The following is a 70,856-nucleotide window of genomic DNA, read 5'->3' on the forward strand; positions in this document are numbered from 1 at the left end:
GCTGAGAGAGGAGCTAGAACACAACTTGGGATCGGCAGATGCCAGCCACATGCCTTCCCAGCTAACCGAGGTTTTTCCAGACGCCATTGGCCTTCCTTCGGTGAAGGCAGCCTATTGGTGATGCCTTTGTTTGGACACTTTTATGGCCTTAGGACCATAAATTTGTAACCAAATAAACCCCTGTTCTGGTTTGCTAATGCTGCCAGAATGCAAAACACCAGAAATGGATTGGCTTTTATAAAAGGGGGTTCATTTTGTTACACAGTTACAGTCTTAAGTCCATAAAGTGTCAATCAACAAAGGATACCTTCACTGGAGAAAAGCCATTGGCGTCTGGAAAACCTCTGTTAGCTGGGAAAGCATGAGGCTGGCGTTTGCTTGCTCCCAGGTTGCATTTCAAAATGGCATTCTCCAAAATGTCTGCACCAGCTTCCAACAGCTGTCTTCAAAATGTCTGTCTCAGCTCCAGCTAGCTATGAGCTCCTTCCATCTGAGCTTATATAGTGCTCCAGTAAACTAAACAAGGCCCATGCTGAATGGGTGGGGCCACTCCTCCATGGAAATTATCCAATCAGAGTTATCACCTACAATTGGGTGGGTCACATCTCCATGGACACTGAACCAATAGGCTCCAACCCAATCCACACTAATATGTCTGCCCTCACAAGAATGCATTAAGGAATATGGCTTTTTCTGGGGGACATAAATATACAAACTGGCACACCCCCTTTATGAAAGCCAATCCATTTCTGTTGTTTTGCATAGTGGCAGCATTAGCAAACCAGAACAGCTGGGAACCAGGAATCTACCTTTTAATCAGCACTTGGATGCTTTTGAGGCAGGCAGTCCCAGGGCACCCTGAGAAGTGCTGTCCACTGTCCCCACTCTCACACTGCAGCCCCTTTCACGGGAACAGGGTGCATTCTTCCCGTGACAGCGGCCTTGACCACGCAGTGTGATGAATGTCATGGGGATGCGTGAGTGAGGTGTGGCGGGAGCCCAGGGGAGGGGCCCCTGACAAGTCTGGGGGAGTCTGGTGGTAGCACCACCACGGAGCAGGGTTCCGGAAGGCACGCGTCTGTCTGGTCTCCAGAATGAGTATGTACAAAGTCGGAGGGGCTGGATGCTGGCAGATACCCTCTTCTGCAGCCGGCACCCAGGCAGGTGAGGCAATAGAAGAAGATTCCAGTCAAACATGCTGAGGAAACTGGTGGCAGTGGTAGAGCTGACCAGGAAATCACTTTATCACTTCTTGAGGGCCAGGGATGGGGGCGCAAGATATTGCACCTGCTTAAGCCTCTGGCAGTATGGCTGCCCCTCACCTGTGCTCGCAGGGGAGAGGGAACCAGTGCTTCTGAGAGTCAGACCAAGCCAGGCTTGCTTTTCGGAGACAACTCTCTTCCTCCTCCTTTTTTGTTATGAAAAATGTCCAATGTGCAGAAACGTAAAAATGGTAGTACAACCTGTACCCATATATCCACTACTCAACCCAACAACAGTCAACATTTTGCCACATGTGCTCCATCTCCAGATAGACTAGATAGATAGATACAGATTTTTAAATCCCACATTAAAGGTGACTCTTTTTTCCTTTTGGTGTACAGTTTTAGAAATTTTAACAAACACATATAGATTTGTGTAATCACACCACACTCAGGATACAGAGCAGCTCCATCACACCCTAAAACCTCCCTGGTGCAACCCTTTATAGACTTACCTCCCCCCTACCCCTAACCCCTGGTAAGCGTTGATCTGTTCTCCATCCCCATAGTTACGTCTTTTCTAGAATGTATCATAAAATGACATCATACAGTACGTAACATTTTGAGACTGGCTTCTTTCACTCAGTGTAATGTCTTTGAGATTCACCCACGTTGCTGCATGAATCAATAGCTCATTCCTTTTTATTGCCAAATGGTGTCCCATTGCATGGCTGCAACCCCGTTTGTTTATTCGTGCACTTCTTGAAGGACATTTAGGTTGTTTCCAGTTTTGGACAATTACGAAGAGGGCTGCTATCAACATTTGTGTGCAGCTTTTTGTGTGAACATCAGTTTTCATTCCTCTAGAGTAAAAACTCAGGAGGGTGATTGCTGGGTCCATATAGCAAGTACGTATGTGTTTAAATTTATAAGAAACTACCAAACTTTCAATTATTTCAAAGTAAATCACATACACCCTGAAAGTCACTCATAGTGGCTTAAGCATACATCTCCAGAAGTAAGAATTTCTCCCTCAAAATTGTAATGCCATTATCAAAAGCTGACACTTGTCTCTAAGAGCTTTATTTTTTAAAACCGAAAAATTCTACCAAGAACCCCACATTGCATATGATTGTCATATCTCTTAACCCTTTTATCTAAAGAGTTGCCCTTGCCCCCACTTTATCTTCCCAACTTTTTCCAGAGACCTGGCCAGTTGTGCTGCAGAATATGTCTGTTGATTTCTCATCTTGTTTAACTTGCTCCTCCATCTTCTGCACTTCTCTGTAAACTGGAAGTTAGATCTAAAGGCTTGAGTTAGGTTAATGGTTTTGGCAAGAACATTTCTAGGCCTTGTGGGGTGCTGCATTGCGTCTCATTGGAGTCATGTCATCCGGTCGCCTCCCGATTCGCAATGTTAAAGATCTTGCTCAGCAATCTGGGGTGAAACTCTGGCAGTATATGAATATCCACTTTCTCAGAAGAATCTTCTTTAAGTCTTCCCAGCAGCCCTGCCATGTAAATTATTATATCCCATTTTATTAGAAACTGAGTTTTAGAATTTGCCTAAAGAACGGAGGGATGTTGTTTTGAGGATTTTAACTTATATTGTTTTCTTCCCCTGTATTGCTTGGAAATGGGGGGAATAGAGCAATGAGAACGAGCGAGGAAGAGGGTGTGAAGGTAGGCGTAGGAGCTGGGGCAGTGATACTTGTGCCCTACCACTTGGCCAGGTGCTGGGCAGACAGCCAGATCTCAGAAGGTTGAGGGGGCCCAGAGCAAGCAGCTGAGAGGGGCTTCCTGGCAGCAGGCAGAGGCGAGGGGCTGAGCCCCCAGGCAGAAGGCTGGTGGTTGCATGCAGGCCAACAAACCTGTGGGTACACTGACGAGAGGTTCCAGGTCCCAGACTGCCACAGGCACAGCAGGAACGGAGAGAACGGGCATCGTGGCAGTCACCTGGGAGGACAGAAAACGTCAGGGTCACCTGCCACCTGTTCTTGGCTCCTGGGTAAGAGGCTGACCCTGTGGCACAAACCCTTGGCATATGGGGGAAAAATTGAAAGACTGAGGTTAAAGTTCTCTGCAGCCTGTCAGGATTACGGCTCAAAATAGATGCTAAGTTGAGTTACAGAAAATAAAATTTTACTCCTTGCACACTTAAGTTTGTGGTCTGAGAGTTATTCCTGCTGCAATGGAGATGGCAGAGCTGGGATGGGGATCCAGGTGTTCTGACCCCAAACCACAGCTGTTCTCTTGCATTCTAGGTGTTTGTCCTTGAGTCTCCCTCCCCAGCTAGATGGGGAGCCCTCTGAGGGCAGGGACTGGGAAGTGTTCCTCTTCAGATGCCAGAGCCTATCACAGGGTAGGTGTTTTATAAGAGTGTGTTGACTTGGCTTAAAAGGAATTAGGGGGTGGGGATGTTCTTGAAGGTTTTTGGTCTTCAACGAGTATGGGTGGTCCCTACACCACTGCTCAGCTAACACTCAATGGGGAAATTACAACAACAATTGAGAGACAGGCCTTGGAGGGAGGTTTGGTGTTTGCTTGGCCACTAGTTCTGTGTGGGGCCCTGGGCATTTCTGGGCCACCATTTTCTCCTCTGTAAAAGTAATCTTCTGGTGCCAACATTTTGTGTCTGTGGGTGGGAGATAAGGGTGCCCTGTGGGGAACATGAGGGTGGGGCGAGGGGCTTGGGAGCAGACCTCCTACTTCCTATCCTTTGCAATTGTAACTTTGGAGACCATCCAGAGGAAGAGTGAATGGGATAAGGACTGTGTGAGGGTCATCCTTGCAGACTCTTGGAGTGGCAGGAGCTGTGGGGAGGGCACCTGGCTTTACATTTGGAGGCAGACAGAACCAGAACAGTAAGCCCAAGGCCACAGAGCTAGGGTTGCCTGGCTGGAGCTGGTATGGTCACTCCCAGGCCCAGGATCCTTCTGCAGCATCACACAGCTTCCTTGGGCTTTGACCTTATTCCTGGAATATGGCGGGAAGCCCTGTGATGGCAATGGAAGTATCCATCAGCCAGCAACACGTTGCCCCCAGGAAAATGTCCACCAGCCCCAGATAAGGGAAGATGGGTAGCGGGAAGAACTTTGCATGCATTTTTGTTTTCCAGAACCTTCTTTCTGTTTGCATCTGCCTTTTTTTGTTTAGACTTCATGCCACTGGGCCTGGCCACAACTTTGTGGAAAATCAGTGGGGTGGTAGAGCATGGATCTGATGCTGTCAGGATTCTTGAAGTAAGTATGATGGTGTTAGAACTGGAAGGACCTTCAGGGTGCCCCAGCCCCTTGTTTGTTTGTTTTTAATGCAATTTTATTGAGATATGTTCATATAATATACAATCATCCAAAGTATACAATCAGTTGTTCACAGTATCATCGAATAGTTGTGCATTCATCACCAAAATCTTTGACCATTTTCACTACTCCAAAAAATAAAATAAAAATTAAAATAAAAAAGAACATCCAAAACACCCCATTCCCGTCCCCCACATTGTTCATGTACTTTTTAAAATACAGTTTTCACAATCTGTAGGAGACAGATGGGAAGAAATATAGCCATGTGACTGAGGCAGAGCTTGAGTTGTAGATTATTGGCAAGCAGCCACCAGAACACTACAGATTTCTGAGAAAGTACGATCCTGCTGACACCTTGGACTTCAAACCTCCAAAATCATGAGATAATAAATTCCTGTTGTTTAAGCCAACCAGACTGTGGCAATTTTAAATGGCATGCCAGGGGCGGGGCAAGATGGCAGATTGGTGAGCTGTATGTTTTAGTTACTCCTCCAGGAAAGTAGGTAGAAAGCCAGGAACTGCATGGACTGGACACCACAGAGCAATTTGACTTTGGGCATACTTCATACAACACTCATGAAAACGTGGAACTGCTGAGATCAGCGAAATCTACTGGGAGCCTCCCTACACAGCCCAGCAGCCCAGAACCACCCTGGGGGGATGGCACTCACCTGTGACATAGCACAGTCATCCCTCAACAGAGGACCAGGGGGTGCACGGCCTGGAAGAGGGACCCACTCGCAAGTCTCAGGAGCCATACACCAAAACCAAGGACTTGTGGGTCAGTGGCAGAGACAAACTGTGGCAGGACTGAACTGAAGGATTAGACTATTGCAGCAGCTTTAAAACTCCAGGAACACCAGGGAGATTTGATTGTTAGAGTCATACCCCCTCCCTGACCGCCCAGACACACGCCCCATATACAGGGCGGGCAACACCAACTACACACGCAAGCTTGGTACACCAATTGGACCCCACAAGACTCACTCCCCCACTCACCACAAAGGCTAAGCAGGGGAGAACTGGCTTGTGGAGAACAGGTGGCTCGTGGACGCTGCCTGCTGGTTAGTTAGAGAAAGTGTACTCCACGAAGCTGTAGATCTGATAAATTAGAGATAAGGACTTCATTTGGTCTACAAATCCTAAAAGAACCCTATCAAGTTCAGCAAACGCCAAGAGGCCATAAACAACAGAAAATTATAAAGCATATGAAAAAAACAGACGATATGGATAACCCAAGCCCAAGCACCCAAATCAAAAGATCAGAAGAGACAAAGTACATAGAGCAACTAATCAAAGAACTAAAGATGAACAATGGGACCATAGTATGGGATACAAAGGATATCAAGAAGACCCTAGAACAGCATAAAGGAGACATTGCAAGACTAAATAAAAAAATAGATGATCTTATGGAAATTAAAGAAACTGTTGACCAAATTAAAAAGATTCTGGATACTCATAGTCCAAGATAGAGGAAGTTGAACAACGAATCAGTGACCTGGAAGATAACAGAATGGAAAATGAAAACACAAAAGAAAGAATGGGGGAAAAAATCAAAAAAATTGAAATGGACCTCAGGGATATGATAGATAAAATAAAACGTCCGAATATAAGACTCATTGGTGTTCCAGAAGGGGAAGAAAATGGTAAAGGTCTAGGAGGAGTATTCAAATAAATTGTTGGGAAAAACTTCCCAAATCTTCTAAAGACCATAAATACACAAATCATAAATGTCCAGTGAACTCCAAATAGAATAAATCCAAATAAACCCACTCCAAGACATATTCTGACTAGACTGTCAAACATGGAAGAGAAGGAACAAATTCTGAAAGCAGCAAGAGAAAAGCAATTCACCACATACAAAGGAAACAGCATAAGACTAAGTAGTGACTACTTAGCAGCCACCATGGAGGCAAGAAGGCAGTGGCACGAAATATTTAAAATTCTGAGTGAGAAAAATTTCCAACCAAGAATACTTTATCCAGCAAAGCTCTCCTTCAAATTTGAGGGAGAGCTTAAATTTTTCACAGACAAACAAATGCTGAGAGAATTTGCTAACAAGAGATCTGCCCTACTGGAGATACTAAAGGGAGCCCTACAGACAGAGAAACAAAGAAAGGAGAGAGACTTGGAGAAAGGTTCAGTACTAAAGAGATTCAGTATGGGTACATCAAAGGATATTAATAGAAAGAGGGGAAAAATATATAGAACAAACATAAACCAAAGGATAAGATGGCTGATTCAAGAAATGCCTTCATGGTTATAACGTTGAATGTAAATGGATTAAACTCCCCAATTAAAAGATACAGATTCACAGAATGGATTAAAAAAAATGAACCATCAATATGTTGTATACAAGAGACTCATCTTAGACACAGGGACACAAAGAAATTGAAAGTGAAAGGATGGAAAAAAATATTTCATGCAAGCTACAGCCCAAAGAAAGCAGGTGTAGCAATATTAATCTCAGATAAAATAGACTTTAAATGCAAGGATGTTTTGAGAGACAAAGAAGGCCACTACATACTAATAAAAGGGGCAATTCAACAAGAAGAAATAACAATCATAAATGTTTATGCACCCAATCAAGGTGCAACAAAATACATGAGAGAAACACTGGCAAAACTAAAGGAAGCAATTGATGTTTCCACAATAATTGTGGGAGACTTCAACACATCACTCTCTCCTATAGATAGATCAACCAGACAGAAGACCAGTAAGGAAATTGAAAACCTAAACAATCTGATAAAAGAATTAGATTTAACAGACATATATAGAATATTACATCCCAAATCACCAGGATACACATTCTTCTCTAGTGCTCATGGAACTTTCTCCAGAATAGATCATATGCTGGGACATAAAACAAGGCTCAATAAATTTAAAAAGATTGAAATTATTCAAAGCACATTCTCTGACCACAATGGAATACAATTAGAAGTCAATACCATCAGAGACTTAGAAAATTCACAAATACCTGGAGGTTAAACAACACACTCCTAAACAATCAGTGGGTTAAAGAAGAAATAGCAAGAGAAATTGCTAAATATATAGAGATGAATGAAAATGAGAACACAACATACCAAAACCTATGGGATGCAGCAAAAACAGTACTGAGGGGGAAATTTATAGCACTAAATGCATATATTAAAAAGAAAGAAAGAGACAAAATCAAAGAACTAATGGTTCAACTGAAGAAGCTAGAAAATGAACAGCAAACCATTCCTAAACCAAGTAGAAGAAAAGAAATAACAAGGATTAAAGCAGAAATAAATGACATAGAGAACAACAAAACAATAGAGAGGATAAATATTACCAAAAATTTGTTCTTTGAGAAGATCAACAAGATTGACAAGCCCCTAGCTAGACTGACAAAATAAAAAAGAGAGAAGACCCATATAAACAAAATAATGAATGAAAAAGGTGACATAACTGCAGATCCCAAAGAAATTTAAAAAATTATAAGAGGATACTGTGAACAACTGTATGGCAACAAACTGGATAATGTAGAGGAAATGGACAATTTCCTGGAAACATATGAACAACCTAGACTGACCAGAGAAGAAACAGAAGACCTCAACCAACCAATCACAAGCAAAGAGATCCAATCAGTCATCAAAAAGCTTCCCACAAATAAATGCCCAGGGCCAGATGGCTTCACAGGGGAATTCTACCAAACTTTCCAGAAAGAACTGACACCAATCTTACTCAAACTCTTTCAAAACATTGAAGAAAATGGAACACTACCTAACTCATTTTATGAAGCTAACATCAATCTAATACCAAAACCAGGCAAAGATGCTACAAAAAAGGAAAACTACAGGCCAATCTCCCTAATGAATATAGATGCAAAAATCCTCAACAAAATGTTTGCAAATCGAATCCAAAGACACATTAAAAAAATCATACACCATGACCAAGTGGGGTTTATTCCAGGCATGCAAGGATGGTTCAACATAAGAAAATCAATCAATGTATTACAACACATTAACAAGTCAAAAGGGAAAAATCAATTGATCATCTCAATAGATGCTGAAAAAGCATTTGACAAAGTCCAACATCCGTTTTTGATAAAAACACTTCAAAAGGTAGGAATTGAAGGAAACTTCCTCAATATGATAAAGAGCATATATGAAAAACCCACAGCCAGCATAGTACTCAATGGTGAGAGACTGAAAGCCTTCCCTCTAAGATCAGGAACAAGACAAGGATGCCCGCTATCACCACTGTTATTCAACATTGTGCTGGAAGTGCTAGCCAGGGCAATCTGGCAAGACAAAGAAATAAAAGGCATCCAAATTGGAAAAGAAGAAGTAAAACTGTCATTGTTTGCAGATGATATGATCTTATATCTGGAAAACCCTGAGAAACTGATGATACAGCTACTAGAGCTAATAAACAAATTTAGCAAAGTACCGGGATACAAGATTAATGCACATAAGTCAGTAATGTTTCTATATGCTAGAAATGAACAAACTGAAGAGACACTCAAGAAAAAGATACCATTTTCAATAGCAACTAAAAAAATCAAGTACCTAGGAATAAACTTAACGAAAGATGTAAAAGACCTATACAAAGAAAACTACATAACTCTACTAAAAGAAATAGAAGGGGACCTTAAAAGATGGAAAAATATTCCATGTTCATGGATAGGAGGGCTAAATGTCATTAAGATGTCAATTCTACCCAAACTCATCTACAGATTCAATGCAATCCCAATCAAAATTCCAACAACCTACTTTGCAGACTTGGAAAAGCTAGTTATCAAATTTATTTGGAAAGGGAAGACGCCTCGAATTGCTAAAGACACTCTAAAAAAGAAAAACGAAGTGGGAGGACTTACACTCCCTGACTTTGAAGCTTATTATAAAGCCACAGTTGTCAAAACAGCATGGTACTGGCACAAAGATAGACATATAGATCAATGGAATTGAATTGAGAATTCAGAGATAGACCCCCAGATCTATGGCTGACTGATCTTTGATAAGACCCCCAAAGTCACTGAAGTGGGTCATAATGGTCTTTTCAACAAATGGGGCTGGAAGAGTTGGATATGCATATCCAAAAGAATGAAAGAGGACCCCTACCTCACACCCTACACAAAAATTAACTCAAAATAGACCAAAGATCTCAATATAAAAGAAAGTACCATAAAACTCCTAGAAGATAATGTAGGAAAACATCTTCAAGACCTTGTATTAGGCGGACACTTCCTAAACTTTACACCCAAAGCACAAGCAACAAAAGAAAAAATAGATAAATGGGAACTCCTCAAGCTTAGAAGTTTCTGCACCTCAAAGGAATTTCTCAAAAAGGTAAAGAGGCAGCCAACTCAATGGGAAAAATTTTTGGAAACCATGTATCTGACAAAAGACTGATATCTTGCATATATAAAGAAATCCTACAACTCAATGACAATAGTACAGACAGCCCAATTATAAAATGGGCAAAAGATATGAAAAGACAGTTCTCTGAAGAGGAAATACAAATGGCCAAGAAACACATGAAAAAATGTTTAGCTTCACTAGCTATTAGAGAGATGCAAATTAAGACCACAATGAGATACCATCTCACACCGATTAGAATGGCTGCCACTAAACAAACAGGAAACTACAAATGCTGGAGGGGATGTGGAAAAATTGGAACTCTTATTCATTGTTGGTGGGACTGTATAATGGTTCAGCCACTCTGGAAGTCAGTCTGGCAGTTCCTTGGAAAACTAGACATAGAGTTACCATTCGACCCAGAGATTGCACTTCTCGGTATATACCCGGAAGATCGGAAAGCAGTGACACGAACAGATATCTGCACGCCAATGTTCATAGCAGCATTATTCACAATTGCCAAGAGATGGAAACAACCCAAATGTCCTTCAACAGATGAGTGGATAAATAAAATGTGGTATATACACACGATGGAATACTACACAGCAGTAAGAAGGAACGATCTGGTGAAACATATGACAACATGGATGAACCTTGAAGACATAATGCTGAGCGAAACAAGCCAGGCACAAAAAGAGAAATACTATATGCTACCACTAATGTGAACTTTGAAAAATGTAAAACAAATGGTTTATGATGTAGAATGTAGGGGAACTAGCAATAGAGCGCAATTAAGGAAGGGGGAATAATAATCCAAGAAGAACAGATAAGCTATCACGGGTAAATTTAACGTTCTGGGAATGCCCAGGAATGACTATGGTCTGTTAATTTCTGATGGGTATAGTAGGAACAAGTTCACAGAAATGTTGCTATATTAGGTTACTTTCTTGGGGTAGAGTAGGAACATGTTGGAAGTAAAGTAGTTATCTTAGGTTAGTTGTCTTTTTCTTACTCCCTTGTTATGGTCTCTTTGAAATGTTCTTTTATTGTATTTTTTTTAATTATTATTTTTTATTTTTTTATTTTTCATACAGTTGATTTTAAAAAAAAAGTTAAAAAAAAAATAAGGAAAAAAAAAATGTAGAGGCCCCTTGAGGAGCCTGTGGAGAATGCAGGGGTATTGGCCTACCCCACCTCGATGGTTGCTAACATGACCACAGACATAGGGGACTGGTGGTTTGATGGGTTGAGCCATCTATCACAGGATTTACCCTTGGGAAGACTGTTGCTGCAAAGGAGAGGCTAGGCCTCCCTATAATTGTGCCTAAGAGCCTCCTCCTGAATGCCTCTTTGTTGCTCAGATGTGGCCCTCTCTCTCTAGCTAAGCCAACTTGGCAGGTGAAATCACTGCCCTCCCCGCTACGTGGGATCTGACACCCAGGGGAGTGAATCTCCCTGGCAACGTGGAATATGACTCCCGGGGAGGAAAGTAGACCCGGCATCGTGGGATGGAGAACATCTGCTTGACCAAAAGGGGGATGTGAAAGGAAATGAAATAAGCTTCAGTGGCAGAGAGATTCCAAAAGGAGCCGAGAGGTCACTCTGGTGGGCACTCTTACGCACAATTTAGACAACCCTTTTTAGGTTCTAAAAAATTGGGGTAGCTGGTGGTAGATACCTGAAACTATCAAACTACAACCCAGAACCCATGAATCTCGAAGACGATTGTATAAAAATGTAGCTTATGAGGGATGACAATGGGATTGGGAAAGCCATAAGGACCACACTCCACTTTGTCTAGTTTATGGATGAATGAGTAGAAAAATAGGGGAAGGAAACAAACAAACAAACAAACAGACAAAGGTATCCAGTGTTCTTTTTTACTTTAATTGCTCTTTTTCACTTTAGTTATTATTCTTGTTATTTTTGTGTGTGTGGTAATGAAGGTGTCAGGGATTGATTTTGATGATGAATGTACAACTATGTAATGGTACTGTGAACAATTGAATGTACGATTTGTTTTGTATGACTGCGTGGTATGTGAATATATCTCAATAAAATGAAGACTTAAAAAAAATAAAAAAATAAAATAAAATACAGTGTTATCGACATATATTCACAAACCCTACAGTCATCCACAACCTACAATCAGTTATTCACAGCACCATCATACAGTTGTGCGTTCATCACCAGAATCAATTTTTGAACCTTTTGCTTACTCCGAAATAAAAATAAAAGCAAAAAAGAACACCCAAAACTTTCCATCCCCTCCATCCCACCCTATTCTTCATCTAATTTTTGTCCCCATTTTTCCACTCAACTGTCCACACACTAGATAAAGGGAGTGCAAGCCACAAGGCTTTCACAATCACACAGTCACACTGCAAGCTACATAGCCATACAATTATCTTCAAGAATCAAGGTCACTGGGTTGCAGTTCGAAAGCTTCAGGTATTTCCCTCTAGCCATTCCAACACACTAAAGACTAAAAAGGGATATCTATATAGTGCATAAGAATACCATCCAGAGTGACCTCTCAATTCCCTTTGAAATCTCTCAGCCACTGGAACCTAATTTTGTTTCATCTCTCCTCCCCCTTTTGGTCAAGAAGATCCTGTCAGTCCCACAGTGCTGGGTCCAGGCTCATCCCCAGGACTCATTTCCTGCGTTACCAGGGGGATTTACACCCCTGGGAATCATTTCCCATGTAGGGGGAAGGGTAGTGAGTCCACCTGCTGAGTGGGTTTAGAGAGAGAGAGGGCCACATCTGAGCAACAAAGAGGCTTTCTGGGGGAGACTCTTAGGCCCAGCCCTTTGTTTGATAGGGGACAGCCTCCCTGGCTCCAGTCATTTTGTGAGTGAGTGAGGGGTGCTTTTGAGTCCAGATGAAGTGGTGCAGCTACACAGAGCTGGGGTCTCACAGACCTGGCTTTGATGCCCAGCTCTACCCCTTGTTGCTACATTTCCAAGTCTGGTCATCCTGAGCTGGAGCATCCTCACCTGTCAAAGGGGGACAATAGCAAGATCTCTGTCATGGCGTCACTGTGAGGATTAAATGATAAGGCACAGCACCTGGCACGGAGTAAACATTTGATGAATGCCTTTAGGATTAGATTTATGATTATTCTTAGAAACAGGGCTCTGAATAGGAGTTCATGGGGGATAAGGCCAAGACATGTTCTATATCAGTGCTGACCAATCGAAACAGAATGTGTGTCCCATGTGATATTTTTTTTCTTGTTTGGACATATTTTATTAAACATTTTTGGAGTACTGCTTCCCACCTTCAAAGTTTAGGAATAAAAAAACATTTTAATAAAACCAAATCTACACTAAAGACACATCCCTTTGTGTGAAGAAATATGAATGAAATGTGCATTAATATTTAGGAATAAAGTATTTCACTGCAGAAATATCTTTAAATGTCTCAAAAGCATGATAAATTCTAAATACTCTAAGACCATGTAGTTATTGCAATGTTCTTGTAAATGGTGAGCAATCAGCCTGATCTATGGCTTAGGATTTGTTTCCATGCTTGTCTCTTGAGTTTCCTCCACCTCTGAGAGCTTTTCATCATTTTCTAGTGTTTGTTGAAGTTCGTGGATGGTGCTAAGAAGAACGTGAAACTGTTTCCATCTCAATTCCAGCTTATCTTCAATGCTTTCTTTAATATGTGAAAGATGCTCCAGTTCTTTTCCCAGCGCTTCTAGTTCCTTTAACTCATGCCTGTCTGGATGATGCTGGATCACTTTTGCCAAAGCATCATACTCTTGGCAGTTTTTTTGTATTCATTTTGCTTGAAGAATTTGCTTTTTGCACTCTGCAATTTTTCATGTGCTCCAGCAATGCTACATTCTCTTTGTAAATTTTTTCATAATTTTCCATTTCTCTGAGATTCATATCATATACCAACAAGGTTTTGCCCACTGAAAATTCACATTGTGACAGTATCCTCAGCATTTGTTGATACTGGCTGATTCCCTCTTCCTGGGATCCAAAGTTGCACCATTTAATGAAACTCTTTATAGCAGATTAATTCTCTGGTCATCTCCAGCACTATCTCTATCAATCAGGAGATGCTTCCATATGACTTCGTCTTGCGTTTTGAAGATCACCCCCACTTCTGACTTCCTCTTGTTTTTCCTAGTCTCAATGTTCCTTTTGATGCTTCCTCATCCATTTATTTTACTTTTATGTTTCCTCATTATGGTGCGCTACCTTAAATATTTTCGTCAGTGCGCCCCATGTGATTTTAAATTTTCTAGTAGCCACATTAAAAAAGGTGATATTCATTTTAAATACATTGGATTTCAACCAATCTAACAAAATATTATCATTTAGATTTGCAAGCAATGTAAAAAAGTACTAATGAGATATTAGGCCTTCTTATTTTCAAACCAAGTTTTCAAATCGGGCTGTATTTTGCACAGCACACCTTGATTCGGATGCTGTGTTCTGAGTGCTCAGCAGCCACATGTGATCATGGCTCCTGTCCTGGATGGCACATTCTACAAAGGCTCTGTCATTCCCCCGGGCAATCGGCCCAGCTGCCCACTGTGCTAACGCGCTGGGACATACCCTCTATTGACCTCTTTCCCCTCCCTGCTGCGTTCCCCACTTCCCAATGAGTATTTCCTGGCCTCACTTCCCAAATAAACTCCTTGCCCTCAAAGCCTTGTTCCGGGGTCTGCTCTGGAGGGAGCATAGTCTAAGAAGGAGTTCTGGATTGCATCGTGTTCTCCAAAAAAGACATGTTGATGCACTGATCCCCCGTACCTCAGAGTGTGATCTTATTTGGGAACAGGGTCATTACGGATGGAATCAGGCAAGTTGAAATGAGGCCAGGCTGCAGCAGGGTGGGCCTTTACCCCAGTGTAACCAGTGTCCTTATAAGGACAGAAAATTTGGGCACAGAGAGACAGAGGGGAGAATGCCCTGGGACAACCAAGGCAGAGAACACCTTGGAAGGCCGGCAAGCCAGCAGCAGCAGCCAGGAGACATGCGTGGAACGGATTCTTCCCAACAAACCCAGAGGGAGCATGGCCCTGTCAACAACTCGACTCCGGAAGTCGAGCTTCCAGCAACGTGGGAGAACGACTTTCTGTTGTTTGAAGCCACCCGATTTGTGGTACTCTGTTATGGTGGCCCTAGGAGGTGAAGACAACAGTTCTTCCTTTATCCTTCCACCACTTCCATGAAGCCAGAGGAGAAAGGGGTGTTACTTCCCATTCTCTAGGAGGGAGGTTGGCTCTGCAGACTGTTACCCAGCAGGCCTGTGGCAGAACCAGGTGCCGAAGGTAAGTGCTCTCCCCACCTGCTGCCACCCATCCTGGGCCTCTATTTTTTATTTATCTCTTGAGCCAGGAGAGCAGCATTCTAGCTGTGGAAGGGGGGATGGCTTTGTTTCCTGCCCTCTGCCCTAGTGTGGGACCTTGCGGGACAGACAGGTTCTGGCTTCCAGTATGTGACCCACCCTGGCTGGGCCTGCCTCACAGTGTGATCCTGTGCAGCCTGGGGACACAGACTGGGACCCTGGGGGCCAATGGCAGCAGGGGTGAATGGGCTCCCGTGAAGGCGGTGATGGAAAGAACACCCCTGGGTTCCCCAGCCTCACAAATCCAGCAAGAGTTGCAGAATAGACCAGATCTCCTGGAAGGAAGGGGAAAAAAAAACGAGCAAAAACCTCTCCCATCTGTTGAGTATTAACCTCTGAACCATTTAACCAAACATTGGCTTCTCCTGTCATTTGATAAGGTGTATCCAGCAAAGGGAGATGAGAAAATTGGGAGGTTATTCTTTTAAATTACATCAGCAGGGGGTTTGTTCCTGCTGCAGAGCTCAGAGGGTGCTGTCTCGGACATCACATCACCACCGGCACACTCAAGGACAGACTTGAGTGCTTTCCTCTGCCTGGGAGTTCAGGCATTCACAGGGATATAAAAAAAAACAAGATGGATTTTAAAATAAAGCCCATGCACGGCAGGCTGTCTGCCCTGCGCCAATGCTGCAGCGAGGGGCGATTATGGAGGAAGGAATGTTTTGTGTCACTGTCACAGGGAAATGTCCGACGGCTTTTCTGCAGAGACAACACCTCTCAGTCTTCCAGAGACTCTGTGTGCAGACTTCCGGAGCTGTTGGGGACCTCCGAGGCCATCTGCCTTCCCCAAACCCCCCTTTGAGTCTAGTTCCCCAGCAGGATGGGCCGGCTTGCTGTCTAGACAGATAGGGACCTCTGGGGCTGGCCAGCTGGCTTCTGCTGGCAGATTGGACCTGTCTTGAGGACCTCAGGCCCTGGACAGAAGGGCAGAGCCCAGGCCTTGGCCGCTGTCTCCAGCCCAGTGCTCTCTTCCTGTCCTTCGCCTGCCCTTCCCCGATAGAAGCAGGTGACTTCCCCAGGCCTGGCCCCTTCCCTGGCTGCACCCCAACCTCATGGGAGACGTACTGAGCCCTGGAGAGAGTTGACGGTCTGAAATAAATGCCTTGAATGACCCTACACTGGTCCCTTCCCCTCTCTGGGCTTTGGTTTTCCCATGGGTCTAAAAGAGCTGGATGATCTAAGATGCGCCAACTCTGATGCATGCTGGCATTTGTTCATAGGATTCCTCCAATAGGAAGGAAACATTCATCTTTTTTAGACCTGTTTCACTGCAAATTCCCTCCTTTTCTCCTGTCCTCTCCCTTGGTTGCCTGAGCAGTGGGGTCCTGCCGGCCTCCTGCCCTGGACTCACTAGCCTCGTGTCTCTTGTATGTCGTGTCCTCCCTGGTAGGGGGACGAGAAAGGCCACCCTCTCTCCCTGAGCCTGGATCACAAACCAGGCCCTGAGCAGAGCTCTTCCAGGGGCATTAGCTCAGGTAGCTTTCTTGGCCTCTCGGGGTGTGGCTGCTTCCCATTTCAGATGACGAAACAGGGGTTCCAAATCTGTGACTTGACCAAGGCCACATGCTAGGAAGAGGCAGGGCTGGAATTCTGACCAGATCTGTCTCACTCTAAAGGCCAGATTCCCTCTACTACCTCCTGTTACACCGTCCCTGGGCACTCGGCCATCTGGTTCTTCCTGGATGGAACCCTGAGCTCCCGGAGGACAGGGGAGGCAGCACGGCACAGAATCTTTGCTTCCAGAGACCTAACTCCTTGAGACAAGAGGGGAAGCAGAAAGGACACACTCCAGTCTCAGAAACAGCCAGGATGTGACAATAGTTCATGTCCACCCAAGTCTCCCCACTGCGTGAACTCACACCTGTTCCATTCACCACCTAAGTCGCGCAGCGTCAGAGACGGCTCGATGGTCATCCCATGTGAGAGCCAAGTGACCCCAGCGTGAGGCGTCACCATTTCCCACATGAAGGAGGGGTGCGACCTCAGCACCTGGCTTCCCGACCCACCTGATGGGGATAAGGCCCCCCACCCCCCACCAGGTAATGGTGAGCAGCAACAGTGGAAAGTAGAAGCCCCTCTCCTGGGCTCCATCTCACGTCTCACCTTAGCACCCTCCTGTTGCGTGTGTAATAGTCACCAGCCTGTGGCATTTTCTGAATATTTGCACACATTTATATGCTTTGGTTCTCCCAACAGACCTTCCAGGAGGTTGGGCTGCCCTTGCTTTTGCCCCTAGTTTATGCATAAAGAAACCGAGGGCTTGCGGAGGAGTTGGGGAGCTTCTTGGGGCCCCCTGCCTACCGACAGCTCTCTGTCTTCCGGTCACTTGGACAGCGCAGGCCTGCGAGGGCAGCCCAGCAACCAGCTGCAGCCCAGATGTGGAGACCAGGCCGGCCACAGAGGAGGGGGCGGGTGGGAACAGCGTCCCGTTTCCTCCCTTTAAGACGAATGGTTCAGGGGCCACTGGAGGCCCTGCCGGCTGCGGCCGGATGAGGAGCCTCCCGGGACCCTCATGAGGCGGGAGGATGTGCTCATCCTGGAAACAATTCCCACCTTGTGAGGTGGCTACTTGGGGGATGAAATCAGAGGACAGGGTGCTCAGTGAGCTGCCGCCCTTTCCCCCTCACGCCACGACCCTCTGAATAATTTTGTTTAGGCCCCAAGTCTTGTCTGTGCAAAGGTGGGGCTGCTAAGAGAGGGTCCATCTCAGCCAGCATTTGGAACCCCCTTTTCCGGCCACGAGTGAGCACATACACATGCATACACATGCCCTTGTGCCCATATACACGTGCACAGGTGTACACACATGCACTCCACACAGACACACACACTGACACCTACATCCACGTACACCCCTACCACCCAGGAGAAACTGTGAACTCCATCAAGTTCTTGGAGCTCCCCTGAGCCCCCCCCGGAGGGGAGGGAAGGAAGCTGGGTGTTGTATATCATTTCCCTCCAAACAGACAGTGTCTTCTCTGCCCAAAGCAGGGTGGGGGTGGCCAGTGGCTGTGGCTTGGCCTTGAGAAGGAACCCCTGGGGCCCGTATTTCACAGACACCCCAGACAGAGGCTGCTGTCAGAAGTGCTGTCTAATTTCCTCCCCTGACAGCTGGCCCAGGGCCCCCCAACAAAGAGGAGCATTGTCTCCTCCTCCCGCCCCTGGCATGCGCTCCACAGAGATCCATTGGAGGGTACAGGTGGGGATTTGGGGGCTGAAGGCCCTGCATCCTGCACTACCTCCCCCAGGAGGGCCACAGATTCCTGAGCAGAAAGAGCTTGGTGCTGGCCAAGGGGTTCCCCAGCCCTGTAGGCTGCCCAGCACCCCACCCCGCACCCCTCATTCCTGTAGGGAAGCCACTCAGGAGGCTCCTCCAAGCACTTCTGCCCCCCTGGGTCCTCTGGTAAGGGCTTCTCAGGCCTTTCAGGGAAGAGATGGTGAGAAAAACACTTAAGGGATAGTGGCCAAGGATTGGACAGCGTCTTAAGGGACTGGGCCTCCCCACCCTCTCCCAGAATAACACGGCCTTCTGCGCTCAGTCTCCCTTCTGGAGGGGGGCTTGCAGGGCTGGCTGTGGGAAGGGGCAGTTGTGCCTGGTTCTCCCCTACCTTGGACTTTTCACAGGGAAGGGAAAGTGGGCTCCCAGGGGTCAGAGCCAAGGGAAGACAGAATGAAGGGAGATGGCGAGAGATGGCCTATGGAGTTGAGTGCCGCTGCGGGACTTTCTAGGAGAAGGTTGTCGAGCAGCCCCTGGGTGTCTGCTTTCAGATTCTCTCCCGGGGACCCCTCCAAAGAGCAGGGGCACCAGGCTGCTCCTCCCAGGTGCCAGGCCACTGGCCAAGATCCGAGTGCTGCCTCCCCGGAGGGTGTGTGTGTGTGTGTGTGTGTGTGCGCGCGTGTGTGTGTGTGTGCGTGTGTGTGTGTGGTGGGGATTCTTAGCAGCTGAATTGCTGTCATCCAGTGGGCTCGGGGGCTATTAGTGGCTACAGTGTGCAAGAGAGTGGAGGTTCTGCTCTGGGCCAATGCAGTGGGAGGGCCCTTTACCTTCATCACTATTCCCTAATGCCTCTCTTACCTGTTCAGTTTTGTACTTTGCAAACATTTTACTTATGGTGCCTGTTTATCTTTAGTACTCAAGACAGACCATGATATCAGAAATCTCCATTTTTTAAAAATTATTTTTTATTGTAGAATTTAACATACATATATAAAGAACTGATGACTTTCCAAGTGCAATTTAGCAAGTAGTTAGAGAGCAAATTTCAAAGAATATTATAGGTTACAGTTCCACATTTGCAGTTATTTCCTTGATGTGAAATACAACATATATATAAAAAGGTGGTAGCTTTCAAATTACAATATAGCAAGTAGCTATAGAACAAATTTCAAAGGATGCTATGTATTAGAGTTCCACCATGTCAATTCTTTCCTTCTAGCTATTCTAATACCCTAGCAACTAAGAAAAAGAAAATTATGTAAAGATTCAGTATTCATAATCCTTTGTTAAATTCCATCTTGTCTGTTGCTACCCCTTCCTCTAGTTTAATCACTTTCCCGATCTTCAGGGATGTCCTGGCAGTGACCACACTAACTGGTTCATGTTGTAAAGGGGTGTTGACATTATGGGAAAAGGGAACACATCTGGTTGATGTTCTTGAAGAAGCTCTAGCATCTGGGGTTTGGAACTTAGCTGGCATAGGAGTTCTCTTAAGTTTCTGAAGAATAAACTTAGTGAGTGAAATTTTTATAGAGTCTCAGACAGGGATCCGGGTACTCTTTAAAGTTTTTGGGACTGCTGTTAACTTGGGCTTGTTATCCTGTGGTCATTTGGCATGTCTAGGTGAAGCTTGCACAGGAGTAACCTCCAGGACAGCCATGGGACTCTATTAGAATTCTCTCAGCCACTGAAACCTTATTTTGTTGCCTTTCTTTTCCCCCTTTTGGTCAAAAAAAGGCATTCTCAGTCCCTTGATGCCAAGGTCAGGGTCACTTCTGGAATTCGTGTCCCATGTCACCACGAAGGCTCATTTATCTGGGGGGGCTGACGAATTTATTTGCAGAGTTAAGCTTAGAGAGAGAAAATTCACATTTGAGCAACAAAAGAGGTTCTCTGGAGGAGAAAGCTCCATTTCTGCAGAGTCAGGAAGTTGGTCCAGAGAGGGTAAGTGGCTGTCTAAAGTCACACAGCAAATGAGTAGGAGAGCAGACATTAAACCTGGGCTTCCTTCTCCTTGCTCTCTGCTTTTCTTCTTACTGGGTTGCAAAAAGAGGAGAGAGGGAGAGAGAGAGAGAGAGAGAGAGAGAGAGAGAGAGAGAGAGGAAGCACACCTCCACTGAGCTGGGCACTGTGCCAGGTTTTCTGCAGCCCTCCCCCCATTGCGTAGGGGACAGGATGATTGTCTCCACTCACTGTGCCAGGACCAAACACATAGCTGGCACTCGAGAAATATTTTTATGGAATGAATGAATGAATCTAATCCTCCCATCAGCAAAATATTATCTATACTTTGTGGAATCATTTTTTCAATGCATGCTTATCAAGCACCAAAATTTCCACAGGCCACTGGGATGAGGAAACTGAGGCTCAGAAAAGTTAAGTGATGCGACGAAGGCCACACAGCCAGTTGGTGACAGAGCCCACATTGGAACCCAAGTCTATGTGTGGGTGTGTCTGTGTGGATGTGTTGAGGGGTCTCTCTGTGTGTGTGTGTCTGTGTATGTGCATGTCCACGTGTGGTTGTGGTTGTGGGAAGCTGGGAACTGGTGTAGGGAAGATGACAAGGAGTAAGCGATTTCCCCTCCTGCAATGCAGAGAATATTAAAGGAAAATAACCTAAAGAGAGCACAGTCCCCACCAGGCAACTGGCCAGCTCCGACACAGGTCTGCAGCTCTCCAGCCAGGGACACTGGCCATTTGAGATAGGATTTGCATTCCTGGAAAACTGGTTTTAAATCATTAAAAAAACATACAAATAAAACCATCTTTTATAGGCACTGGGGAAGACTGCTGCTTGATGAAATCCTGTAGCAAATTTTCTTTTCAATCATGAAGAATTCTTTGGAGACTTTGAATTTGCCACTGGATTTTCTCAGAGCATGGTAAACCTGCTGCATGGTAGACAAAGCCAACTGTCAGTTTCTTGCCAAGCTGAGCACAGACTCGATGGTTGATGCCCATCTTGGGGGTTCTAAGACCCCAGCTGAGCCTGCTCCCTTCCCAATAATGCTGGAGTTAAGCCCAGCCGTGGGCCCCAGCTCTGGGGACCGGCTGGAATCCTGAGCCAGCAGCTCCGGTTAGGAAATTAATAAAGAAAAGAAGCTCTCACAGCCAGGTCCATGGTGAGGAGACGAGTTAGGTCATGTCTCTTTCTGTTCAGTTGGATTTTAGTCCCGACCCTGATGTCACCTTGAAGCTATTAAGCATCACCCTCAGAGGCCAGCGCGAGCTGCTTGCAAGCCTCTTATCAGGCATGCTTCTGAGTCTTGCTGCTGTCAGTGGTCAGACCCTGGAAGCTGTTTCTTTGCCAACTGCAGGTCAAAGGGGAGAGGCCCGTCCAGACTTCAGACAAGGCTCAGGGAGGGGGTGGTTTGGAGTGGTTACTGGCAGAGAATCTTGGTCCCCTGGCCAGGATCAGAGGAAGTTTTCCTGGGGTAAAAAAACAGAGCTGGTGGTCTCTAGAGGCCTGGGCTGCATCAAGCCAAGCATTCTAACCAGATTCTGGGCCCAAGCTTCCCCTACTTGTTCCATGTGTCCAGTAATGGGTACTTTTGAGCCAAGAAGCCAGGCAATACAACTAATTTAACAATTCACTCATCCATCCGTCCATCCATCCATCCATCCATCCATCCAGTGTCTATTAAGTATTCTTTATGTGCCAGACATCATACTGGGAGTTGGGGTTAAAATGGACAGAAGCACATTCCCTTCTCTTATGGAACACATCCTCTCCTCTTCCCTCCAGTCTGGAAAGCAGACCACAAAGAAATAAACAACAAATAAAAGAATTATAAATTGTGGTAACAGCCATAAAGGAACACACACAAAGGGTGAAGACAGAGATAAAGGGATTGTAGAAGCCAGGTATGACGTTGGCACTAGAGATGGGCATGGATTAAGAGACATATTTTTTGAAGGAGTCTAGTCATGGTTTCAGCAAATGGCACCGAGAAGGAGAAGACAGTGAGAGGAAGAAATTGTGAGAGCCTAGTGTCGAGGTAGCCAAGAGAAGAAGCTATCGTCAATTGCCACATTGGTGATTGTAAGGGATTAGCTGGCACAGGCCTCTCTGCCTGGGTTGAGAGTATGTAGCTCTCAATGGAAAAAATTTCCACTCAATGGAGGAAAAGATGCCACCCATGCAGGCTCTCCTTGTTAGTGAAACTGTGGCCCTTTGAGGGTCCGGATGGGAAAGAACCAATCTCTGCCTGGCACTGATTGTTTTCTTTGAGTAGAAGAGCTGTCAGAAACACGTTCAACTATTCCAGGGCCTGGCCCAGCCAGGTAGGAAGGAAGCCCTTAGTCACCCCAAGCTCTTTCATCTGGAAATGGATTCTCCACTTGCTTCATCTCTCTTTCATCTCTCCACCTCTCGGAAGGGCAGCCACACATTTGTTCATCCTTGGTGCTCCTCTCAAGGATGGAGAAACCTGTTACTGAACAGTTACTGCCTAGGAATTCTCAGTTGTTTTGATACCTATGAAGCGACCATCTCTGGTCACAGTCACTAGTTCACATCAGGGAGTCACCAGGGTGTGACCTTGCTTCCCTTGCACAACTTTGCACTTGAGAAAAAGAGCAGGGTTTTTATCAACTTGAAAAGCAGCTGGTCTCAGTGTTGAAGAGCACGATTCACCCAATGTTGGTCAATCCAACTCCAATGCCGAAGAGTGGGATGAGTACAGGGGATGTTCAAAGAAACCAGAGAACACTTGACTGATGTGTGCATGTGCACCTTTAATTTCACGATCAGACTCTCCCCCATGAACTTATTAACCAGTTTACTGAAGAAATTAAAATTCTCACATTGAAGGGGATTTTTTCTGTTGATTTTGGAAATTAGTTAATGTAGCTCCCTAGTGTCAGACATTTGCCTAGAGTTGAAAATTAGTTGAGCCCTAGTTCTACATTACAACTTCCTCTGTGTTCTTTTTTAGTTGATCTTTTAAGTGTTCCTAGAATGCCTAAGTCCTTAAGGGTGCAGGTCTGGGAGGGCCTTCCAAACAGAAGGGAATGAGCAGAGGAATGGAGGTGAGAATTCACATGGCCATGTGTATGTGGAATGGCAAGTGGTTTGGTGTTGCTGAGGCACTGAGTTCTTGGCAGAGAGGGGTAGGATGATGCTGTTGAGGTAACCAGGGGCCAGACCATGAGGACATTGGAGGCCTGTGAAGGATTTTGGACTTTATTTTGTGAGTGACATGAAGCCATTGATGGGTTTTTAATTGGGGAGTAAGAAGGTTAGATTTTTGTGTGATTACTCTAGGGGCTGATAGAGGATGGAGAGGATGGAATTTGAGAGGGCCCAGATCAGAAGGAGGGAGATCCATTCCAAGCGAAAGATGCTGACAACTGAACAAGACGATGGTGGTGGGAAGAGAAAGAACATGTTGGACGCAAGAAATACTTATATAGTAATTAAAATGAGCAGGACTTTGATTTGCTAAAGCTGCCACAATGCAATATACCAGAAATGGGTTGGTTTTTACAATGGGAATTTATTGGCTTACAAATTTACAGTTCTAAGACCATGAAAATGTCCAAATTGAGGCATCAATGGGACGATACCCTCTCTGAAGAAAGGCTGTTGGCATCCAGGACACCTCTGTCATATGGGAAGGCACATGGCCAGAGTCTTCTGGTCCTTTGCTCTCATGTTTCCTTGCTTTCAAACTTCTGGTTCCAGTGGCTTCCTCTCTCAGCTTCTGTGGGTCCTTTCTTAGCTTCTCTGATACTTTTCTCTGAGCCTTTTCTGTCTTTCATCCTCTCATAAATGACTCAAGTAAAAGGATTAAGACAACCTTGAATGTGGCAAGTCACATCTCAGTTGAAGTAACCTAACCAAAAGGTCCTGTCCACAATAGGTCTGCACCCACAGGATTGAATTAAAAGAACATGGCTTTTCTGGGGTACATAACAGCTCCATATCACCAAAACCAGGTAATAGATGAATTCTGAAAAGCAAAGAGGTTAGAATCAAGGATGTGTCCCAGGTTTCTAGCATGAGTGACTGGGTAGATTCTGATGTTGCCACCTAAAATAGAGGACCAAGGAGCTAGCCCAATGTGGGAATGAAGATTCCCACTTCAGAGACTGAGTTTGAGGAGGCTGTGCTCTTCTAGGTATCAATGGGCAGTAGGCAGCTGAATATAAACTCTTCATCTCCCAGACTGGGGGTAGGGTAGTGTTGGGGTCTAGGGCCAGAATATCTGGATTCAAATCCAACTTCATCACTGAGGGAATCAGTTTTAATGATGGTGGGCAGAGGAGGAAACCCTGGGAACCAACGTTGGGAAAGAAGTCAACATAGGAGACATCGAAGGAACAATCCAGAAGGATGAGGAAAACTAGGAGGGAGTTATATCCCCAAAGCCAAGGGAGTTGAGAATCCAGTAGGAGGATGGAGTGTTGGAGTGCCTGTAGGTGTCCTTTTTGCTTGGCTTTGAACCTGAACCTTAGCCAAGCCTCCTTCCCTTTGGTACAGTGATTTCAGTGGGTCTGTTTGAGGCTGTGAGCCTTCTGGTGATATCACTTCCGGTCCCTGCCCACACCTGGCCCAGGCTGCCTCAATGTCAAATTCTGACCAGGTTTCCTCTCCCGGCTCCCTCCCTTACCTCACCGCAGCCCTATTTTGTCCATTGTTGACATCTTGATGAGAAGAATATTTTTTTTATTAAAAAGACATAGGATTGGGGATATTTTTTCCTTGTTTTGTTTTTATTACTATTGGTGTATATTGTTCAATCTTGAAAAGTAGAAACCTCAAACTGAATTTAAAAATTAAGGGTGGTTACTTTATGTTCAAAATTTATTTTATTATCAAGAGTTCATCTTTTGTTTAAAAAACTTTGACCATTTGTCTGATCAGCCATAGGTTCAGGAAACTGAAAGTTAAAATTTTACAATGGGAAATGAAGACAGTGCATCTCCATAGGAAAAATATTTTCTTTTTTTTGCACCTACCTTTTGAAAAACCTAAAGCACTTCAAATCTGAACCTTAGCCGAGCTCTCTTCCCTTGTTCTGTTGTTGTTGCTTCTAGACATTGTCCAGTCATCACAGCAGCATCACAGGATTGCACACAAAACTGTGGTTCCTAGCTCTGCAAGGAAAAGGGCCTGGGATTGTTGCTATTTTTATTTATTTTATTTCTCCAAAGTGAATTGACCTGGCACAGTTAGTTTGATGTAATCTTAAGAAAATATATGAAGTATGCTTTAGAAAAAATTACATATACTGTAACCAGTCATCTCATTGGGCAATCATTTTCCACAGCTTTTGTCCTTTTGGGATGAGGAGGTAGGGTGATTTTTACATGTGAAGGATGAGATCTACATCCAAGAGATCCAAACTCGTGCTGTCTTCATCGTGCAGCACAAGCGAGTACTGGGACAAGGGCACTGAGGAAGGCAGATTCTCTTGCCAAGGATTCAGTCTCCCCAGGCTGTTCGGCCATCAGTTCTGGAGTGTGACCCTCAGCAGTTCTGGGCACTTCACACACACAAACCTCACAATTGCTCCCACAATAACAGCCTTTGCAGACTGCATGGGAGAGGAATAAAAGGCATTCTGTAGAGGAAGAGGAACAGTTTTCTTGACCCTGTTTGCAGCCAGAATCCTTTGAGAGCATGGGAAACTGCAGCTGAACCTTCTGCACTCTTCTGCAATCATGCAGCAGCCCTAGTATTTAGCACCCCCATCCTGAGAACATAGGGGACACTTTCCAGCCATCAGCTCAATAATGTGAGCATCTGGATAGGTTTTCAATACAGAAATTGTGGATTTAACAGGTTTAGCTGCTCCACTGCTCTGGGGGCTCTGCTTAACAGCCCCAGCTCTAGCCCTGAATTGATTTTGAAGAAGCAGGTGCTATTCTGGCTTCATTCTCACCCACCCAGTCAAGTCAGTGTGAATGGGCCTCTATGGAGACCACAGAGAGCTATTTTTCTACCATCTTCTCCCATCAGTGCTCATAAACTTGCCCACTTAACAATCAACAAGCTTGGAGACTGTTTGGGTTTCTGGTTTGCAGTAGCTGAGTTTCTGTCCTCAGCCCTCCTCACACTGATTTTCCCTGGGGCTTAGGGACAACTAAGGGTCCCCAAAGCTTCAGATGTAGAGCTCAGAGAGGAGGGGTGGTCCAGGGTGCGTGTGCCTCAGTCATTTCCTTTCTTCTGGAAGGTTCTCTCTCACGAGCACCAGCTTGTCCCAAGGCTCCCCTTGCACAAGGCCAGGTGGTGTCCAGACCTGGAGAAGGCCTGCCTGGTGTACAAAGAAGGTGGCAGGAGGGTGTCCAGGTGTACCTGAGGGACCCTGAGAGGCAGTGTCCCCTGGAGTGTCCCCTGGAGCCACTCCCCGGATTCACTCAGGTAGGACTTCTATATGATTCTGTAAGAGTTGTGGGAGGCAAAGTCCCCAGGGAAGGCTTTCTGGGAAGCTTCAGGGCCCCCAGGAACTCTGGGCAGTTTCATATGCAAGAGTCACTGCAAGACATGGGAAGGCTGCCCTGGGGTGGGTGGGAGAAAGTGAAGGTGGGATTGGGGTGGGGATAGTTGGGTAGGGGGCTCAGTTCTCAGTCTTTTTTTTCTCCAAGGAGGTTCTCACTCTGAACTTGGAGAGGCTGCAGAGTCCCCATCCTCAGGGTCCTGCCCATGGGGGGAGATGGGCTGACCCCCCTTCACGCGCTTCCACTTCATCCTCCGGTTCTGGAACCACACTTTGACCTGGGAGAGGAAGCAAAGGGGCCTGGTCACTCCAGGGCCGGTGGGAGCCCCTCCCCATGCCAATGCTCAAGCTAGCCCAGTGGTCCCAGCTTGAAACCCTCATGTGCCCCTCTCCACTCCCCCAAAGGCCCCAGAAACTGAGATCAACAGGAGGACACAGAAATCTGTCTAGAGGCTTGTCTTGTGTCTCCAGATAAAGCCAAGCCATGGATAGTCATGGGAACAGGTTCTAAAAGGCCATCTGCATTGTCCCCACCCCCTTCCACATGTCCTTCTCCTTCCGTGCCAACATCTCCCTCCAGCTGCTATTACCCAAAGGTCTGGAAGCAAAAGATCATCAGTCTCATCTTTAGGCACATTTATAAACACCATTAAGCTAGCTCCGGTCTGCACATTTTCTCATCTGAGCTTCAGGATTAACTGCAGGCTAGGATTATGACTCTGGATTAGAGATGGAGACCCAGAGAGGTTAACAGACATGTCCCAGAGGTCACAGAGCTAGGAAGCAGGACTCACAGGATTTGGATCTCAGTCTTCCGGTTCTAAATCCAGCACTCCAGTAAAGTGCTTTATAAACTGAAATTTACTATCAGTTACTACTACTACTACTAGGACTATTACCCCATGTTAGAGCCTAAAACAAAGGACAAGGGGGACTTTTTCTCGAAGCCAAGGAACCGTCTGTTGTCCAAATCATCCGGAGAACTATTAGAAATGCAGGTTCCCAGTCCCACTCATTCTTACTGCAGAATCACTCTCTGTAGCTGGGACTCTGGAATCTGCATTTTAAACAAGCCCTTCAGGTGATTCCAGTGTTGGGGAATAATTGGAACAGAGGTTCCCACCCTGTCTGCATATGAAAGTCATCTAGGGGGCTTTGAAAAAAGTCTGATCCCTGGCTCCTATCCCAGACCAATCAACACAACCTCCAAGGGTGAAGCCTAGACATTGTACAGGTGATTCTCACCTATAGCCATAGTTGCAAAACCACTGGACTGAGCAGCAGGGAGAAGAAAAGGAAGGTTTGTGGGGAGGTGGAGGGAGAAGAGAAAGGAGGAGGGTGAGAAGCAGAAGAAAGGACGGTGGGCCGAGAAAAGGAGGGGCCGCTTGGCTGCAGCACCTGCCGCTCAGAGAGGTCCAGGTTCACAGCGATCTCATATCTCCGCAGCCGGGTCAGGTAATTATGATGCGCGAACTCCGCCTCCAGCTCCCGCAGCTGCTCCTTGGTGAAAGCCGTCCTCTCCTTGCGGGCCTTGCTGCCGCCTTCCGGCTTCCCTCGGCTGCCTGGGTTGTCTGGGGAAAGAGGGGACCCACCAGGAGGACGTGAGCCAAAGGGGCCTGCGTTCCCTTTCTTTTGTCCTCAAGCAGCTGGGCAGCCTGTCCCTGTCTCAGGTTTTAAAGGATTCTGGGAAAGAAGCTATGCTGTCCCCTCATTATTCCTTCCAGTATCTCACTCCCCTGAAGACTGGGAAGTTCTTTCTGGTTCCCAATCTCAGGTGCGTCCCTCTTTTTTTTAAATTCCTGAGGCACATGAAGCTTACCTTAGCTGTTTAAAGATCTGCTCCCGCATCCAGCCCACTCCCCAGCATGACGTCATTAGTAGATGTAAACTCTGAGGCAAGAAGCTCTAAGGTGGTAATTCCCAAACTGTGGTTCCCAGGCCAGCAGAATCAGCAGCACCTGGGAACTTGTTGGAACTGCAAATCCTCGGTCTTCGTACCCCACCCCAGGACGACTGAATCACAAACTCAGGGTGGGGGTGGGGGTGGACGGCTAGCAATCTTTTTATTTTTAAAATTTGAGCAGTTGTAGGTTTACAGAAAAATCAGACAGAAAGTACAGAGTTCCCATATACCCCCCTCTCACACACAGTTTTCAATATAATTATTTTGCATTAGTGTGGTACTTTTGTTACAACTGATGAAGCAATATTATTATAATTATGCTATTAACTTTAGCTCACTGTTTAGGGTTTGCTCTTTGCATTGTACAGTTCTGTGGGTTTGTGTGTGTGTGTGAGTAACTTGTATACAACCTGGAATTCCCCTTTTTATCCCTTTTCAAACAGATAATTCAGTGGTGTTAATTACATTCACAAAGTTGTGCCACCATCACCATCATCCATTGCCAAACTTTTTTCATCACCCCAAACAGAACTCTGTATGAATTAAACATCAACTCCCCATTCCACTTCTTCACCAGGCCCCAGGGAACCTGTATTCTCGTTTCTGACTTTATAAATTTGTGTATTCTGTTTATTTCATATAAGTGAGATCATATGGTATTTGTCTGTTTGTGTCTCGCTTATTTCACTCAACATGATGTCTTCAAGGATCCTCTATGTTGTAGCATGCACCAGAATGTCACTCCCTTTTAGGTTAAATAATATTCCATTGTGTGTATATACCATATTTTGTTTATCCATTCATCGGCTGATGGACACTTGGGTTGCTTCCACCTTTTGGCAATTGTGAATAATGACACTATGAACATCGGTATATAAATATCTGTTCGAGTCCCTGCTTTCAATTCTTTGAGGTATATACCTGGAAATTGGATTGCTGGGTTATATGGTAATTCTATACTTCACTTTCTGAGGAACCACTGAACTGCTTTCCATGGTGGCTGCACCATATTACGTTCCCACCAACAATGGAAAAATGTTCCTATTTCCCCACATCCTCCCCAATTTTTTTTTTTTTTTTTAATTAGTAGCCTGTCTAGTGGGGGTGAGATGATATCTCATTCTGGTTTTGATTTGCAGTTCTTGCATTTTGGTTGGCATAGAGCACGTTTCCATGTACTTATTCACCATTTGCATATCTTCTTTGGAGAAATGTCTATTCAAGACTTTTGCCCATTTTTAAATTGGGTTGTTTGTCTTGTTGAGTTGTAGGAGTTCTTTATATATTCTGGATATTAAACCTTTATCAGATATATGGTTTCCAAATATTTTCTCCTATTCTGAAGATTGTCTTTTTATTTTCTTGATAAAGTGCTTTGATTTATAAAAGTTTTTAATTTTGATGAAGTCCCATGCTTTTGGTATAAAGTCTAAGAAACTACTGTTTAACACAAGATCCTGAAGATGTTTCTCTGTTTTCTTCTGGGAGTTTTATAGTTTTAGTTCTTTGATCCATTTTGAGTTAATTTTTGTATATGGTGTGAGGTAGGGTCCACCTTCATTCTTTTGCATATGGCTATCCAGTTCTCCCAGCACCATTTGTTGAAGAAACTGTTCTTTCCCCACTGAATGGACTTGGCACTTGTGTTGAAAGTGTGAAGGTCTTTTTCTTTTCTCTCAATTCAGTTCCATTCAATTCTGTCCTTGTACCAGAACCATGCTGTTTTGATAAATGTAGCTTTGTAATAAGTTTTTAAATCAGGAAGTGTGAGCCCTTAACTTTGTTCTTCTTTGTCAAGATATTTTTGGCTATTCAGGGCCATGTGCCCTTCCATATGAATTTTTTTTTCCATATGAATTTGATGATTGGCTTTTCCATTTCTGCAAAGAAGTCTGTTGGAATTTTGATTGGAATTGCATTGGATCTGTATATCGCTTTGTGTTGAATTGACATCTAAACAATATTCCAATCCATGAATATGGAATGTCCTTCCATTTCTTTAGGTCTTCTTTAATATCTTTTGGAAATGTTTCATAGTTTCCCATATACAAGTCCTTTACATCCTTGGTTAGATTTATTCACAGATATTTGATTCTTTCAGTTGCTATTGTTAATGGAATATTTTCTTGATTTCCTCTTTAGATTATTCATTACTAGTGTACAGAAGCATCACTGATCTTTGCATGTTGATCTTGTACCCTGCCACTTTGCTGAATCCATTTATTAGCTCTAGTAGATTTGTTGTGGATTTTTCAGGATTCTCTACATATAGGATCATGTCATCTGCAATACACCTTTCCTATTTGGATGACTTTTATTTCTTTTACTTGCCTAATTTCTCTGGCTAAAATTTCCAGTACAATATCAAATAACAATGGTGAGAGTGGGCATCCTTGTCTTGTTCCTGATCTTAGGGGGAAAGCTTTCAGCTTTCACCACTGAGTATGTTAGCTGTGGGTTTTTCATATATGCCCTTTATTCTGTTAAGGTTGTTTCCTTCTATTCCTAGTTTTCTGAGTATTTTTATCAGAAGGGAGTACTGAATTTTGTCAAATGCCTTTTCTACCTCAATTAAGATGATTGTGTGGTTCCTCGCCTTTATTCTGTTAATGTGGTGTATTACAATAATTGCTTTTCTTGTTGAACCGCCGTTGCACACACAGGATAAATCCCATTGCATTGTGGTGTATAATTTTTTTAATGTGCTGCTGGATCTGGTTTGCTAGTATTTTGTTGAGGATTTTTGCATCTACATTCATGAGGGATATTGGTCTGTAATTTTCTTTTCTTGTGAATATTTTTATCTGGTTTTGGTATTAAGGTGATGCTGGCCTCAGAGTGAGTTGGGAAGTGTTCTCTTCTTCTTCTCCTCTTTCTTCTTCTTCTCCGTCTTCTTTTTTTTTTGGAAGAGTTTGAGGAGGATTGGTATTAATTCTTTTTTGAATGTTTGGTAGAATTCTCCAGCAAAGCTCTCTGGTCCTGGGTTTTTCTTGCTGGGAGGTTTTTGATTACTGATTCAATCTCTTGTCTGTTGACAACTATTTTTTCGTGAGTCAGTGTAGGTGGTTTGTGTGCTTCTGGGAATTTGTCCATTTCATCTAGGTTATCTAATTTGTTGGCATAGAATTGTTCATGATATCCTTTTATAATCCTTTTATTTCTGTTGGTTATAATGTGCCCCGCCCCCCTGCCATTTAGCAATCTGTTTTAACAAGCCTTCCTGGAGATTCTGTTGTGGTCAAATTTGCAAACTGCTGCTGTAAGATCTTGCTACCCTAAGGGTGATCCAGTGCCAGTAGCATCAGCAGCTCCCCGAGCTGGTCAGAAATGCAGATCTTGGGCCCCACCCCAGACTTTCTGAATCAGAATCAGCATTTTAGCAAGATCCTCAAGGGCCTTGTGTGCACAAGTAAATTGAGAAGTACTGCTTTAAGCTTCTTTCTCCCTTTGACACTGGGAGGCACCAAGTCTGGAAAATCCATCAGGACGCCTACAAAGGAGACTCCAAGTTAGACAAAGCAGGGGTTCAATCTTAAGTGCTAACAAGGGTCCAGGGAACATACCCTGTGCTAGGCGCTGTACCAAGCACCTGATATGTATTATCCACTTAAGGCTACAGTAACTCAACTTGGTGAGCTTTAGTATTACCCCCATTTTACAGACTAGAAAACTAAGTACAGAGAAGTAAACAAGTTCAGTTCATCCAGCCAGTGAGTGGTGGAGGCAGGAGTCAAATGCAGATTGACTCCAGAGAGGATGTGCTTAACCACTCACATACGTTAAAATGAAATATCAGGTAGAAAGCATTTGTAAAGTAGTGTGCAAATTAAAGGGACTGTTATTGCTAGATCATGAACAGTGTAAGAGGCAGCCTATTTAAATGGTGGGGGGAGGGGCGAGCAGAAGGGAGACCTTCAAACCTAAACAATGAACTAATAAGGCAAGCCATGACTGCAGTAAGTAATTACCAGAACCGCTTCTTTCCGTGCAGGGCTCTAAAATGTACAAGTCATTCACTTCATCGTCCTCGTTTCACAGACGAGGGGCCTGTGGTTCAAAGTCAGGTGTTACCCACAGCGACACAGTTGCATGGAGAAAAATGTGCCCCAAACCTCTGTCCCTCAAAGATCCCATACCCACCCTGCTGTGTGTGCGGGCGCAGTTCTCAGAGATGGGGTCTCAAGGGCTGGTGGAGGGATTTAGACAGGGTGGTGCTACGTCAGGAAGCCGCTCACAGCCCCCTGCTAAGCTGCTAAGTTGTGGGCAGTTAGGGGTATGTCGAAACCTCGCATAAACACCGCGTTCCAATCTGAAACTTTGAGCCTGGCTGACTCCTGTCCAAAGCGCTTCCTTCTCCTGCTTTTCATTCAATCCCTTTGTGGGGCTGTTTCCGCGTCTGCGGCCCCGCGCCACGCTGCGGGAAGCCGGGGAGAAGTGCGCGGGCCTGGGTGGCTCTCCCGCGCCGGAGGGCGCACGGTAAAGCGATTTGCGGGCCCATCTCACAGCCTCCCTGCGCGTGCGGCGGCCCCCGGGAAGACGAGTGGGCTCGCGGCTCCGGTGCCGGGAACCCGAGAAGGCGGAGGAGGGGCCGCTCCCCAAGGAGCCCCGGCCGCGGGCGCGGGGCATCGGAGGGGCCCGAGGGACTTCCCGTAGCCCGGAGGCTCAGGAGCGGGGAGAAGGCTCGCGGCGCCCTCGCCCGGGTGCCGGCGCCGGGCTCGGGTGGGCCGCCTGCCGGAAGCGCCCCTGGAGGAGGCAAAGGGGGCGAGTGCCCCGGCCCGGGCTGTGTGCCCGGCGGCCTCTGGCTCCCGGCCGGGGAAGGCAGGCCAGACCCCTCCGGAAGCGGGAGCGTGGGCTGAAGGGGAAGGACGCGCAGCCCGGGGCCGGGGTCCCCGAGGAGTCCGCCGGCCTTGGCCGCCGCCAGCGCCGCGCCCCGCTGGCCGCGGGCCCGGGAGGGACAGTCACGCAGCGGATGCGCGGCCTCCCCCGAGCTCATCCCGGCCCGTGGGCCGGAGAGTGAAGCCAAGAAACCCGTGCCACAGCCCAGACTCCTGGTGGAGCCTGTCGCTGGTTTCACGACCGCCTCCTGGCCCAGGGCTGCAAGTGTTGCCCTCACTTTTGCGTTTAATAGTCGAGGGGAGGATAAAGCGCAGAGGGCTTGTGGCCAGCTTTGAATCCCGAATCTCCTTGCTGGCGACCTTGAGGAAGTCACCTAACCTCTCTGAGCTTAAATCTCCTCATCAAGAAATTGGGGGAAATAACGTACCTACCTCACAGGGTTACTAGGAAGAGTGGGCAAGCTACTGTGTGTGGAAAATGCTTCAAACACCATAAAGCACTGGACAAATAACATTCTTCAAATTCCTCAATTCCACAGAATGTCTCTTGAAGGGCAGGGTTAATAACAGCTGGCACTTCTTGCGGTTTCTATATGCTTAGATGTCTTCACTGCTTTAATCCTATCACAGGTGCTGTTACTACCTCCTTTAGCATTGTTATGTTGATTTGTGTGCTTTTTTGATTAATAGCTCTCTCCCCGGGGATGTAACTGCTTTGGCTCACATTTGCCTCTAACCTGCAGTTGCTCCTGAATCTACCTGGCCTGTTTGCAGGGGAGGAAGCAGCCTCCGAGAGGCCCAAGGACAGGGCCCAGTGTGCCGGGCAGCTCCGTAGGTGGCAGAGCTGGGATTTGAACCCAAGTCCACTTGACTGTAGAGCAGTGGCTCCCCTGGCGTAGGTTCTTTATCTTCTGGCTGGCTGGCTGGGGGCTAGACCTGGACCCTGACAGCCCTGCTAGTCTCAACCTCCAGGACCCCAGGGGGTGCCATCCTGGATGGCGGCCCACACTTGCCCTGGCCTTCGCCCGGGCCTGCGTGGGTGTGCAGAGGTGCCCCACGGAATCCCACAGACAGCCTCTCCCCCAGAGTCCTGCACATAATCCTAGAGAAAAGAGGGGAGCTAGGGAGAGGACTCCTTTGGAGCTAGTCTTGAACTGGGTGTACAGGTGGCTGACCGCCATCCCCAAGCCGAGCCCTCTCTGCATCTACCTGTCCTCTGGGTCTCCTGGCCTCCACTTGTTACTCTTTGTCCTGTAGGCCCTGGGGCCTCATGGGGGAAAAGAAAAGGAAGCAGTGAAAGAAGCCTGGGCCAGGAATCGACTCTCTCAGCCGCTAATGCCCTGTGTGAACCTTAGGGTTCCACCCAGTGATGCTGGAGTGGGACACTGGCACCTCAGGAGCTTCCTGGAGGAGGGGGAAATCTTTCATCACTCTTAGAAATGATGAAATAGCCAGCTTTTGGGAAGCTGGCTATGAAAACAAGTGAAGTTATGGTTTTCTTTGTTCTACAACAGCATAAAAATTGCAATGTTTTCCTCAAGATGGAAAAAAAAAACTGGGGGTGTTCAGTCTGTCAGCTCACCGAAAGGAAGTTTGTGTGCACGTTACCAGATGGAAGGAACCCATGCTTCCCAAGATGGTTTGGTCCCAGTAGAGGATGTCTTTGTTGGGGAGCCTCCCAGCCCTCTCTGGTCCTCAGTTTCCCCATGTGTAAAAGCATGGGAATGAGCTGGATCTTCTTTCACCCAGAGAGCTGGTGACTGAGTTCTTTCCCAATGCACAAGTCCAGGCTCCTGAAACCCTCCTCTCTTCTCCCTACCGCCTCTCCTGTTGAGAACTCCTGGCCTCAAAGAACTCTGAGACCTCTTCCAGCTCCACACATTCTTGTGGTGTCCCCTAATTCCTCCCTTCAGTCTGACCTGGGGGCTCGCCCTCAAGCCCTGTCTCAAAGCCCTGCCAGTGTTCCCAAGGTCCTCAGCCCAAAGATGGCAGCTGTGCTGGGAGATTGCTCTCTCCCTCCTATGTGCAAAGCTGCCTGCCCAGAGCCGAGTGGAGGGGAGTTGTGTTTGCAGAGGTGTCTGAGGACACTTTGGCAGAGGCTGGCTCCAAGGAAGAGGTCTCTGACCTTGGGCAAGTCCCTTAAGTTCCCTGAGCCTCAGTTTCCGCATTTGGAAAATGGGAACAGTTATCCCTGCTGTGATCATAAGGCTGCTGAGGAGGTAAACTGAGATCGAGAATGTGTGTTCACCCCTGGCCCAGGGCCTTGTCCACAGTTGAGGCTCTGTTTGAAAGAAACATCACAAGACGGTCTCTTGGAGATAACATTGGAGAGATGAGTTATGGGTGGAGGTTAGATAAGATGTCCCTTAAGGCATCATGCTTCCAGAGCTGTGTGAAAGGGATGCTTTTTAAGTATCTGGACTTTTTAAAAATTTCCCTTCTCCACTACTTTTCTATATCTCTGCTTGGGTCTGTGTCTCTGTCCACTATTGGGGGAACTTCAGCCTGCCAGGGAGCCTGTGATTCCAGGCACGATAACTAGATGTGATGAGAATATGATCTGCATCTGTCTGCCTGGTCCTGCTTCTCTCTTAGGGCTAGCAGGTGCCTCTCCCAGGGCTGCAGAGGGAGGATGCTCGGCTCTGCTGGGGAAGGGGGAGCTGTGGGGAAGGAGAAGCAGCCCCTGCCCAGCTCTAGACCCTCAGAGTGAGCAGGGCCCTGATGGAACAGGCTGTGGCGCCCAGACAAATGCAAGCAGGATGTGTGTGTAATTGTGGTTTCCACCATGAGCTTCTCCACAGTCCAAGGCAAATTATTTCATAAATAGCTGTCACATTTGGCAGGCCTTCCTCAAGTTAGCAGACAGCTTTATCGGCGCTACAAGGAGGTTCAGACAGACCCAAGGGAACATGTCTTTTTGGAGTCCTGTTTTCCCTAGTCCCCAACTCTTGCAGCATTGATCTACATAAATTTCTACCCACATCCAGAAAGAAAGCCATATGCCCCACAGATGAATAGCACTTTGCAGCTGTACTGGAAAGGGACTTAGAGATGATCTATGTCCCTTTTCATTTTACAGGTGAGCTCAGAGGAGGTAAGGGATGTGCCTAAGGACACACAGCAAGTTAATGGCAGAAGAGGGCCTAGAACCCAGATTTCCTTGGTAGGATGGTATTTCTATTCCATTATGCTGCCTCCTATTGTATCCTTTAATTATTCTGTGAGGTGGGTAAGATATGAAGTAGCCTATTGAGCAGATGAGGAAACTAAGGCCTAGAGAGGCCAAGTGGCTTGCCCAGAGTCCTCGGGGACCAGCCCAAAGCCACAGCCACCATGTCATGGACTAGGGGAGAGGATGAGCATGGAGGCTATGTCCACACCAGGGACAGTGTCTGGGTCTGGGTCTAGGTCTTTCTCCCTGGGACTCCCCAGAGAGGGCAGAGGGAGGGGACATCTTGGGTAGAATATAAGTAGGTGAAACCTTAGCAAACCCTCTGCAAATGGCATTGCAGCTCCCTGGACTATCACAGCACAGATACTTTGATGTCCTTCTTAGCTCTGCTACTTTCAGCTTCAGAATGATGGTCAAGGCCCATCAAAATAGACAAGTCCTGGATGGGTCCAGCCCAAGACCAGATGGTGTTCACATTGGGGACCTCCCCAACTTCCTAGGCTTGGCCTGCTCTTCTCCCTGGGCCCTGCCGCACCTTAATGTCCTGCCCGTTCCCTCTCCCATAAATGCCTGAAAAGACTTGAATGGGGCTCCCAGCCTTTTTGAGGAGCAGAGCAGAGGGACCAGGGGTAGAGAAGCAGATTCTTCTGGAATGGAGTGCCTGAATAGTGGTCTTGACAGGCGGGGTGGGGCAGTAGGGGAGGCAGAAGTGAGGGGAGCAGGTGAGGCTGTGCTGAGGCCGAGTGGGATGGACTGGGCTGTGAGATGGGGTGATGAGGAAGATGAGGGGGTGGGGGGTGTGGAGGGAAGTTAGGAAAGAGGAGTGGTGGCAATGAGGAGAGATGGGAGCAGCGAGCCTCCAGGATGGGGGGTGGGTACGTGGGCAGTTCTGGACTTTGTGTGTTTATAAGTTCCAGATGACACCCTCAGCTATCACCAAAGGAAGTGTGGGTTTCAAGCTCACACTGTAACTGTACCACTGTATGCAAGGAAAACAGGGATAAACATGGACTAGGAAAGGATGGGGGTGGGATGGGGAGTGGGTCCTGGCTAGAGGCCAGGGAGCCCAGTTGGGTGGGAAGCTGATTCAATGAGCAGAGAGGGAATGGGGGAAAGGGGCTGGCTCTGGGCCTTTGCAGGGATGCTGTGAGCCTTGCGCCTAGAAAGGGACAGCTGCTTGGCCTCTAAGCTCCATCCCCACCACTTGGGAGCCAGAGAAATCAGGCGAGCGGGGCAGATCTCCTGAGCCACTGACCTGCAGGGCATTAGGACAGAACGGAGGTGGCCCTCGGCTGACCTCATGGAGGCCAAGGGCTCTTGGGACTCTTGCATCTTGGAAACTGGTCAGAAACTGACTTCCCAGAACCTCCCTATTGTGCCTGGGCCAGGGCCTGAGCAGACACAGGCATCGAATTTGTGCAGGCGCGTCTGAGTTAAGACACTGGCTGCGGTCTGTGACCCTGCTTTAGGCCCTGACCTCTGCCCGCTTAGAGGAGGAGAGGGAGGAGCTCTAACCAGGAGGCAGGGGGTGCCTGGAGGGACCCTGGCAGGGGGTGGAGTTCCAGCCCCTCCTCCTGGGCTGGCGATCGGAGCTCTGAGGCTTCTTCCTCACTGGGGGCTCTGGGGTTGGAGTTGGGGCAAGAGATGCCTCGGCAGCTGTGCAGCCTCTCCAACCACACCCCGCCCAGCACTGCAACCACCCTGGATCCAGGGCCTGTAGAGCTCAGGCCGACCTGGCTGGCAGGTCTCAAAGGCTCTGCCTGAGCTCAGGTCACTGCCTGGTTGAGCTCTGAGTGCGTGCACCCTGGGATGCAGCCAGCATGGGGAGAATGCTTTGCAAAGAGAAGGTTGCTCACCTGTGGATAAATCAGATTGAGGGGTTGGTTACCAAGGGCCAGCAGCACTGGCTCTGGACCTCACATCCACCTTCTCATTTAATTCCCGCAGCAACCCTTGAGGTAGATACTATTTATCCTCATTTTTCAGAGGTGGAGCGTAGGATCAGGGAGCTCACACGGCCAGTAAGTTGTGCCTGGTTAGTGCACTTAGTACCCGCCCTCCATTACCATGTCCCCCTGGGGACAGGGGGGAGTGGGTGGGAGATCAACCCCACGGCATTTGCTGGGGTTGTCCATTTCCTTTGCTCCCACAGCCACTATCACCTCCTTTCCTTCTTCCTTGGCCAAATAGCCCTTCTTTAGAGATTCAATCCTAAAACCATCTCCACCTTTCTCATCTCTACTTGTTAGTGTGAGAACTCAGGTATATGCCCGTGGCCAGAAACGGTGCCCTGTCCCAAGTGGAAAGCTCTAGTGGCCGACAGGACCCTGGGCTAGGAAATCTCAGAGGTCCTACACACCTCTGAGATGCTGTTGTCATTAGAGAGGGTTTTAACTGGGGCGTTTGTGCCACTGCTGGAACCTTGTGTTTGTCGCTACACCCCAGCCCCCATCCAATCCTCCCTGCTGAGAAGTAAGAGAGAGAGACCAATGGGGTGCTTGGCAGGGCTGATGCTAGCCCATAGGCAACTTCTGCAGATTTGCAAAAGGTGCCTTTTCCTCTAGACTGGAGAACACAGCCACATACCAGGGGGACAGCCGTGGTATCCCCCCCCAATGCCTGGCCATGGTGGGTCCCCATTATTGCCCAGCCATGGTGGCCCTGGTACTTGGGGATCTGACCCAGGACCCCCAGGTTTTCCTCTGCGGTCAGCCCAGCCTGCATGTGGATGTTTGTGGGTCTCTCTGACCCCAGCATTCACACTGACCGTGGGCTGGTTTTATGATTAAAGACTGGCTCTCTGCACACCTTTCTCATGAGTGAGAACATAGAAGTCCTGATGTGTTTTACAGAAGCTCATCACTCAAGGTGGAAACCCTCATGCCAGGCAGTTGAGCCTCTCATAGGAAGGGTGGGAAAAATGAATGAATGAATGAATGCCAGGCTGCAATAGAGGCTATTGACAAGACAGTGAATGATCTTCTCCTCTGTGTAGGTGCTTGGGAGCCTGCAAGGTGAGCCAGATACTGTTCCTGCCCTTGAGACACTTCAATTTTAGGGGGAGAGGCAGCCATATGCATGTATAACTCGGGATGCAAGACCAGGTGTGGTTAGATGCTAAAATGGAGGTGTGGATAAGGCACAGTCTGTGTGTGTGTGTGCATGTGTGTAGGGGCTGTCAGGGAAGGATTCTTAGAAGGGGTGGTTTTTGAGCTGCATCTTAAAATAATTCGGGCTTCAATAGACAAAAGAGTAGGGGGAGGGAAGGATGTTCAAGGCAACAGTCTAAGCAAAGGCAGGGAGTGGGAAAGAAAACGTAGCGCATTTTGCAAGGCCAGTAAACTGGAAGCCTTCCTGGCAGGGGGAGCGGCTGTGGAGGTGCGGAAGGTCACCTATAGACTAGATCAGGCGGGAAGGGGCAAGAGGAGTTAGTTATCTTAACCCTTGGGCAAAGCTAGTTTGTTGATGGGCAGGAATGGGGGAGATCAGACACTAAAGAGGTGAGATCGTGGAAGGACAAGCCTGGGAAAGCACACGTGGCAGAGCTGAAGGGGGATGGGACAAGTCTGATTAAAGGTGAGTCTCAGAGCTGGTGAGCAAGAGTGGCCCTGAGTGTGTGCGGAGCTGGGACCCAAGGGCTCTCCCAGGCGGGTGATCAGATTCACCTGCAGCCAGGCTGATCACATGCGACCTTCCCTTGAACCCTATCAGGAAATCACTGTGAAATCTCTCATTCCCATAAATTTAAGCCGACCACAGTAGCAGCAATGACAGTTTGGGGGAAGAAAACAGTGGCCTCACAGATGTCCCTGCCAGCAGGGGTCTTTACACCCCCCGCCTGGGGCTGGGAATGGTGCCTGTAAGATAACATGACACTGGCCTCCTAAATCAGTCTTGTATTGTGAACCAACAGAATATCCCAGTGTGGGGGAAGGCCAGGGACCCCATTTTCCTGATCGCTTAGCTGAACAAATCAGCTCCAGCTTCCTTGGGAGTGGGTGGGGTGGGGTGGGGGGTGGTACTTGGGGATGGTGGAGGGAGGAGAGGGGAGACCAGAGATCGTTCCCTTTATACCAAACTTTCGGGAACTTTCATTTACCAGGGCTGCCTTGGTCGGCCAATGTGGGATACATTTGCCAGGGCACAACTCACCCCCCAACGTCTCCAGCAAATCTCTTAGGTCCAAGCCCCTAATTGATGAAAACTGGATTTTTAGGCCCAATGATAATTATAAAAGTTCCCACCTTATATATTCCAGATTCAGGAATTTCTGGAATGGCCTATTTAAAATATTCAATTCCAATGTCCCCATAAAGTTAGCCATATTTGTCAGACCTCTGTGTTCTGAAGGCTGGTTCAGAAAATATGGACTTAATACCACTCGTCGATAATATTTATTGAACTCTTATGCACCAGGCACAGCTTTAATCTGGTGGATCATTGCATGTAGCCTTCACAGTGATTCTCTGTGGAAGGTGCTATTATTATATTACCATTTTATAGCTGGGGAAACAGAGGCTCCAAGAGGTTAAGAACTTGCCCAAAGGCACAAAGCCAAAAGTCGTAGTGCTGAAACTGCAGCCTGACTGTCTGGCTATGAAGCACAGTGGAAAACACATTTCTGAAGGTGCTGGTTGAACTTCCAGGGCCAGTGAGCAGTGATCAGGGTGAGGCAAAGTGAGGCACTTGCTTTGAGAGCCAAACGTAAAAGGTGCCCAAAACCTCAGTAATCAAGATAAGTAATATTCTAGGGCAAGATCTCTAAAAGCCAAAATCAATGCCAAAAAAACACGGTGAACAAATTATCATTTTAAATACAGACAGGATCCAGCCAGTGACTCAGGGTTGGCAAGGTGGGGTGGGAAGTTCTTTGTGGGTTTGTCTATTCTAAGCTGAATTCTAGATCCCTGGAGTTAGTGGCGGGCCTTGCTCATCATTTTCCCCTTTCTTTAGGCTCTTACGAAGCCGATCTTTCCTGCTTCCTTCCCCTTCAGTTCAATTCCAAACAAGGAGTCCAGCTCCTGGGAAATAAAGATCCCTGTGCTGAACAGAGAGTGGGTCTGGAACCACATGGAACGAATGAATGGCAGCTTGCCGAACCTTTCTTCACGCCACTGCTGCTGCTCCTGAGGGGACCCCACAGGAGAGCCCAGGGCCCCTCCTGGCTGGGCTCCCCCTCCCCGAGGCCAGTCCTATGAGGAGTGTGGGGCATTCAGCAGGGGGTGTCTGTGTGCTGTCTGGTGGTCAGCTGCTTGGCACGTGAGCTACCCCCTAAAGTGGAGCCCTTGGCTGGTTGCTAAAATTAAAGGCGGCGCATTTAGGGTTTGCTGAAACACGGAATGATGAAAGAGATTTTTCCCAAGCCCAGCAGGCCCTTGGCTTTGACCAAGCCTACCCAGTGACCTTGGCTCATGGTTCCCTGGAAAGCGACTGGACGCAGCCTTCCAAGAGGCAAAGGTGGGCAGCACTGGAGGAGCCACGGGGGCGGGCACCAGGGAGGGGAATCTCTTCAACGGGATGCTGTGGACAAGTTGCTAAGATAAGAGTTCCTCGGGAAGGAGAAGCAGGCAGTGCCCGATTCTCAGTGAAGCTCCATGCAGGGGTAGGATTTGTAAAACCTCCAGAGGGCCCTTCTGTTTAGTTCCCAGGAGGGCAAGCTGTGATTATTAGGACCCCACGAGCCTGGGCGCATCAGGGACTTCTTCAAGGATGGAGACCAAATATCATTTCAAAATGAGGCTTGTGCTTTGGGGGTCTAAAGGCCTGGGTTTGAGCTCGCTTCTTGGGCGGCCAGCCCAGGACTGAGGGGTTTCCCGAGACACGGGTCTTTCAATGCTATAACCGGAAGAGTCCTGGCAATCCGGGAGGAGTTGGTCACCCTGTCCCAACCTACTCTCGCCGTGTTCCCCTCACACTTTCAGTCTCTCGTTTCCAACAGATATAGAATTGAGATGATATAACCCGCTGTGCCTACCTCACAAACTTGTGGGGACTCAAAAGAGCCACTGCCTGTTGCCTGTAGCACCTTGAATCTCCCTGTCGTAGCACACCCTGCTCCCACACAGTCACCTGCAGGCCTCCTTTTCCCCTCAGTGTGAGTTCTTTGGGGGCCAGACCACCCTATTCATCTCTGCATCCCCTGGACCCCAGCCAGTGCTTGGCAAAGAGAAGATGCTCGGGAAATCTGTGCTAAATTGAAAGTGCTCTGTAAAGCAAACCACAAAGCGTTCTCATTTGTTCATTGATTCTCTCATATTCCACTCTGCCCCTGGTTAGCGCCGTGAGAAGTTCCTCTGTAGGTATGGACAGACAGATGTTCTCTTGAGGGCGGCTGTCAAGAGGACACATGGGGTGGTGGGGACAAGAGGCACAAGTGCTGCCTTGTTCTGGACAAGTGGGGACAGGGGAGCCAGCCCAAAGGGGAACAGGCAGTGAGAGAAGCTGGGGAGGGCCTCTGGGGGAAGCAAGGAAATAACAGCGCCACCAGGGAGAGGAGGTGGACTTTAGGTGGGAAGGTAGGAAACAGGCAGACCCCACTCTCCAGCCTCTGGGGTTGTATACTGGGCATCTTCTGACTTTCTGAGGCCCAGTGTCTGCTTGTCCTCTGCCGGCACTGGGTTGGGAGGGCTCCTGGGAGGGGTGACTTCCCTGGGGGTCAGCCAGACCTAAGGATGGGGAGCTGCCCCCTTTGCCGGAGCAATGCCCAGCTCTGCAGGGTGGTACCTCATGGGCAGGCTGCCCCAACTCTCTGCCTCCCATCCCCCCTTCTTCCCTGCCATCCTGGCCCTAGATCTGCTCCTTTGCCTCTTGGCTCCTGTAGGGTCCTGTCTTGCTTTACCCACTTGCTGACCCCCTGAGCCTCGATCTCAGCAGTCTCCCTGGTGAGCAAGCCCTGTGGCTCTGGGACCATTTAGAGCAGGGCAGGAGAAGTATGAGCCAAAGGCAGCCTTGATTCAGGAAAGCCCTGCTCCGGCCCTGTCAGCCTGCACTCAGAGTCTCCATCCTGCTTGTCCTTCAAATCTTTGCAGATCCTATTTCATTCTCTTGCTGGCCCAGGAGTGTGGAGGATACAGACACAGACTCCATTACCAGAGAATCCTAGAACTCTGAGCAGCAGAAACCCCAAAGGCCAACTGGTCTAGTCTCCTGGCTTCAAGAGATTAGGTAGTACTTGCATTTCATGGTCTGGGCAGCCAGGCTCAGAGAGGGAAAGTGACCTCCCTGATGTCACACAGTTAGTAAAGCAGTGTTCATCTGCTTCCCAGCCACCTACCTGAACTGTCCTTTTTCCTTCTGGTTGACTTCTTCTCCGTCCCATTGGCAGTGCTCCCAAGGACCCTGTAGTCCTCGCCTGGGCCTCCTGTGGCGTCCACCAGGCCCGGGCTGCTGGCCCCCATCTCCCTAGAGCCCCCACCCGGACCCGGGTTGAGCCTGCACCGGCCCTCCAAGAGAGGGAAGTGCCAGTCGGGGGGCTGCGGGAAGGCGGGGTGCTGCTCAGTGAAGACCCGCTCCTCTCGGGGTAGGCTGTGTGGGGTGGCAGCCAGGCAGGAGGCCGAGAAGTCGGGGTACGCTGCTGTCGCCGGGAAGTCTGGTTTCTGATGGAAGGAGAATGGGGTTGGCGGGTAGTGGGGTAGCCCTGTGGCCCCATTGCCTTCGGAGTGGGGGTTCCGAAGGCAGCCCCAAGCTGGGGCTGGGGGTTGGGGGCTCCTCATGCAGCTGCTGGTCACGGGATCCATCTGCTGACTGCTTCACTCCTCTGTCCTTGCAAAGTTGGACTCTTTACAAGTTTTAATATTCAAATTTTTAGAAATGCAAAAAAAAAAAAAAAATTAAATGGGAAAAAATGTTCAGCAGAAAATTACCCCCAGGAACCCAAACAAAAAGCAAAAACTAAAGTCTCTCCTTGGAGTAGGTACACTTGTACGTGTGCACACACCTCAGTCAGACTTTGCTTCTCCTTCCTGCCCATCGACACACCAGCCTGCCTATCGGGGTCCCTTGTGCATGTATTTGTCGCCGATGACACTGGGCATTTTCACTGGCCCAGCTCAGAGCCTCCAGCTGACGAGGAGCTTGTCCTAGAGCCCGAAGCAAATGCCTGCAGAGGGCTGAGCCCCGGCTGCTGAGACACACTTTTAAATCCTGCGATGGGGAGAGAGTGACAAATTTCTGAAGTGAAACGTGAGAGAGGAGAGGGAGGGGTTAACCCGCACACACACCATCCCCTCCAACCAAAACCCGAGCAGGCAACTATTAATCATCAGAAACCTTATATGCACATCTAATGGGATTTGCAGATGGAGACTTTTAAAGAAACATTGTCTGTATTTTTTTTTTTTTATTTTAAAGAGAAAGAGCAGCACACACACACTACATCTTTAATGTGCCTCCTGTAACACGATGAAGTTATTTTTATTGCACTGTTAACAAAATTCCCCGAGTCTTGGATTTGGAAAAAGCCTTAAGTCAGATCCAGAATCCATCAAATGCCAAATTCCAGGGAGCGAAGCGGGGAGTAAGTACAAGAGACAAGCCTGCTGATTGCATTTGATTTAAAGACTCTTCTACTGCTGCCTGCAAAAAGGAAGGTGGATTAAAAGAAATCTTTTTTTTTTTTGCAGGTCTCAGTGGCCCACTATAGTCTATAGTATAAAGAAAAACACACTCCAGAAAAAAAAATCTGTCTCTGCCCAAAGTGACATTTTCACTTTCTCAGGGACTTAAAAAAACAAGCAGATTCCTCCTTCTGCTCTTTAACCTCCAATTTTTATGCCAATTAGCCACACTCTTCTCTAGAGGGGCTGCAGGTCATTTTTCTCCACGGCAAAGGAAAGGCTCTTAAATAAGGTCCTTGAGGTTTCCTCCGGCCTCCCTCCACCTGCTCCGTCCCTCTAACTTCCACCCACCTGCTTCTTTTCCCCAACCCCCAACCTTCCATGAAGCTTCCATGGAATCTGGGGCATGGAAAAGGGGATCAGGGAGACTCTCATTCCCCAAAAGAGTTCTCTTTGGCAAACGGTCCCACGGGTCTTCGTGGCTGGTGCCTATCACAAGAGGGCCAGCCCTAGTGCCATTTCGACAGGTCAGTCGTCTCCACGATCGCCGTGGCCTGCCGGTCTCCCTGGAGGGTTAATATAATTTCTAGGAGGTTGTCATTCCAAACACACGAAGGCCAGAGCTTCTCTCCCGTGAATGTTTCCATGGCCCAGAGCAACAGGCTTGGGGTGGAAACCAGCACGGGATCATAACAGGCAAGGTCTCTGCTGGCTCAGACACCCAGGCTTCCCTGAGGAGGGGCCCGTGGGTCTCAGCAGTGCAGCCTGAAGGTGGAGCCCCAGGGAACGCGTAGAGGAGATGCTGCAAGTAGGCAGACCTAGGCAGAGGGCAAGGGGTCCAGGGTGGGGGCCACGACTTGCCTTTGACCCAGGAACCCCAGTCAGATAGACATCTCAGCAGGCAGGATGAGTGGTAAAGAGATAGGCACGTGGCGTGTGTGTATGCACGTGTGTGATTATGCACGCCTGTGCATGTGTATATGTGTGTGCATGTATACACTTCAAGAAACAGACATCCGTTCTCCTGGAATGGGTGGCCCATGCCGGGGCTGTTGCAAACTAGTAGAGGAGATGCAGTCATAGCCACAAAAAAGACTCACCTCTGTGTTTTGTCCAGGACTTAGGTGACTCACACACATTTCTCTTTTGAACCTCACCGCCCTCCTATTATGGGTAAACTAAGAATTCGGTTCTACACTTTTACAGGTGAGCAAACAGAGACTCAGACAGATGATGGGGGCTGCTCTGAATCTCAAACCAGGAGCTGCCCTCAGGTGTCCAGCTGTCAAGTCTGGAGCAACTTTATACAGCGGAATGAGCAGAGGCTTTGGGGTCAGACAGAGCTGAGTTCAAATCCTGTGCCTGCCACTTCCTGGCTGTGTGTCCTAGTACAAGCCACCTCACCTCCCAGAGCTTCTGCTTCCTCCTCTGGCCTGATAGAAACAGCTGACATTCATCTGCTGATCTCAGCACCTAACACATGTCACCCCAGTGGATCCTCACAGAATCCTCCGAGGCAAGTGCTGTTCTCATCGTCTCCCTTTTTCAGAAAAAGAATCTAAAGCACAGAGAGGCCGTATAACCCACACAAGGTCACACAGCTGGGCAGTGGAGGATCCAGGGTTCTAATGCAGGCAGTCTGGCCCTCCTATTCCACAGGCATTTGTGAATTTTAAATGAAATCTTTTCCGTGAAGCGCGGAGAAGGACACTGGTAAATGCAGCTCCCTTCCTAGCACCTCTAGTTTTTCCTTAACCTCGATGATTCTGAAGGAGAATGAGGAAATCCTATGGAAACAGCTCTGTGAGGTCCCTGGCGGGGCTCAGTGCTGGGGGGGCTCTGGATGGAAGCCAGAGGCGGCCGGGAGGAAGGTCTGGCCTGACAGCTTTCCTAGGAAAAACTTCCCGGAGCGCGGCGAGCAGGCCCGGCTGGAACTGGATTCCTGCTCCAGCCTCTGCATGTGGCCGGGAGACCCCACCCCAGGGAGGCCCAGCAGCTTGGCCCCTTGCCCCTGGAAGGGGTGGGCCCTGGGTCACGGTGGGGTGGGCGGAGAGGTCAGGAGGGACAGCGGGAAGGGGCGCGGCGGGGGAGCCCTGGCACCCCGGCGCCCGCGCAGCTGCTGGCGTCTGTCAGCCTCCCCGCGGGGCGCGGCTGGGGGGCCTGCCGGCCTCTACATCTTCCTGACAGGTCCCTCTTCTGGGGCCAGGAAAAAACAACAGCAGTTCCTCCCCTCACGGCAGCCCGTTTGTTGGATGAAGGCCGGGGGCCAGCACCTTTAACCTTCTCAAAGTCAGCATTTCCCCCCACAAGGCCCACAGGCCCGCGAGACAGAGGATGGAAATGGCTGTTTGGAGGAAAGTTCTGTGGCCCAGCGGCCAAGGGGAGCAGGGTTTCCGGGATGGGAGGGACCCTGCTTTCTGATTGTTGTTGGGGGTAGCCGGGGAAGGAAGAGGAAAAGCGTGAGTCAAAAGGAGGGTCCCTGAGAAGGGCTTCTGCCTGGCAATACCCGAGCCTTTCCGAGGAACTGCTGGAGTCTCCTCAATTGTGCACAACAAGCAGAGTGTCCCTGGCACCGCGGCCCTGCGGCCCTGCCGGCTCCCCGCCCACCTGTGCCTGGAGATGGTGGTGTCTGGGGAAGAACCTGGGGCTTGGAGGCGGAAGGCCTGGGCTCAAGGTGTGGCCCTGCCTTTCATCAACTGTGTGGTCTTGGGCACGTCGCACCCCTTGTCAGAGCCTCAGTTTTCTCGTGGGCAAAATGGAGATGGCAGCACCAGCCTCATGGGGCAGCTGTGAGGATAAATGAACTGGTATCTGTGAAAAGAGTTTGCTGATTGTACAGGATGATGCACATGGAGAATTATTGTGCCTTCTCTTTTTTAACTATGCTGAACCACTGGGTGAGTCTGGTCTGGATGAAGAGAGGACAGTACAACATGAAGACAGCCCACCCTAGCCTCCAAATACCTTCTTTGGCAGCGTAACACGAAAGTCAAGGTCACGTCCTTGGAGTGAGGAGGTTCTGGGTCCAATAAGCTGAATTAACCGAGCCTCAGTTTCCCCATCTAGAAAGTGGGGAGATGCTGTTTCTTCCTCCCCTGCTGGGTTGCCAAGAGAAGTGTCAGGTGATCTATGGAAGCTGCCATTGTCTGGCATGCAGTAAGTGTTTAATAAGTGATAATATCTCGATGATGATGATGATAATACCTGAGATTCCCACCTTAAGGACATCTCCCAAAGGCCCCTGTGAAATATTTATATGCCACCGGAGAGCGGACCAGTGAAATCACTAGTATACACTTACATGGGAGAACATGAGACTCAGACAAGACTCCTGTTCTATAGCAAGGCCTTGAGAGAATGGGACAGGAGACACACACGTCCTAAATATGGTAGAAATACCTCTGGACTAGGACCCCAAATATAAGCCAGATGTTTACCACTGGGCCTGGTGTTTATGTGGAAGGTATGTGTCCTTTGCTTCTCAAAAGTCTTGGAGGTAGCAATAGTGCACTACTACCTGCCAGCCTGTTCTGTCTGTGGTGAGGCTCAAATAACATGACTCACAAAACAGAGTTGAGTAAACCCATCAACCACAGCCCTCAGGATTGTCATCAGATGCTGGGGAGCCTGCAAGGTGGAGCTAAGACCTTCCACCCCAAGGACTCACTGATGGGGTCTTTTCTTAAATCACAGAAAACATTGAGTCAACGGAGACCTGTCCCTCAGATGAACGTTTTCTTATAGGTTTTAAACCTTTTGTCTTTGCTTGTTTGCCACTGAGATTGCAGGCATTCAACTGCAAGACGCAGTAATATGGAATACCCTGCATCCAAAACCTGGCTCTTGAGGTGGGTCACATGACCCCCTCAGCCTCAGTTTCCTCAACTGTAAATGGAGGCTCACATATAGACAGGGTGCAGACATTTCACAGGTGCTCGGTTGATGGACACCTTCCAGGTCATGTGGTTTTGCAAAGGTCCAGGGTGGTGCCCACATCAAGGAAGGGGCAGGAGGATATACATCAGTTAGGATTGGGGTCAGCTCTATGGAAAAGAAAACTCAAATAACCAAAGGGAAAATACACAGAGTCCGAGGTGGCAATCCAGGCTGGGCTGGCAACTCCTTAAAGTCATCAGAAACCCATGTGCTGTCCCTGTCTCTGCCTTGCTTCCCCCAGCATCCTCTGGGATCCTCGTCCAGGCTGGCGGCTCACAACAGCCTTCGTGCTGGCATTCCCAACAGCAGCAAGTCGGAAGGGTGAAGGGACTTTCCTCATCTCCCTGACCATTGTAAGGAGACTTTCTGGAAGTTCTGCTTAGTAACTGCTCTCTGGACTCACTGGGCAGAACTATTCACGTGGTCATGCATAGCTGCAAGGGAGGCTGTGAGATAACTGTATCTCAGCCCATCGTCAGCCCCAATAACTCTCTGCTGCCTTCCCCTTCTTCCCAATCAGAACCTATTTCCCTGGAGAGGATCTAAGGTAGGGTTGCAGATAAAATACAGGACATCCAGTTAAGTATGTTACATGCAAGATTTGGGACACAGGCTAAAAAATGATTTGCTGTTTATCTGAAAATCAAATTTAACTGGGTGTCCTTTTACTTTTTCCCTTTTTTTTTCTTTTCTAAATCTGGCAACTCTCATCTAAGGCTAAACTCATATTCAGGATGGAGAAGATTCTGGTCTTAGCTTTAGAGCCGGGACATTTGCACTTGGACCGAAAGTTCTGGAAGGAAACTCGAAAGAGAGCATGGAGTGGGGTGGGTGGTAGGGAAGCTTTCTCTTTGACTGTGGGCTTTCTTATTGCGGGAGGAGCCCTAGGTTCTCCAGGAAGACTTTTCCGGAGGCCTTTGGAGCTAGACAAAGCAAAGGGGAGGAGGACAGGAAGAGCAAAGCCTTTCCAGGTGGAGAGAGTAAGGACAAAAGTGAGTGCCCCTGGGCAGGAAGTGCTGAAAAAGAGAAGGAGGGAGGCCACCAGCACACCAGGGGGGCGCCAGCCTGGGGGACTCCCAGCAGCCCACTTCCCCAACCCCACTTTCCAGCCCCATGTTTGCAAGGCAGCAGTGCCATTATTTAGGGGAAACCAGCTAACCAGATAGGACAGCAAACTGCGGATTTATGTGGTGTGGGAACAGCTCGGGTTTCCCTCATTGTTTACCCAGCAGTATTTTTTCAAACAGAAATCAGCGCGCGGGTAACCGCAGCCATGAGTTACTGGCTCTGGCTGCGAGGGCTGTGGGGGAGGCCCCTCCAGAGTACTCTGTGAGGTGCTGGCCTGCAAGCCGCTGAAGGAACGGGGGTCCAGGTGGGGAAGCTGGCACTGGGGGGATCTCAGGTCGCTTCACTCCCCAGTACCTAGGTCAGCATCCCTGGGGGAGCAGCGATGGTTCAAAGCCTCAGGGTTGCGGTTCCACGTAGGGCCAGGCAGGTAAATGCAAGACAGGGAATTGGGAGGGAGACACTGGGACACAATGGCGGCAAAAGGGGATCCCGAGAGCCACTTGGTGCTGGCCGATTTTGCCTTGCAAGAACTTGGGCCTGGTTTTCAAGACCGGCCGCAATTCTAGATTTTTAGAGGCAATACATTTAAAATTTTGCTGGTTAATTAAAAGAGGCCCATGGGTGCAAGATGGAAACACTAATTTGCAACCTCTGATCTCATCCAAGTCTCCCTGCCCCCATTTTACTGATGAGGACGCCGAGGCCCAGGGAGGCCCAGTGATTTGCCCAAGGCTTCACAGGTTGCTATGGGGAAAACCAGGGGTCCAGGAAGCCTGCTCACTGCTCTTTGCCCAAACTGCAGTTTTGCTGGTGGAGCCAGGAGTGTTACCAAGCAGTTCGCAAATGCTTTTTATGCATCTCTCACTTGATTCTGGCAAAGACCTTTAGAAAGCAGGGTTGGCATTAACACATTTTTTTTTTTTTTTTTTTTTTTTTTTTTTTTTGCAGGTGAGGAAACTGGGGCATGGAGAGGCTAGCTGACTTGTCAGGGTCAGAATCTTAGAAAGAAGCCAGGGCCTTTGATTGCAAATCTAGGGTTTTTCCACTCCCAAACGTTGTCACCCCATAAAATGCAGGGGCTCCTTGGAAGATACAGCCTGAGATGGATAATAAACTCCTCCTAAAAGAGAGCTAAAAGGGAGCAGTGAGTAGATGAAATGCTAGTGTAAACTGAAAATTCTTTGTAACTTAAAGTTAATTGAAAATCCATAGGTTATCAATTTTCTAAGCAGTAGAATAAAATAGAAGGCATTTCAAAGAGCAATTATACTGGGTATGGTTTAATCTTTCTTTGATGGTTCCGAAGGTGTTTCAGGGGAATGTAATGCCTTAGGGCATCGTTATGAACACTGATAATTACTGTGTAGGGCTGTAAGACAAGTTCTCATCAATTCTCTCCTGGCTGTTGGGGTTGATCTAGGAGAGGATCTCGGTGGAGAGCAGTGAGCTTATTTGTGTCTGTGTTCCACGCTGCTCTCTCTCTGTTTCAGGGCAGTGTTGTGGAAAGAGCAGTATCCCAGAACAGAGATGGGGTCAGTTATCCCTGCTGAGCTTCAGTTTGTTCTCCTATAAAATGGGGATAATACCAACTCCTTCTGTGTTCAGTGTACAATGTTCTACTTATCAAGGGGTCTCGGATCTCAGAGCATCAGATCATAGAGTGCACCAGCTTCATTTTATCGGAGGACACAGAAGTCCAGATTGGTTAGAGGACTTGTCCAAGGCCACACAGCCAGCAAAGGGATGCTAGAACCTGAGTTTTCTGCTTCCCAGTCTCTTTCCCTGAATACCATACTGTCACAGAAAGGACCTGGGGGAACTGAAAGATTAAACATGATTGTATATGCAAACAGAGATGCATGGGGTGTCTCTGGCCACAGAGAAAAAAAAGTCAGATGTCCCCAACCTCAAGAGAGAGACTGTCCAAGTCAAGGAAGAAGGTGGGCCTCTTAGTTCAGGGCAGGGAGGAGCCTGGAGGCAGCTAAGACACCATAGTATTTATGGTTTCATGAATGTCAGAGCTTTTCAAAATGTGGTAATTTAGAAGTGTGCACGCTCCCAGGGCCTTTCTTCTTTTAATTGAAGAAATAAACAATCTCCCCTAAGGCATGCTTGGCCGAGGAGAAAAGGCAGGTGCGGTGTTCATGAGGAAAACAGCAGCCTGCAAGGACACTGCGTCAGGGACAGAGCAAGCTGGCCTTGCCTGAACCCCAGGAGGGCAGGTTACATGAGGTACACACACGTAAACACACACACATATACACACCTCCTCCCTGTACACTGTGGTCCCTGCATGGAACTCCATACGTCTGGGTCACACGTCACACAAAATTGAATACAGATGAGCTTGGGGTATCAGGACACACATGCTTTTTTGAGATGCCAGTGCGCATACCTCTTAACAATGTACACACGCACACACTCACCGTATCAATACCCTCTTGCTTTGGATTATTTTTGAGAGTTGACTGTGTGGTTCCATTTTTAGATGGCAAGAGCATTCACCTCCTCTTTAGCTTAAACCACATCCCAGTTCCCACTTTTGGGCACCCAGTTAATGTCCCAGTTCTTGGGCCCTCAAGGACTCTCACGCCTTGGTGAAAGGGTTCTGCCCCAGGGTCTCTGGAGGAGCTTTCATCTACGCCCCAGAAGGAGAGTTTTAAGACTAATGTTTTAGCATTATGAACCGGATAGTAGGCCCATGAGCGGCATCTGGTGGTAGGAAGCAGAACTGCAGCACATTCTGCAATGGGCCCTGACCTGAACTTTTCCCTCTCCCTGGCCTTGCTTCTGACTCTAGACACAGGGGAGGGATGGGGGTGTCAAGCTCTGATGGCCCCTATGGCCCCACAGCTGCATGTAGACACGGGGAGTAGGAAGAGAGCTGCCTGCACGGAACCCCTCGCCACCATGTAGCCACAGGCTTATATCTGTCCTGAAGTTCCATTTTCTGAACTTTAAATGGAAAATATGCAAAAGCCCATGGGCTAGATGGCTGTCCCCACTGCAGCCTGTGATGTCTCTTCCAGTGGGGCCCAGAGGCAAAGCTGGAAGGCAGGCATGTCAGGGCCTTGCACCTGCCTTATTCATCCCATAAGCTCAAGGGAGTGCCTGGGACAGAACAGACTGGAATTTCTAAGATGGAATAAAGGATTCCTATCCTGTTAAGCTCAAGGGCTGGGCTTGAGGATTAGGCATGATTGTGTATTTTGAGGTCCTTTTTGTTGTAAAATGCTGCAACGTGACCAGAGGAGTTTGGGGTGATGTCTGTTTTTTTTCGGTGGACCCATCGGAATCCCTGGTGCTGGCTGCAGGGGCAGATCCAGGGCTGGAGGAGGTCCTGGGCAGGCATGCCAGCAAGTACAAGGTTGGCTTGGACCAGGAGCTCTCCATGCTGAAGTCTGAGATTCTCTGATGCCTCCTTCCTTCATTGCACAACGATTTCCAGGATGCATTTCCCATTCCAGGCATGAGATGAATGAGCAAGTGGTGTGACCCGGGAAGGGGTGGAGGTGGGGGAGGGAGGTGGGGACCAGGCCATAGGGAATAGTGCATCCCAAGATCAGATCTTGGTGTCGAACAAACCTCTTGGGCAGTGGTTTCGCGTTCACCCTATGATAAGAACCATGACACTGCTAAGGCCTAATGTGTGCTGAGTTCTGTGTGCCAGGGTGGTAAAATTCTCAGGGCACAGCTCAACTCAGTCTGAAAGGATCAATCAGCTCATCAGACTGTCAGATGGGCACCAAAGAGGCCTGCGTGCAAGTGCTTGGCCTGCCCCTAACAGACCATCTGGCCTTGGGCTTGTCGTTTAGCCCATTTGAGGTCAGTTTCCTCATCTGTTAAATGGGGATAACAGCTAAAACCTAAATTAGATAAGATGGGTGAAAGTGCTAGGCCAACTGTATACAATCATGAAGGTTTTAAAAAATATATGCTTATTTATTTGTGATAAGAGTTTTCCCAGACCTCATCAGCTGGGATACAGAGAGGGTCATGCCAGCAGTAACTCCCTGCATTTCACAGGCACCGTCCCCACCTGCCACACAGGGTCCTGCCAGAGTCACCCCAGCTGTGCCTGGAAGCCCATGGGATGTGTTGTGAACCAGCCTGTCAGCCACACACAGTCAGCTCTGGCCTCACCATGTGCCCTCATGGACTTGCTCAGCGTTAGCCCCGCCATTGGAGGGGTCCCCCTGTGGCTGCTGCCAGGGCCACTGGAGCGTGCCCCTGCTGGAGCTGGGGGGGGGGGGGCAGCTCTCAGAGCTCCCAAACAGCCATTGCTTGAGGGCCCACAGGAGGGCTGTCCCCCAACCTTGTGGCATACGCTATCACAGGGTCATGGAGCCATGCCCTGGTGCCAGTGTCTCCAGAGGCCCTCGTGAGCATTGCTCCTTTAGCTTCTGCCAGAAGCCCCTCTTCCATAGGCTCACAGTGGGTGCAGCTCAGACATTTCCTGAGCACCCAGCAGGGGAACCCAGGGTCCAGGCTGAAGTTCATCTTCCTTTCAAATCTTAAACCAAACCCCACCCCCAAACCACACAGACCAAACCCAAACCCAACCTCAAGCACACCAGCTCCTCCAGCCCATCCACCCAGTCGTCAGGCAAAAGCAGGCATGCTGTACGCCCAGCCCAGGCTCCGGCAGGACCCCCACGCCACCCCCTGCTGTTGCCCTCCACAGTGGTCAGCAAACAACTATGTGCGGGCACTGCCCTGAGTGCCAGAGTGAACAAGGCAGACCGTGTCCCTGTTCACACTTTGCTTGCCAGCTAGGGAGGGAAGAACAGCAAGACGCACCTAAACCATGAACGGTCAGGGACGCCGGGTGCAGGCTGAGGGGCAGAGAGTGAATGTGGTGGGGCGTGTTTTACACAGGGAGGACGGGGTGACCTCTCAGAGAAGGTGACATTCGAGCAGAGACCTGATGGAAGCGAGGGAGCAAGGATATCTAGAAAAGAGTCCAGGCCAAGGGAAGCAAACACAAATGTCCTGTGGCAGAGGAGAGTTTGGAGAGCTCCAAGGAATGGCAGAGAGGATGGAAGAGAGCGAGTGAGGCGGACAGTGGGAGGCAACGTGTTTCGGGTGGGGCACTGGACTATGTATGGCTACCTCATCTTGCTCCAAGATGGGCTTAAGGCAGCTGTGGGTACAGAGAAGCTGCTGCGGACTCAGCGCTACCCTGGACACCTTGGTGACACAGGCAAACAAGCCCTTGTCCTCCCCTCAGTCTGGGGAACAGTCTGATTTCAGAGACAAGACGTGCTTGTGTAAAATAACAGCAGAGCAGGCAAGAGAGTCCAGCTGTTGGTGCTAAACTGCGTGGCATATACAGACATTCAAGGCCGGGCGGGTCGTTCGGGTCTGCAGGAGCCACAGGACTCTTCTTGGGAGCCATGAGGGAGTGAACCTGGCAGGGCACATGGAGGAGAGGGGGGCAGGCAGCCAGGAGGGAGACAATCTGGGGAGAGGGGTTTGGGGCTGGAAGTATCACTTGGAGAATAAATGTGCCAAGTTCCAGAAACAATAGAGAATGTCTTAATCATTTATTTAATTGCATGTATTGAGCTAGACACTGTTCTAGGCACTGAAGATTCAACAATAAACAAAACATCCATGGATCTTTCAACACTGTAATTTAAATATATGGAGTGTTGGTGCTAAGATGGGGAAGCTGGAAAGGGGACAGGAAATGTTGGGGGTGGGAGTGAGGTGGGGGAGTTGCAATCTTAGATAGGAGGCCAGGGAGGCCTACTGAGAAGATGGCATTTGAGTCAAGACCTGAAGGAAATAATAGAGGGGAAATTTGGGGGAAGAGCCTTTGGGAGGAAAGAATGTCACATGCAAAGGCCCTGAGGCAGGAGTGTGTTGGGGTGCTAGAGGAGCAGGGAGGAGAGGACTGATTAGACCAGAACACGAAGGTGTTCCCTCCTTCGTGATGGGTGTGGCTGGAGCATCCTGAGCTAAGGGGGCACAGGAGGAGGCCAGAGAGCGAAGCAGGCTCAGATCACACAGGGCCTTGAAGGCCGCGGTAAGAAGTTTGGGTTTTATTTCAAGCACGAGAAGCAATTACAGGGGTTTAAACAGGAGAGCAACGTGATCCGATTTTCATTTTTCAAAAGGCTGCTGGGTGAAAGACGGATTGGCAGGGAAGCAGCTCGGAAGCATGGAGCCCAGGTAAGCCATCTCAGGAGTCTAGGCCCAAGGCAACGATAGGCTTGATGGCAGAAGAGTGGGCAACAGTGAACAGTTGTATTTAGGGGGCAGAACCCATGGGATTATTGATGGGTTGGAGGAGGGAAGGAGGCAAGAAAGCAATCAGAGATGGCCCCTCATTTCTGGCTTCAGCAACACCATGGGGGTGTTGCGTCTACCAAGGTTGGAAGAGTGGGTAGAGAAACCCCCTTTAGCAGGATGCATTTGAGAAGCTCATTAGACATACAAGGCTCTAGACCTGCTCTGGCTGATACGGTAACCACTAGCCACAGGTGGCTGCTTAAATTGAAATGCACTAAAACGAACTAAAATCCCTTTTCTCAGGCACACTAGATACATTTCAAGGGCACAGTAGCCACAAGCAGCTAATGGCTATCGTATCAGACAGTGCAGAAATAGAGCCTTTCCACCACTGCAGACAGCTCTGCAGGCAGGCCGGAGAGAGTCTAGAACTCAGGCAAGAATTTGCAGCTGAGTATGGAAATGTGGGAGTCATCAGCATGAGGGTAGTAGTTTAAAAAACCTCGGGAATTAGTGAGCTCACTTGGAGTGGGCAGGTAGAGAAGAGTCCATTGCCAGATAGAGAATGGAGCAATCCGGGGCTTTGTTGCTTGGCTGGCAGGGGGCAGCAGGTGGTTGTCACAGAGAGGAAATGGGCGGGGGCCGGGGGGGCCAGGCAGGAGAGGCGTCACCGAGGAGAGAGGGCTTGAGTGAGATGCAGAGGTGAGCTGCAGAGGCCAGCCCTGCCATCTGTCCCTGCGAGAGGCCCCCACGTCTTCGAGGACTCTGAGCCCAGGGAGGGGCTTTGAGGTTGGGGCGGACACTCCCAAGAAGTGGGGCACCCGCCCGGGCTGAGGAAGGGACCGAGGGCTGTAAAACGGCCGTGAGCGCCAGGAAACGTGAACAAAGCCTTCCCATGGTCCCGGGGGAGTTGGGCTCAGCTTCAAGGTGCTTCTTACGGCCTCGAGGACATCGAGATGAGTGTGCGGTGCAGAGAACCTGCCAGAGAGCATACTCAGCAGCCTCCCCGCACCCAGACCTCCCGGAACCCCCAGTTTAAGTCTGAATTCCGGCCTCTCTAGGGAGGCGTGCAGGCTCCCTAACGCTGCATTTCCAACCAGATCTCCTGCGACCCTCTCAGGCTCTCCGTTTCCAGGTGAATGCAGCACCTGGATGCTTTTTGCGTGGGTGTTTGCACGGATCGGAGGATCTGGGACCTCACAGACACGGGTTTAAACCCATGGAGCCATTTACTGGCTGGGTGACCTTGGGTGAGTCCCTGAATTTTGTGAGCCTTGAAGGGGGACCATAATGACACCACTGCCGAGGCCCACAGTGAGGTGCAGGTGCTGGGGGGGAGGGGGCAGGGCTGTAGGATGAATGGGTCACTGTGCTGGCCCTGAAGGAGTTTGCAGTCCGGGGAGGGAAAGACGGCTGACCTGTCACCTCCAGATGTATAGGAGAAGGCCAGCGATTCCCAGGAGCTGCTGAGACTGGAATGGGGATAGTGGGAGACATGGAAGGACAAATTGCCCAGCGGGCCAGGGATGAAGTCTGCACTGAAACACAGTGGCCTGGCCTGCCTCCCGACAATAAACTTTTCAAAGCAGGCTGGCCCCTTGGACACACACACATGGAATCCTCTCAGAATCAGTCCCATTCTCCATGTGCCATGGGGAGCTGGGGGCTTAGAGACGCCTCTGGTGTCACTCATCAGTCCACAAACAAGCGTTGAGCGCCTTCCTTGGAGAGCGGTGGAGAGGCCCTGGCCTGGGCTCAGCAAGCTCTTGAGGAAGAGAATGGCGGTGCCCAGGATGTGGAACAGACAGCTCTGGGGACTGCTGTTCTGTGGGGACAGGTCTCCCCTGGGCAGGGGTGACCTGGGGAGGGGTCCAGGGAGGGTGGGGCTGGAGCAGAGACTTGAAGGAGGCCCAGAGGGGAAAGGAAATGTATTAGCCAAGGCAGGGGTGGTGGGGGTAGGGGTGGGGGCAGGGGTTCCCTGCATGGGGAGGGAATGGGAAAGAACAAAGCAAGAAAGAATATAGACCCTGCCCGGGAGGGGGAAGAAACCAGTTTGGCCAGAGGGAAGATTCTGGGGGACAGCAAGGAAAGAGAATGTTGGAAGGGTCGCTGAGAGCCAGTTGGCAGAGTGCGGGGTTAGGAGTATGAAGTTGTGGGGTGGGGTGGGGGAGGGGTGGGTTTCCAGGGCTACCGCCCTGAGGATAGGCTGGGGGAGGGAGGCAGTTAGGAAATCCAAGAGAGAACTGTTGGGGTCTGGGTGGGCTGCTGCAGGTGTGAGGAGGGGGAGGCAGCAGTGAGGCAAGAGGCTCAGAAGGGTCTGCGGAGGTCCTGGGGCATTCTGGGGAATTCTGGTGGAAGCAGCTGTGGGAAGGACAGATCTGTAGGATCTGCTGTGGGAACGCAGTAGGTTTGGGCAGTGGGCAGTAGGTTTCTTGAATTACTGCTATGAGGCTTTCTAGGTCTGGGGAGGTTTTATTTCAGGGGTGGGGGACGTACTTCTACCTGTGTCTGTGCCCAAGAAGCCCAGCCAGTACGAGCAGGTCTGCCTTCGGGATTGTCTCAGGTCACTGAACTTGCAGGAATCAAATCCCAGCGCAGGAGGAAGGAGCTGGAGGGCCAGGTCCCCCCTCTGCGGGTGACAGGGAGCCCTGAGCTCTTACCTGGCGAGTTGGTGCACCTCTGGCCTCTAGCATGCCTTGCTCTCTTTTCTTTACTCTGTCTTCCTCCGGCCTTCTTCTTTCTTGACTTGAGAACCAGAAGAGCTGGCTCAAGGCCCGGCTTTGCCCCTTAATGGCTGTGTGACTGTTGTCAAGCCCCTTGACCTCTTGGAGCAGCCTCCTAACTCTGGTAAGACTCGTGGGCTGTTCTGAGAGAATGCAGAGATAATGCAGCCAAACGGGTCTTCGCAAATGCAAGCCGGAGACTATTAACATTATCTTCCCTGCACTGTTTTACTTCCCTGGTTTAAAAATCTCATTTCCTACTCTGCCACGGACCCCCATCCCATGTGCCAGGGAGCCCCCTCCCACCTGCAGTGAAGGGTCAAGATGAATGGTCGTGATGGTCACGGTGCAGCTGCTCCCCTGGGCACAGGTGGCTCCCGCGAGAGGCCCAGAGGCCGTGTGGCAGTCCACGCAGAGGCTGTCTCCAAGGACCTATGGGGGGCACATGGGGTGACCTGAGGATTTGTACCTTTCTTCTCCCAGCCCCTCCAGCTCCCCACTGCTATGTGGATGGCCTCTGTCATCACCGTCCCTGCGCTGGTGGAAAGTTTGCAATGTGACTCCCTCCCCAGCCTGGAGAGCTAGGAAAGGTCACTGCAGGGTGGCCACAGGGGCCCCCACCACTGCTGTTCCAAGGGCCTTGATTACCCTCCGGGGTGGTCTGGACCTGTGGGACCTCACCCTTGAGCCCCATTTTGTCCCTCTTAGAACAAAGCCCTATTTCCCATGGTAATTAGGTTTGATGGCTTTGGCTGTCGGAAGGACAGAAAACTCGTCAGGCGTAGGAAATGTGAGCAAGATGATTTTTCTTTAGGGAAGAGAGAGGACAGCACAGAGCCCCGAAAGAGATGAGGTCTGAGAAGGCAGGGTTTGGAGAGCTGGGAGGGAACCGAGGCCTTAGGGCCCTGTGGTCCCCCCTCCCCTTAACCTCCAACACCCTCCCCCATGTGATATTCCTATTTAGTAAAGAAATGTGCATATTTGCATTTAATTTCTTTTCCCTTATCAATATCAGGGACACGTCCTAGTTTTGGATCAGCCGGAGATCCCCACTGTGCGTGGCGGTCAGCCCAAAGCAAGGACTCTTGGCACCTTGGTGGTTACCCTGGGCAGCCTTCCAGAGGGTAAATGTGTCCTTTGGTTAGGTTTCTGAAATGGTGCAGGCAGCACCTCCCCACCCCACTGCCTTCACGGACTCAGGGATTCCAGGGTGCATCAACCCTCCAATTTCACAGATGGGAACACAGAAGCACCAAGAAATCTTCGCCCTTCCTGTGGCCGGCCAGGGACCACAACCCAGGACTCAGAGACTGGAAAAGTCACCTCCAGAGTTCAGCAGCCAGCAGGGGGTGGGGGCAGCTGCTGTCCAGGACACTCCCAGTTTCTGGATGCAAGAAAAACACCCAGGTAGTATTTGGTCCCAATCTGGCCACAATTTTGGCTCCAGGGCAGCCTCCGAGTGGAAAGCTGGAAGTCCCAGGGGCTGGTGTTCTCTGGCATGGTGCAGAAGTTGCCCAGTGTGCTTGGCCCAGTTGTCCAGCTGCCCGCAGCCTCTGGTGGGGCGCTGGCCCCCTCTGCTGGCTGATCCCAGAATTACAACTCAGTGGGGACTTGGTCGGTGTGCAGGCACCCCAAGACATAGTGGGAGGCTTCTTTCCTCCGGTCCTGTGGGAGTGAGGACCCATCTGGACTGCTGGCCCTGCTTTGCCTTTTTTTTTTTTAAGACTTTTTAGACCTTGAGCAAGTTGGGAATAAAAGTGCCTACCTTTAAATGTCAGTATCAGGACTACTTAGTAGGCTAACATATGGCAAGTGCCCAGTACACACTAGATGCTTTTAAACGGTACCTATTAATAATAATATCCACTTCATATGGTGGCTCTCTCAGCCCTGAAAGAGATGAGCTCTGAGAAGTCACCTTCTAAAGGTAAAATGATAATCGAAGACTACTGGAAGGCAGTCTGGTGTGTTACTAAAACATCCCTTGGTGGCAGTGGGCCCTGTGGGACGTGCTCTGGGGCTGTCAGACCACCCCCAGCCCCTCCTGCTTGCCAGCCATTGGAGATACCATCCCCTGTGCCTAGAATCAGGTTCTGAGTCAGCATGTTGAGGTCTCACCAAAGTGGGTGGGATGTGAGTGCTTAGCCTGCTTTATTATAGAAATCGGCCTCTTTTTGCTTTCCTCCTCTTATTTACTGCTTGTTTGGGGTTGAGGGTGAGAGGAGGGCGTGACTCCAGCGGGGCAGGATATAAACGCCTCTCTTCTCTTTGCCTCCCAGGGAGAGTTTGAAGACCAGCCCTCCCAGCTTTTAGGGAAGGGCAACCTGCTTTTCTGTTGCTAATAATTTGCACTTGGCTTTTAATTGGCCATCAAGATACACTGTGATAGGAAAATGAAAGGGGCTTTTTGTGTGGAGGGTCCAGAGGGTATGGGATTCGGACCCCAGGGGAGCATTAAGGAAGAGGAATAAACTAGGGGGTGCTGATGGTGTCCTTGGACACGGAGATCAGATCTGGGGAGGGGGTTGGCAAGGAAGCCCCTCCCCAAGCCAGGAAGGGCTGGGGAGTGGGCGGCGAGAAGGACCACTGAGGAGGACACTGCCGGGGTCAACACCAGCTGCGACCATCCCAGGGTCCTGGCACTGGGTCACCTGCTCTGCACCCAGGATGGGACGACCAGCTCTGTCCTGGTCCATTATGTACCTCAAATGCTTCAGCACCTGAGAGCTCTAAAGGAAGCCCCTGGAACCTTGGAGAGGGGCGGAGAAGAGTCCCCCCACTTGTACTGGGGAGCAGGGCTGAGGGAGGGTCAAGAGGCAGAGGATGGAGAGAGAAGGAGGCCACGCAGACTCGCAGCTCTTTGAGAGTTGGTCTCGTTCCATCCGGGTGGGCATAAGGCCCCCAGGTCAGTGCTCACCAGAGTGGCCTCCCCGCCCCTCAGGCTGGGTCCTCTAATTTCCTAGCATTGCTGGCTGCGGAGAGACTTCCCTCTGGAGAAGAAGGTGGCTGGCAGATGGCGAGAGAGACACTGCAGAGAGAAGGGAGCTCGGGCCTGCTGCTCAGGGTATTAATATGATTTAGGGCATGTACAGGTCACCCCCTCAAGACTGAAAGCCATCTTGGAATGAAGATTTGCAGCTATTTCTAGGCAAAACTGTCTGAGGGGATGAAATAGCTCAACTCCTGACCATTAAGTCATGGAGGCCATGGCTCTCGTAAATCTTCTCTCTGGTCCTCTCTGGCCTGTGTGGGGGTGCAGTCCAGCCTGGGCCAGGTGCACAGGGCCCTCACCGGTCCTGGGCGGAGTCTCCGGACACTGGGTGGCTTTTGGTGCCAAGGGATGTGAGGAACCTGAAAGCCACTCCCCCTACCCCACGTCCATTGTGTTCCGGGGGGAACTAGAATTCCTCCTGATCTCTACCAGATCAAATCCTCCACAGCTCACATCAGACAGGTTTGAATCCTGACCCTGAATCTTGGTTTCCTTATCTTAACACGCCAGCCATAATATCTCCCTCGCAGGGTTGTTTGTAAGGATAAGATGAAATTATAAGTATAGGGAACTTTCTGGCACAAAACACGTCCTGCGTTTCTTTCTTCCAAGGCCCGGCTCAAATTTTGTCCCCTATTCCTGTCATGTCCTTTGCCTATGGTATCCTGGCCAATTTCTACCCACCCTCCCCAGGGAGTCTTCCTGACACCCCCAAGCCCTGCCAATCGATCAATCGTTGCCTCCTTTCTACTCCTGCTACCTGCTGTGACTTCTTTGGAGGAAGATTGGGCTTGGTCCCTTCTGCACACTGGGCCTGCGAGTCACGGGTGGGCGCCAGGGGGCCAGCAGTGTCCCTGGGGCCGTTGTGCTGAGAGAGGGAACCCACTGAACGGAAAGTATTGTTTTTTTAAAAATTCAGCACTCATTCAATCCCATATTAATGAGGTTAGAGCTGCAGTTCTTGCTTTTCCTGCCCCCCACGCCTTGCGATAACGCTCACTAGTGCCCGGCTTGCCCCGAGAACCTAGGGGGCCCTTTCTCTTGCAGCCAGGAAAAGCCAATCATAATGCAAATGAGCGGGAGTGATGGTATTTCAGGGATTTCTGTTCTAATTTTTTTTTTTAAGTTCAATTATTCACAGACTTTGCTACTTTACAATTAGTAATACATTACTTGCACCATACTTCAAGAAGGTATGTGGTGACATCGTAATTGAGAAGCACTGAGCTAGATGGGCTGAGAAGGCCGAGTCCTGGAACAAGCAAAATTCTAGCCAGGGCTTGTCATCATCTGGCTTTTCTGGGCCATCTTTTAAGATAGGCAGCAGCATGGAGGAGTTAAAAGCAGAACTCTGGAACCAGACTGTCTGGGATCAAATCCCATCTCTTTCCGCTTACCGGTCTGAGACCTTAGGCAAGGCCCTGCACCTCCATTTTCTCATCTGTGAAATAGGAGTAACAGGAGCCCTGACCTTGAATGGGGGTGGGAAGTTTAAATGGGTCAACACACATCCGGTGCCGCATCAGTCCCTGGCACTTGGAGGGCTCCTCGCCCTATGGGGCAAGAGTGTCACTTTTCCCTGGATAATTTGTAAAAAAAAAAAAAAAAAAAAAATCCCCCCACCAAACTTTCTCTCCAGGACAAAGAGGGTGTCTGGGCTGTGACTTACCTCTGAGGGTGTAGCTGGGCCAAGAGTGATCACATTTCAAAGGGTCGGATCTCGTTTCTCCACTTTACCAGCTTGGTCCCAGCACTCGGCTCCTCCCTGCCCCCTCCCACAGCTGCAGGCAGGTGACACCTGTATTATTGCTAAGGGTTATAAAGCCCCCGAATCAATAAAACCCATTAATGAGTGTTGGTACCTCCGAAGGCTACAGATAAATCCCTTCTACTCAGTGAGTTCAATCCCATAAAACAGCTCTCCCCTTTCAATCCTAGCATTCATTTGATAGAAAATGTGGAGAAATTTTAAAAAGGTGACTTGCTAATTGCCTGTAAAATAAAAGGCAGATGGAAGCTTTATTACAGTTGAAGGAAGTCGGGAATATTAAGGTAAAATGTCAAATAACAATTGATTTTCCCCAGACATAAAGGGGTGATTTATGGCTTCCTAGTAACTACAAACGAGAAATTATTTGAAGTTCTAAAAAGTATGAGGTGAAATAAAGATTAAATAGAAGATGAAATCATAGGGATTTCTCTGGAAGGTGACTTCAGTGCCCCCTGGGGACTAGAATTCATGTGGCCGGGGGCGCAGCCAGCTGGGGCTTGGCAAGAAGGCTTCAAGATTTAGAGGCAAGGGGTCTCCAAGGATTGGGGGACTGGTGGTGTTTGCTTTGTGTTTGGGGAACTAGGAAAGGAAGATGGGGGTTAGGGAAGATAGTGGTTGGGGCGATTTGGGATTGCAGGAGGAGCTATGCCCCCTCCTGGGATCTGGATGGTGTTCCTCTGATTAGGTTGGGGTGCTGTCCTTGCTGTCCCCTGGGCAGCCATGGTGGCATACGCTCCTCCAAGGCCTGGCACTACTAGGGCCCTGGCACGGCTTCCCCCAGTCTGGGCCAACAAGGAGGACAGGAAAGAGGACTCATTTCTAAGCTTCCAGATCCTGTGCAAGGGCTCCTCTTAGCCTGGGGTTCCCCTGAAGCAGAGCTGAGACAAGGCAGCTTCCAAGGAGAGGGAGCTGGGGTATTTATACACCAACTCCATTCTGAGGTTGAGGGCTGCTGGGTGGGCTGGAGGGTGGGATATTAATCTCCTGGCACCCCCAGCCCTCCCTAGATGTGGGCCCTCGGGCAGTCAGGAGTTAGGCCCACTTGCAGCCAGTGAGGCTCCAGGATGATGGGGCCCAGGATGTGTGAGCAGGACACACAGCTTCTGCCTCTGGGCTTTGTGTATGTGAGTGAATCCTCTTATTCCTGTTATGTGGGTATCTCAGCCTCCATCTTCATGGAAGAAAACCCTGGGGCTTGGAGAGGTGACATGCCTTTCTCCCAACTAGGAAGTGGGGGGAGTTAGGAGTTCAAGCCAGGGATGCGTGACTTCGAAGCCTGTGTCTTTTCTGTTGCCCATGTGCTCAAATTTTATGTGATAAGACATAACTGGGGAGTAGGTTAAAGTGCAGATCCTGGGGCCGATTCTCAGAGACTCTGCTTTGGCAAAGGAGTGTTTGTGGGGTGACAGGAGTTTCCAAGAATATGTGCTTTAGGAAGCCCCGGCCGGGCTAAGCAGGCCACAGACCGGGCTTTGGGGACTGCTGCCCCGGCCACTGCGGCCTCTTCCGTCTCCTCCCCTCCAGCTGGGGCCTTCCCAGGTGTTTCCCCTGAGAGCCGTTCGAGCCCCATCTCTGACCCTGTGTGCCCAGGAGTGGAGAATGGAATCGCCAAGCTGGAGCAGACCCCTGAAGCCAGACGCTCAGGGGAGGTCCCTGCTCTTTGGCTCCGGAGTGACGGGAGGTGGTTGGGGACTGGGACGGAGAACCCAGAAGAGGCTGCAGGGGAAATGGCCTGGACACAGGCTGCAGTTCTGTTAGCTTCTCAGGGGTAAGAAAATTCTTTTTAGAGGAGGGCATGGGGAAAGGCACGGAAGTGGCGATAACCCAGCAGAGGAGGGGGCGGCTTCCTCTCCCGAAACTGAGGTGGATCAGGCTGCAGAAAAGCTGCAGGGGTCTCAGGGACCAAGAAAACAGAAGACCCCATTGCAACCCAGCGTCCAGAGTGAGAAAGTCACCAACAAGGGGGGACAGGAGGCATGAGGCGATGGCCTCATAGCCTTGGACAGGAGGAGTTGCCTGACTCCAGGGGTGAGCTGGAGTGACCCTCGGGGATAGGGGTCCCTTTCCAGCACTGAGTGCAAACAGGGGCCACACTGCCAGCTGCAGTTTCCTGTGACAAAACTTCTGTCACTTATGCATCTCACAAAAGGGAAGTGTGGGGCAGCCTCTCTGGGCTGGGGGGCTCTTTACTCATCCCCAAGAACTAGGCCACTTCCAGGCGAGGGATCTCTGGGGCAGCAAGTACAGCTGAGGGCTGCCTGGAGGAGGACACCTGAGCTGAGTCTTGAAGGAAGAGTAGAGTGAGCCAGGGGTGAGAAAAGGGGAAGGGCATTCCCAGCAGGAGGGCACAGAGAGTGTGCTGGTGGTCTGGGCATCAGCAGGTTCTGCTCAACCACATGAGAAGGTAAAGTGGAGCAAGGACAGATTTAGAAAACCGTGCCTGGGGGGCCGAAGCAGACACCAAAAGATGCAACTAAGGGTATGCAAAAGGACCCTGGGTTTCCTTCTCACAGCAGCCTCAGCAATCTGGGTGACCTCGAGCAAGTCAAAGCCCCTCTCTGGGCCTCAGTTTCCCCACCTGTGCTGAGGTTGGGCCCCTCTGGCTCCATCACTCTGGCGGGACACCTACACACTCCCTTCCCCAGATGTTCTCCCACTGAAAAAACTCCAAGTCTCACAGCCAGGTGCACTTGTGTGTGGGTGTGTGGTGGGGTGTGTGGGTGTGTGTGTGTTTAATCTTCTACATTTGGATGTGGTCCTAATCCAATAAATGCTTAGGAGATTTCTACAGAATAGATTAATTTTTACTAGAAAAAAAATATAATTGGTTGATGTTAAGGTGATTGCCCTGACAAATCTGCCTGGGCCATATATCTCAGAAAGTAAAAGACCCAATACACTCACACATAAATATGCCATCCTCCCCACAGGCCCCGACAAAGCACTCCGGGGAGGTTTCCCTCGGTGATTTATTCTTCATTAATAAGCTCTATGCTATATTAGGATCAGATTTATGACTCTGCCTTTCCAATATTTTTGACATTTCATCTGAAGAGAATTACAAATGAAATCTTGAAGCTTCGCCACTTCTCCCTCTTGGTTCTTGGGCACTTGTGTCCAAGTGGAGCTGGGGCAGAGACAGGGAGGCCCCGTGGGGAGGTGGGGTGGGGGGCAGAGGCCCCTTTCCAGTGGAAAGGATCAATCTGCTTGGTTTGGGGAGGGCTTAGCTAGACTTGCAAACAGCTGGGGAGGCGAGCAGTCCAGGCTAGAAGGTTGCAACAATTAGAAGCTGTGCATGGTGCCAGGCACAGGGATTCATTCATTCATGCAGTCATTCATCTGTTCATTCATTCAACAAAAATTTATTGTGCATGTACCATGTCCAAGCACTTTTCTTGGGGTTTGGGGCCTGGGGCTTGGGATATAGGAAAGAACAAAATGAAACAAAGATGAAGATTCTGGTCCTTGCACAGATTCTGTTCTAGCAGAGGTAGGGGGGCATCAAAGAATAAAGCACAAAACATAAGAAATAAGTAAATTATAGAGTAAGTTTGCAGGTGTTAAGGGCTGTGTCCGAAGGAGCAGGGAAAAGGGAATCAAGACTAGGAGCAGGGGGCAGGTTCCCATTTTAATTAGGAAGCCCTTCAATTCATCAGCGCAGGCTACTGGTAATGTCCCACTTGCAGGCGAGGAGAGAGGCTCAGGGCGGGCAAGGAGCTGTGTAACGATGCAAAGGGACCCTTACACAACCTGGCAGTTTGCAAAGGACCGTCTCAATTCTTGGTGTCCAAGAGTGGTCCCCTCCCTTGGCTGCACACTAGAATCCCCTGGGGATCTTAAAAACACTGTCATGGGATTCCACCCCCAGAGAATCTAATTGAAGTGGTCTGGGGGCAGCCTGGGATTGGGGGTGTTTATGGGGGTCTCCTGGTAACTCTGTCGTGCAGCCAGGGCTGTGAGCCACTGCCTCTCTGGGTAAAAATATTTTCCCCAGTGTCAGTGAGAGGATCAATGAGAGAGGGCACGTGGGAAATCAGTATCTGGCATGTGGCAATTGCTTCATATCCCCTTCCCCTGCCCCGACCGCCACAGAGTTGGCCCTGCTGAATCCAAAAGTGGCTCTGATTGCTTCACTCCTGATCACAGTGGAGGCTCAGAGGCAGCAGGAAAACTTGCCCAGAGCTACAAAACTCCATGTGGCAGAATGAAGACACTGACCCAAAGCTTCTGATGCCAAAGCTGCCCACTGCCAGCTGCCTCTTGGGAAACAGAGGTCTCTGGCTCCTGAATCACTTCTCTGTGGTCCATAGCACTAGAGCACGCCTGGGCCAGCAAGGACTCCAGGATTTACCTGCAGACCCAACACTGCCCCTGCCCCTGGGATGAGGGTCCAAAGGGGGTAAGGTTAGGGCCTGCCCAGGGACATTTACACTTTGCCCAGCGGAGAGCTGAAAGTAGACCTGTTGTGTGCTGATACATGCTCCCGGGGTCAGAGTAGCCAGCAGAGATCTCTGCCCGAGTCTGGCACCCCCGCAGCCCCCAGCAGCCAGAGTAGTGGGCCGGGGGGAAGGCGCTGTCAGTCACCCTTCTCCATTCAGGGACTCCCAGTGAGTTCCGATGCTGAGGGACAGCGGTGCCCTTGTATCCATGCCCCTTCCCCATTCAATAGGTGGAGCAAATGGAAATAAATCAGAGATTCACGTGCTGGGTATTTGAAGGGCAGATGGTAGGTATCAGTGTGTATGTGTAGGGGGGGTGTGTGGGCGAGGAGGCAGGGAGAAGCTTCCAGAAATCAACTGGGCGGTGGACACGGGGAAGGAGGCTTACTGGAGGAGGAAGGGCTGGCAGGGGCAGAGGGAGTGAGGTGGAGCCTGGGGCCTGGAGGGTGTGTGGATGGGCCCAGCACCAGGGCCCAGCAGAGGACTCCTCCATCCCCCCAACCCAGGGCTATGGTTCTTCTCCAGGGTTTCTGCAGACGGACAGCGTGAAGACAAGCAGGAGGCTGAGATGGAGGGGATGAGCCCAGCTGGGTGGGGTGGAGGCTGGAAAGGCCAGGAAATGCAGCAGGCCAGGTGAGTGGTTCCGGGCTGGGGTGAGCCTTGCAACCGGGTGTTGGCGTTTGGGCTTGATCAACGGGAGCCAGAGTGGCTTCCTGAGGCAGGGAAGGGCAGGATGAGAACCCGACTTGGGGGTGTGGGAAGCGTGAGGAGGGGGGCAGGTCACAGGAGAAAATGGCACAGGTTTTGTAATCCAGCTGCCTTGATTCCTGATGATGATTGTATAGCCTTTATCTCGTGCCCTTGTGATTATAAAAACCTTGTGGCTAACCTTCACTTGTACCAATTTATCCAGTTTTTCAACTTCAAAATCTTATGATCACTAAAGAGAGCCCCTAATGTTTATAAATGAAGGGTCTTGGGTGAGCCCAGAACTAACCCACCCCAAGTCCAAAGTGATCTTGATAATCGAAGCCGGATCTAACCAAAATGGGCCCACGTGACATGCACGGTAGCTTAGACTTTAACCTTCAAGTCACCTATACCTTATTATAACACTAAAAATCACACCCATCACCATATTAAGGCCGCCATTTTCTTACATACGTTCTGTGACTAAGCATGTGATCAGTCTGTGCATGCCCAACAATTAGATCACCTCTAAATCCATAATCTGGGGCCACTGTACTCATTATCCTAAAACATGCCCATCTTTTGATACTATAAAACCATCAGTTCAGGGAGGCAGATTTTTAGGCCAATAGGCCATCTGCTCTCCTGCTTCATGCCTAGCAACAAACTCTTTCTCTCTCTGAAACCCCGGTGTCTCAGGAATTGGTCATTTGAGCGTGTCGGGCAAAAGAACCCACCGCCTTGGTCCAGTAACAGTTTGGGAGGCACAGAGGCTTCTGCTCGCTCACTCTGTGACTCGGGACGGTCATAACTGCCGTGAGTCTCAGACTCAGGCTGATTTGTTTGCAAGAGATCAATCGTAAGGCTGATGCTTTGGGCTGGCTGTTGGAATAAAGAAGATAAAATATGTGAAAAGTGCTTTGAAAACTGTAAACCACAGTGCAGGTTCTGTTGTTGCTGCTGCTTGCCGGACACGCCGAGGTGGTGGGGGGTGAGAGTCAGGGAAGCCTGTTAGGATCCCTGAGGATGACAAAGAGACCCAGCTAGGACCAGTGGGATTTGGAGAGAGGATGAATCAGAGAGAAGCGACGGGACCAGGAGAGAGGCCTTGCTTAGAAGATGAAGGTGAAAATCAGAGATTGTCAGACCTGAGAAGGGGAGGAGGAAGGAGCTGCCAATTGTTGAATCTTACTTGATGCCAGGGGCAGTGCTGGGCAGGTTCCTAATAGTTGGGGAGACTGAGGCACAGAGAGGTTAAGTAACTTGCCTAAGATCACCGATTCAGTAAATAGAGTCTGGATTTGAACCCAAGCAGCCTAACACCAAAGTCTTTCTGTAAAAGCCAATGTCCCCAGTTCACCACCTGGGGACTTTATTTCAAATGTAGATTCCCAGACCCCACTCTCAGGGGTACTGAGCCAGTACCTGTGCCTCTACCTGTGGCATTTATCAGTTATGCTTCATTATTACTCACGTTCAGCTACCTTGTGGATAAAAGCCTGTTAGTGCAGCAGCCACACACAACCAAGACCAGACATCAATAACAATATCACCAATAACAGCTAACACCTACCAAGCCCTTACAGGGCCAGGCTCCAGGCTAAGCATTTTATGTACAGGATGTCATATAACCCTCCCCGTGAGGAGGTGTGGGAGCCTCATGTTACAG

The 70,856-nt window shown here is 49.2% G+C and overlaps 1 protein-coding gene and 1 pseudogene across 2 annotated transcripts; both read right to left on the reverse strand.

The window, feature by feature from the left end:
* Positions 1–13,332: 13,332 nt before the first annotated feature.
* Positions 13,333–17,119, reverse strand: LOC119514778 (annotated as a pseudogene).
* A 9,902-nt stretch (positions 17,120–27,021) lies between these two features.
* Positions 27,022–44,512, reverse strand: MEOX1 (mesenchyme homeobox 1). 2 transcript variants are annotated; one of them, XM_037810334.1, is made up of 3 exons: positions 44,050–44,512; positions 28,265–28,437; positions 27,022–27,144 (listed from the first exon to the last, which is right to left on the reverse strand). In XM_037810334.1, exons 1-3 carry the CDS (start codon positions 44,510–44,512, stop codon positions 27,022–27,024), a joined length of 759 nt encoding a protein of 252 aa, XP_037666262.1. The 2 variants fall into 2 exon arrangements, with proteins under 2 accessions (XP_037666262.1, XP_037666263.1); XM_037810335.1 differs by lacking the exon at positions 28,265–28,437 and having other exon boundaries at positions 27,059–27,144.
* Positions 44,513–70,856: the final 26,344 nt, after the last annotated feature.

The sequence above is a fragment of the Choloepus didactylus genome, chromosome 18 (genome assembly GCF_015220235.1).
Source record: "Choloepus didactylus isolate mChoDid1 chromosome 18, mChoDid1.pri, whole genome shotgun sequence".
In the NCBI taxonomy this organism is placed as follows: domain Eukaryota; kingdom Metazoa; phylum Chordata; class Mammalia; order Pilosa; family Megalonychidae; genus Choloepus; species Choloepus didactylus.

Coding starts and splice junctions, on each gene's coding strand:
- MEOX1 (XM_037810334.1), bottom strand. CDS start 44,512: ATGGATCCCGTGACCAGCAGCTGCATGAGGAGCCCCCAACCCCCAGCC. Junction 28,438..44,049: donor AAGGAAAAAGGACAGTTCAG/GTAGGTGGCTGG, acceptor CTCTTTCCCCAG/ACAACCCAGGCAGCCGAGGG. Junction 27,145..28,264: donor TGGACCTCTCTGAGCGGCAG/GTGCTGCAGCCA, acceptor TTCCTCTCCCAG/GTCAAAGTGTGGTTCCAGAA.